The 72,089-nt window shown below is 39.4% G+C and overlaps 2 protein-coding genes and 1 long non-coding RNA gene across 3 annotated transcripts; all 3 read left to right on the forward strand.

Annotated features, from left to right (window-relative positions):
- Positions 1-7,295: 7,295 nt before the first annotated feature.
- LOC140137051 (E3 ubiquitin-protein ligase TRIM56-like) lies at positions 7,296-8,315 on the forward strand. Its single transcript, XM_072158709.1, has one exon. The coding sequence runs from the start codon at positions 7,296-7,298 to the stop codon at positions 8,313-8,315; it is 1,020 nt and encodes a 339-aa protein (XP_072014810.1).
- A 24,912-nt stretch (positions 8,316-33,227) lies between these two features.
- LOC140138312 (uncharacterized) lies at positions 33,228-54,055 on the forward strand. The gene is made up of 4 exons (XR_011856977.1): positions 33,228-33,404; positions 37,406-37,559; positions 37,992-38,145; positions 53,941-54,055. It is a non-coding gene; the product is annotated as an uncharacterized lncRNA (long non-coding RNA).
- An 877-nt stretch (positions 54,056-54,932) lies between these two features.
- Positions 54,933-56,861, forward strand: LOC140137053 (E3 ubiquitin-protein ligase TRIM45-like). The gene has a single exon (XM_072158711.1). The coding sequence runs from the start codon at positions 54,933-54,935 to the stop codon at positions 56,859-56,861; it is 1,929 nt and encodes a 642-aa protein (XP_072014812.1).
- Positions 56,862-72,089: the final 15,228 nt, after the last annotated feature.

Consider the following 72,089-nt stretch of genomic DNA (forward strand, 5'->3'; position numbering starts at 1 on the left):
CCCGAAACACCGCAGAACGCTTTGAAGCACTTTGGAACACCCTGGAACTTCTCAAAACACCCATGAACACCTCCGAATACACCGTAAGACTTTGGAACACTCCGTAAGGCTTTGTAACACCACGTAACACTTTTGGAACACTCCAGAACACCACAGAATGCTTTGAAATACTTCAGAACCCCAACTCCTCGAAACACTCAGGGACATTTCAGAATACCTGGGAATACTTTGCAACACCCCAAAACGCCTTTGAACATCTTAGGACGCTTCGGAATACCCAACCACTGCAAAACACCATGGAAATTCTCCAGAACGCCCCAGAACACGCTGTAACACTTTTGAACTCCCCGGAATGCTTTGAAACACTTTGGAACACTCTGGAACTCCCAAAATCACCCAGAAACAGTTCGGAATACCTCAGAACATTTTGAAACCCCCAGAACATTTTGGAACACCTCCGAATCCTTCTGAATACACCAGCACTACGGAACACCCTGAAACACTTTGAAACAACTCAGAACACTTCAGAACACCCGAATCACCGCAGAACGCTTTGAAGCACTTTGGAACACCTCAAAACACCTCAAAACACCCATGGCCACTTTGGAACATTTTGGAAGACTTCAAAACACCCACAATACTTCGGAACTCATTGTGAAACACCCCAGAACACTCTGAGACACTTCAGAACACCTTAGAACATCCTGGAACGCTTCGGAACACCCCAAAACTACAGAACACCTGGAACACATTTGAACACGTCCGAACAACCCGGAAAAGTTCAGAACAGCCCATAAACACTTAAATACACCAAGGAACACCTCGAAACACCTGGAACACTTTAGAATACTTTGATACACCCTGGTCTATTTCTGCACAACCCGGAACACTTTGGAATGACCTGGAACATTCAGACTACCCTGGGAAAAAAAGCGCAGTGATTTATAGTGCGCTACGCATAGACCCAAGCCTCAGCACACTTACAGGTTGTCGCTGACCACTACAGCCCCACATCATTCCATAAACCATTTAACAACAATCAGGGACTTTGCTGCTACAAGAGCGCACACCCTAGACATTCCACAAATAACCTTCGCAACCATGATCAGCTCCCCGAGTGTCGTACGGGTTACAACGAGACAATTAGCAGTGAGTTCCTTGTCCAGGGGAATTTCAAGCTAACTCAATTTTTCACGAGAGCATACTAGGCACCGCCAGGGTTCGAACCCTTTGGATTACCCCAGAACATCCAAGACGCTTTCCAACACTGTCCCTGGTACTGCCTACACTGTCACTGGCTCGTTAATGATACCAGGTGGTGCCTGGTGATGGTTCATGATTTATGGTCATGTCTGGTATTACCAGGTGATGTGTGGCGATGCCTGGTGATAGTTTGTGATTCATGGTGATGGCTGGTAGTGCATGTGATGTCTGATGATGATTGGTCATGACTGGCGATAATAGGTGATGCTTGATGACCACCTGATAACAAACAGGTGATGCTTGGCGATGGCTGATGATAGATGGTGATGGCTGGTTATGCTTAGTTATACCAGGTGATATCTGGTGATGGATGTTAATTGTTGATGATGCCTGGTGGTAGTTGTTGATGGCTGGTGATCGATGGTGATGGTAAAAAGTGGGTAATACATGCAGACAAAGTTGATTTTTGTTCTTTATTAGAGCAAATTTCATCTTGTTAATGTTATTGTTGATTTCAGCTCCTACTTTGTTACCTGTGCTTATCAAGAGACGCCTTGAAAACGTGACGAAACCGTGTCTAATCGAAGCATCACACAATCCCTTATAGTGTCATTTACCAGCTGGAAAATAGGATTGAAATCGTGGACATGCAAGTAAATTACTTAGCTTTGTAACTTCTATTTCAAGCAGTGGCGTAGATTTGTTTTTGACATGGGGGGTGGAGTTGAAATGTTTTTCTTGAAGTATTGTGAATCCAGCATTTTGGCGACAAAATAATTTTATGGTACAAATGCGCGCGCGCGAAGTGGGAAAATTGGCATATTGAAGTCAAACTGGTGAAATATGGCACAAAAATGGAATAAATGCATACAATTTTTTGAGGGTGGGGGATGATTGTATGGACCATCCCCCCTAGCAAAATATTGCTACGCCTATGATCAAAGTGGATCTTGGTGCAATTAAAACTACTTTGCTTTTGGGAGAAAGTTCATTTAAGCAATCCAGGAAAATGTATTATCAAGCAAAAACTGCACGACAAAATAATTGTGTATCCTTGAGCAAATTGGGTAAAAGGTGTTTTTGGCCTTACGCAACTTCTTGATCTGAGATCGTAACACCACAAAGGACTAGTAGTTCTGCGTACTTGGTGAGAATTTTCAAATTTATTACGCATATCAAACAACACAATGACGTCACTTGCATTGCCTTTAGCCAGTGTCTAAAAGTTGTACACAGAATTGGGGTCAAATGTCATTAAGGGGTTAAAATTTTACAATTGCATTATCTCGACATCTGTAAGGGGTATTGAGCTCAAACTCAGTGACAACAAATCTCATGACCAGGGAAACATTTTACAGGTGTCAGGTCAAAGGTCATGCAGAAGGAAAAACTTTAGAAATGCATTTACCAGGGTAATATTGTAGAACATTTTGTAGGGGTCAGATCAAAAGTTATCTGGGGTCAAATCTTATAATTTCTTTTTATGGACATCTGTAAGGGGTATGGAGCTCAAACTCAGTGACAACAAAAATCATGACCAGGGGAACATTTTGCAGGGGTCAGGTCAAAGGTCGTGCAGAGGTCAAATTTGAGAAATGCATTTTTGGACATACGAGGCTCAAACTCGGTGATAACAAACCTAATGACCAGGGGATTATGTTGGAACGCTTTGCAGAGGTCAGGTCAAAGGTTATCTGGGATCAAATCTTATACCGTAATTTCATTTTCTGTAAGGAATATGGGGGCCCAATTTCAGTGACAACAAACCTAGTGACCGGGGAAATATTAAGGTCAAAGGTCAGGTCGAAAGGACATTAAAGGGTTACATGCCTTGCGATTGTCTACGCTCTGTGAGCGCAAATTATCTCTAGTTTCTTTTTCTTTTCAGAAAGGAGTATTTTCATCAAGTCGCCACTTATAGAGCATTATTTCTCTGACGAAAAGGCTACCATGGTAACACATAATTATTGAAGCGTCAGCCTAGCATTTTCCAAGAATGAAGAATACTGTGAGAGAGTAGCCGTTTATTAACTCTATTAATTCTATAGATTATGGAACTAAACATATAGCATAGTTTGTGTGCTTATTCACAAGTTTTTTCCTATCGAAAAGGTATTTTCAGAGTATGTAGTTGTAGTATTGGTATCATTCTTTCAGTTGAATAACTCCAACATAAGCCTAGTTCTGCAATCGTATGAATTGTGTTGGTGATTACAATTAATTCAGTTTTACAAAAAACAAAAACATAGCCTTGAGCTTAATTCTGCATGACATTTGTTTAGGCACGAAACCTTATATCATAACTCTTCATATAGAGGCGTTTTAACCGTTTAGTATATACTACTGAACGTGGAATTTGTCGGTTTCCTTGTTACCTACTTATATCGTAGGAGGCTATCCTCCTACGATTCTTGAATTTGTATGTGGCCACGAGCTTGCTTCATTTTCAGTGAAATAGTGTGAGTGCTTGGGTACATGGTATTAGGTTTCGATAAATTGTGGTGTAGTAATTAATGGATATTGAATTGTTTTTTCTATTGCGATTTGTGTAGTGGAGCGTGACAGGGTAGAAAAATGTGTTTTGGGAAGAGTTGATGATTTAATGAATGTGGTGTTAATGAATGTTTGGACTGGTTTTTGTGGAGTTTCAAGGGTTAATATTAATTGGAATTTGCAGTGGGAATTGTTAAAGTTTGTTTAGTTGAACTTGGCCAAATTGTTTGTTTTCAGTTGATGGAGATTAATGGAGAGTGTATTAACATATGGATTGATGAGGTTGTGAATGCACAATGATCCCTTGGGAGTAGTAAAAGGTGTTTACTAGAAGTGAAATACCAGTAGTGATTTTAGGAGTTGTAAGTGCAGCAAGTAATGTGATATTGATTGAATGCACTTGAACCGAGTTCAAGGTTGTAGGAGGTTGTAACCAAATAATTTAGTTACTTTGAACTCAGAAAGTTTTGTAGATGACTTGAGTGATGTAGCTGCTGTAAGGTGAGTGGGTGCTGTTTGTGTTATTCTTAATTTTGCGTAATATGGGACGTTTGTTTTAAAGGAGCTGTTATATTAGTGGCAGGATTGGTGTGGCTGTTTTGTAATGAAGGGAGTGGTGTTCACACTAGCTAAGGGGTGTTCAGTTGTAAGTATGCGAAGGTACTTTCACACTAGCTGTATTGCGAGAGGGCGTATTTAACTCGAGTAAACTGGGTATTTATACCTCGAGTAAAGTGCCCAGTTGTGGTAAGCCTGTGGTACTGTAGGCTTACCCCATTGACTCATTACAAAACGTTTGTTTAAGAGCTTTAAAGACAGATATTACTAGTACTTGAGGAATATGTCACTAACCATTTGCTTGCCTCATCAGGGTATAGATAGTACCCGGGAGATAGTAAACCTTAGAGGAGAAGGCCCTGTAAGAATGGGTGACCATTGGGAGAGTCTGTTTAATATTCAGTAGTAACACTAACATCAATCCCCATCGCACCAGTTCTTTTGCCCAATATTTCTGTACAATAATTGAATGACCTTTGAATGTGCTAGGTACAAAAACTCATATTCCAAAAGATGAGGTCAAATTTGAGCAATGATTGATATTATGCTGGTGAACGATAGCCTTTACGGAGATGGTGTCACTGTACATACCCACAGATTATAGGGACTGTGGTATATATGAACTTGACCAGGTCAGTGACTTTCTCTGTCAAAACATATTATGGTATTGTTTCAGTGCGAAAGGGGAGATATCTGAACAAAATGATCATAGTGCAATTATCTTGATTGTATCAAACAGTCAAAAGTCTTTTTGAAACCAGTTTTATGATGTAAGTTGATGTAACAACTTATATATGAACCTTTGTTTGAGATAAAGAGGTATTGCAACAATGTTAATATGTCTTCACATCCGAACTGGATAATATTTTGATGGATTTGGACAGATTTGTTGGGTGATTTGTGTTTGTAATTTTTGCTATTCGTGATGTGTATTTTGAGTTGTGTTGGTGGAAAAGGTAAGCTTCTGAACCAAGTTTGAACTGATGAATGCCAATGGAACATGTAGTATGAATTGAGGGAATCATTCTAAAATTGTCAATTGATCAGAATTTTCAGCAGTAGGCCTATTGATCAGAATGAAATGGGGAAATGATAAGTACAATCAAGATCGCTAGTTCTTATTGACAGAACGAACTCATAAGAGTCATAAGTTCTGAATATTGGGGAAAATATCTCAGGTTTGGGCATATAGCCACAAAAAAATGGTATTTATAAACAAGCAACAAGTTAATAGGTCATCACTGGAGTGATTGGTTTCTGGCCCCCAAGTAAACCATATAATAACAAAGCTATTGTGGCACTCGACTGCCCATCTATATGTTTGTTCAGACGATCGCTTGTAAAGTCGCTTGTAACTACATTCAAATGTAAACTTGCATGTAGTGCCCGTCTAAACGCACTCGCATGTAGCTACATGCAAGTTACAAGTGACGATTTTACATGTAAGATATCTTACATGTAGCGAGCCCGGGGGCACTCCCACTTTGGAGGTCACGCGTATGTAGGGCGGTTAAGACCCCCTTTTTCAGCGTCGCTCTACCCAAAAAACCCATCTTTTTTACGAACACATGTTCTGTCACCCGAAGGCCCCTTATTTTTCCATTTGATCTGTCACCCAAAGACCCTTATTTTTCAATTTGAACAGCAATTTTCATTTATCACTGATTTTGTTACCTATTATTTGACAAAACAAAGAAATTTGAAGCCGTTTTGAACTAAAAATTTGATTTTTGAGGTTTTTTTGACACTGTTTCGGCTCTCACCCAAAGGTTCCAAAGGTCATGTTCTCACCCAATGACCCCATATTTTTTACATTTTGCTCTCACCGAATGCCCCTTACTGCGAAAGTGCCAGCCCTACACCTATATCCATTTCATATTGAAGTGCCCCCCGGGTAGCGAAGTACATTCGAATGTAAGGCCAGTGTGAACAAGACTTGCTTGTAAACTCGCATGTAAGCATGACCTTGATGACCCAATTCTATTCTGATTGTGCATAATCATGGCATAATTTACCAGTGAAGGTCACTCTTACTTTTGAGTTGGCTCATAGACCATGTTGGCTTACAAGTAAGTCCCGTGTGGACACACACTCGCTTGCAGCCTAGTCTCACTTCCCTGGCATAATTTAATTGCCGGCTTGCTTGTAAGTAGGCTACCGTCTAAATACACCTAATTTGCAGTTGGTGGTGCAATAGGAAAGGTTTTGGGAAGGATATCAGCCTTTGGTAGGGCATTAGGCACAACTAACCACCAACATCCTAACAACCAAGCCCCAACCCCACCTCATCCCCGCCCCCATCCAGAGTTACAACAGCCATCACAGAAAAAACCTACGATATATGTGGCTCGAGAGCCACAGCGGCTCTAGTTTAATATTGTTATGCACAAACTAACTTTGCTAAGAACTGTCAATACACACAACCTCTAACTATTTTGGTTTTTAAATGGGGTCAAGCTAGTGTCATTATTTTGTTCTCTTTACTCAAACACCTGCGACCAGTTTGTTCTTTTTATTGTCAAGAGTTGCATTCTTGTCTTAATAGATACCGATATCCTGGCAGTGATACTATCATACCTAACAGCATAAACATACGCTTCAATTTAAGTCATCAGAACATTCTAACTTGAAAAATATTTCTTATGCATAAGGAACAGGACTACCCATAACATCATATATATACCTCAGTCTTCCAATGTTTTTCAGATTGGATTGGATTTCTCATTCTCCTAGTATTTTAATATTGTTTCACTTCACTGCTTGAAGTGTCACAAAATTCTTCTACTTTGTTCATTCCTTCCAAATATATCGCTCCTTGTGAACTTGTAATCTTTATCCTCTTCTTGACTTCTTGGATCGAATTTCTTTTCCCGTGTGACACTAAACTTTGTCATTTGATGATTTTCACATGCTGTATTATCCTAAATAGTCAAACTTGGGTAGATTGCGTCAACACTACTGAGGTGTGATTTTGCAATATACTTCATACATTATTATTTACCAGCTTTGTACTGACCTATTGTTGTCCTCTTTGATCAAAGATGGCACAGTCAAATCTAGTAGAGAATGAGTATGACATCGATAGCCTTATCAATTGTGGTATATGCCGGTCAGAAATGGAACAGCCTAAGGCACTAACCTGTTTGCACACATTTTGTTTCAAGTGCCTCAAAAACGTTCAACACCCACCTGGCCAAATCACCTGTCCTTTATGCCAAGATGATACTCTTCTACCAAAAGGTGGAGTCGATGAACTTCAAAATAACTTCTTCATCAACCAGCTGAAAGAAAGAAAAGCCATTCGTGGAACAGGAGAGTTCAAGATGCTTTGCAAATGCTGTAAAAAACCAGATCAGGTCAATGTTGCCAGATGTGTGGACTGCGATGGATTCATTTGTCAAAACTGTGTTGACTCACACGAGTCTTTACATCCTCTCGTTAATCATAACTATTATGCCATTGACGACTTAAGATCAGGAAAAGTAGACATTAGCCAAGTATGGAAAAAGCAACGTTGTCACTTGAACTATGATCACAAGGATCAAATTCTGAGATATTTCTGCAAGACCTGCGGCATTCCGATATGCCTTGCCTGTGCTTTGTTAGAACACAGTCGTCCTGAACATGATTTAATAGATATGGAACTTGCTGCTAAAGGTCAACGGGAAGAGATGAAAGGACTGTTGGCAAGCTGCAGAGAAGTTGCTAAAAGAGTTGATACTGCAATAAAAGAAAACGACAAAGTGAAAACTGATTTAAACTTGGCAATGGATAAAGCAAGCAAGGATCTATTAACCGTGAACGAAAAAGCCACGGATTTCTTAAAGCTTCCAGATGACGAACACCACTCAAACTCCGAAAAACTGCAGACGATTAATGCAGAAAGAAGCAACCATATTGACAGCAAGAAAACAAGATTGAGCAACCTTCAGGCCAAGTTAAACAACGCTATGGAGATGGCTAATCAGGTGCTGATATCAGGATCCACGCATGATGTGACTTCCAACTACACTACATTGAGCGCTACACTCAAGCAGCTTAAAGAGGCACAAGTGGATTAAATACGCTGTTGGAAGCCCAAAGATATATAGATCTGTATAAATAATTGGGCTTGACAGTTTTGTCTCAGGATGACCACAGCATTAGCTTTCCATGTCATGACAAAAATGATTATATTTGAAGCCATAAAACATGTAAAAAGAAATCCCGCGCATAGAATAGCCACTTTTTAAAAATCCGGATACATAGAATCCCCCTTTTTTTTAGCCGTGACCTTGTTTTAAAAACCTTGTAGCTATTCAACTATATGAGGCGATTCTCAAACACTTCAAGCAAGTTTTTGTGATACACTGGGCTGCTCACTAATTTGAAAGACCCATATAATAAAGATATCTCACTTTTGGGCCAAATATAATTGCAGCAGTGCTTGAACCTTTCTGGAAGGTCAGTTTAATAATAATTTGTCCCAACTGATCTTTGACTTTTAACAGGGAATATTCTCTATAGGCCTTAAAAACATTTGAACTCTTGGCATCTATAATTTGTTTTTAAACTACTTTATCACATGACCTCAAAATTTGCTTATTTACACATTTTTGACATGAATAAACCTAAACAAGTAATTGCATGTGCATTAATCTTGTCATGACAATAGACCTTTTCATACTGAGTAATTCCGATAAAAGCATGAAATAATTTCCCCTGTCGCGCGCGTCTAAAAGTACCTCTTCATCATCATGTACAGTGCGAAGTTCCAATGTGTAACAGGCATCATAACTACGATGAACTTTCGATGGTCAATTTAGGGACGAGAGAGGTACTTTTGCCAAGGATACTCAACGTCCAATTAAGCGTGTGGCGGTAGCGTTGTTTAAGAGACTGACTATGGAAGAGGTGATGAACGTAAACAAACACGTTCTGGAAAAACAAATTTAACTGACGAAAAATTACGGACATATCCATGTCTTTCCATTAGTATCTTATTGTGAAAAACCAAGTAGCTGAGGTGTTAGCTCAATATGCTAGGAAAATATTTCTCACGATGACCACATGTTCACAGTGGCTTTAAGCTGTATTTTCGGGCAAAAGGGTGTCGTAATTCATGACATTTCTTGTCTGCCAGTTTGGGTACAATTTGACCCCCTAGCTTACTAAATAAATATCGCGGTTGTCCGAACTTTTCCGATCTTGATATGAAAAGGTCTATTCATTGTCACTAGTGTTATAGTCCAGTCACATGATGAAGAAAAGCACATTTGAACGAAAGCATGAAATTTGGCAGTAGAGTTTGATGTGCTGAAGGATTATGGATATGTGGCCTTTATAATGTATGTGGCATTTCGATATCATCAGCCTACTACGCTAATTGCCCAGGTCACTTTTTGTAATTTTGAGATCAAAGTACAAAATATGGTTAAGGCTACATGCTCTTTTTGGTTGAAATTTTTGGCGGGAAATAATCCCGCCAAAACATTAAAGTAATCTTTTCCCACAACTAAATATCATAGTCAGGAAATTAATGATGCATCTGGTAGCTTAGATCATAACTTTCATTGCACTTAGTTGCAATTATCCCAGAAAATTCTTGATTTGTTTTTACAGAGTCTTGAATTGTCGATGTTTTTGATCAAAAAACATCACTCGGTGTATTTTGAAACTCGAGGCATTAACTCTTCCCAAATTAGCCCCAAATCATAATTTATTATATGCATGTGTAGCAAACACCAATGGGAATAATTGGACGTTGTTTGCGGTGCCTAAATTTGGTTTGATTTTATTTCACAATAATTCTAAGGTGAGAATTTTGACCTGACATTTACTTTTTGGATTTCAAATTTAAATTTATTGATATACATATTTTGAATAAATAAAGAGTACGCTTACCTTTCTGCAACACTTCCCGGTATCATTAAGCATCTGCTGATAACCAACATTTTAGCTGAAAACAGTCCCTTCCTATCATTTTTGAACAAAATATGGTTCAAAAGTCCGTACGCTGCGTGTATAAACTAGCACAGCGAGATAACGAACAGGGCTATTTACGGTGGGGTATCTATTGTAAGCTATTAGGGTAGGCCTATAGTATATCTTCCCGCAAGTGACAAGATGTGTCAAGCAGGGCGGTATATTCAAACGCTATTGTCTGGATCATTGAGTATCGATTGAGCACGTATACATGCAGCACGGATGTGTGTGGTCCTCCCAGGTTTTGACATAAATTACAAATGACGTCTTGAATGACCCAGCGTTTTCATTTTATTATTACTAAATTAATCGTCGTTTATCACGAGTGCTAAGAGTTGTACCAGTTCAATTCATCAAAATTAATTTGTATTAAATGAAAAACAAACAGACAAGTAGAGTCATATGTCTTTCTATGACCGTATTCCTACCAAAATCAAAATGATTTTCAATACACTAGGAACGTGTTGATATGTATATCTTTGAAAATCGTTGAATGTTAACGACAGTCACCGTGGCACAGCATAGGCATCTTTAGCATTCAGTGGAATTGGCAGTGGTTCGAACCCCGGTGAAAATTTTAGTATTTTTTATTCTTTTTACTAATGCGCTGTGCCGTTTTACAAACACGCCCCTGAATGAAACTCATGGGCATGTACCCTTAAAGCATGCATCAGTTGCGTAATCACCCAAATTATTTCGGATTATTCCCTTTCATTTGTATCATTATCATTTGTTATTGTGCAAAGATTATTGAATAATTATGTTTAAATGCATGTTTGAACCATATTTTGTACTTTGTTCTCAAAATTACAAAAAATGACTTGGACAATTATCATAGTAGGCTGATGATATGTCATTTCAAGATAAAGTACATTGGACTTTTCATGATAAAAAGAGTTGGTGGTACAGGTAAATCTCCCCTGTTTAAACTTGGACCAACAAATTCTTGTTTTTGTTCCTTTCTTCTTATCCGTTAAAGCCATAATGTATTACCTTATAATATGAAATTGGTTAATTTTTTTTCAAACCTGATTTTTTTGCATATTTGTAATGTTTACAAATTCTTGTTTTTGTTCCTTCTTTCTTATCCTTTAAATACAGAAGCACTCCTTACGCATACATGATAATTAGCAAAACAATAATTTATTCACACAAAATAAAACAAAAATTGAACTTATCAAACCTTTTGTCAAAACTTACAATCACACTGGCATAATTCCTGGAAGAAATGTTATACATTAAGAGACCGACTCGTGCAGTGTTATCTTTGGTCAGGCTTTCTAAGCCATCAGACTTAGCCCAATTAGTCCTTTATACCAGTGCTTACATTGTCACATCGTACATCACCTAGAAAGATAAATCAATCAAATGGATCCACATTGGTAGCCACTAAGCCTTAAGGATGTGCATGAATCGGGTTGCAATGTAGCAATATCACAGTAGTGATATGTTACAATGAAAGGTACCTTATCTCGGCTGCCACATGATGCAATGTTCTAACTGCCACACCATGACGCTATCAATATAGAATAGGCAACATTTCTAAGGAATGAGAACCAAACATCCTAATTTTTTTAGCCGGATGTGTACGTCGCGGCAGAGATAAGGTACCTTTTTCATTCTAACGCATCACAATTACTTACTCAAAACTAGAACTACTTGGAATATTAATAGCTTTAAATTTAAGCTTTGGTGTACTCAACATTAAATAACAATACTGAAAATTGTGAGCAACTTTTGAATCATAATTAACTTTCTGTTGTCAAACAATATGACATGTATAATACTTTCTACAAAAATTGCTTGAACATATACTTACTATATAAAATGAGTGAATGTACCCGGGGCATGTAATTGTTCTGGAATGGGTGTAGTATCAGGCTTACACGTGACTCTTTGAATTCCCTTCAAATAGTTGGTAGGGTACCAACTGGTTCTATTAACTGCAAAAAAATTATCTGTAGTTCTGTTATTTTACTTAGAAGGTATTGAGTATCATTTTCTTAAGTTTAATTATATGACCTGTTCCAGCAAAGTGTACCTGAAGTGTGTTTGTGAAGAAAGTTTGACCACTTTAAGAAAAAAGAAAGACTAAAATTGGCTTTTGATAACACATTACTTTTGAAAATTCAAGCTATAATAATTTTTGATGACTATTTTCCATTACTTCTAACAATTTTGAAGCTTAAATTGCCTGTTCAAAACTCTCCAGACAGAATTAGTTATATTTTGCTAGAACGAGTCACATATTGACCCATTTGCCATCTAGATCCCAAAACAAGGTTCTCCCTGCAAACATGTGCGAAAAGTGTTTTTTTTTTCATTTTTGTAGCAATGCATGGATGTGCTAAAACACAGTGTACGTGATAATTAAGCATGCGTATGAAAGGCGTATGCACACACATCACACACTTTGGGGGCTAGAACCTCGTTTTGAGACAACAGTGCAAAGGAACAATAGGCATGCATCTCTCTTTGAACCAAGGTTCAACCTACTCTTTCCAAACCAACCTGTGTACGCACTACTTGAAGCACATGATGAACTACACTCTCAGAAAAAGTTCTATAATCTGTCCTCTATGGAACCCTCAATGGTTCTGCAAAATGGCTCTGCAAAGGATTAGAGAACCCTTCTTACTTAAAGAACCTGAAAGGGTTCTTTCTGTTTTTCTTGAGGGTGCTATATAGAGGACAAAAAGGGTTCTTTAAGGCCTTTTAGAAACTTTATTTCTGAGAGTGTAGAACAAAGTGTCATGTTTTAACGTGAGAATAGAGTTGGGTAGTTTTGGGTTTCTTGAAGGATATAAGTTATAACAGCACTTAAAATATATACAGTTTAAGTTAACCTACTAAGTAGTATTGATACACATATACACGAATCAGATACCAAAACTTACTTTTGACAGTTAAGAATATTTGTTTAATGTATACACAATTCAAAGTGGAAGTACTTTGATCACAAAGGTATCAAAAAAGCCTGAAATCAGTTGTTTGGTGTTGGTTGATAACTATGTATAAACATGATTATTATAAAAAATGCTTTAGTCTAGGTAGAAAAGTGCAGTTGTACATGTATAATTCTCGCTATTCACAATAAGGGCGCCGCCAGCGGTTTGCGATGTAATCGTGATGTATCATGGGAAAAGGTCGACATCCAAGTCCGCGCAATACGAATATTCAGTATCAAAGTTACGTAATGTTACTATGTCAACGGGATCACGCTCTTGAGTAATGAACCACGATCGAAACGATCACCACACAAAGTATATGGCACTCGAAGGCATACCAAAAAAGCGTGATCGGTAACCAAGAGAATTACGTAACCACTTCGATGCTGAATTACCATGCTATTACATAGGAACACGTGACAATATTTCTTTAGTTTGTCAAAATAAAGGTGTTACACGCGAATCGATACTCAATAATACTTAATAATGTGATTTGAAATGTGCACAATTAATTTTTTCTCTATCGATTTGCGTGTAATACCGTTATATTGACAAACTAAAAATATTGTCACGTGTTCCTATGTAATAGCATGGTAATATTCGTATTGCGCTGACTTGGATGTCGACCTTTTCCCATGATACATCACGATTACATCGCAAACCGCTGGCGGCGCCCTTATTGTGAATAGCGAGAATTAGAATGCATAATACTATATTAAATACCCATATTTGCAACGGTGTGATATATTCTTTTGCATCTGAACTCTTAATTGTTTTCTGTTACTAACTGTTTAATTTGTGTAGATAAACATGATTGATAAATATTACAATTAAAATTACTCTAGTCTACATAGAAAAGTGCACTTAAACGATATTAATCCAATCTATGCAACAAAGTTAATGATTAAAATGCTTTGTATCTATGATAAACAGAGATTTTAAAACAGTTCTCTCAACAAATATTGTGACTTACTTGATATTTCATCCCACATCCATGGGATTTCATCAGAAGTGAGGTGGAGCGGTAAACACCTAGTCATGTGACCCACGGGGTAACCCGGGGTCACATGACGTGATGATCGGCTTGTAGACGCTGGGTAGCACGTGTCTCCCTTTGTCCTGGTTAAGATCGGGTTCCAAGGCGGCTATATAGTAGGCTTCCTTGATGCCTCTTTGAAGCCATCGCGAGTCTGAGTCAAAACTTTGACATTCTCCGAACTGAATTCATGCCCTTCTGAGTTCAAATGCGCCCCCACAGGGGAAGACGGCCTTTTGTGTTCTGTGAGTCGCTTACGCAAGGGTCTTTCGGTTTCACCCACATACTGGGAAGAACAGTTGTTACATGAGATGCCGTAGATTACACAAGAACGGTCGCATTTCTTGGGTTTGTCCTTCGAACAGAACACAAAAGGCCGTCTTCCCCTGTGGGGGCGCATTTGAACTCAGAAGGGCATGAATTCAGTTCGGAGAATGTCAAAGTTTTGGACTCAGACTCGCGATGGCTTCAAAGAGGCATCAAGGAAGCCTACTATATAGCCGCCTTGGAACCCGATCTTAACCAGGACAAAGGGAGACACGTGCTACCCAGCGTCTACAAGTTGATTATCACGTCATGTGACCCCGGGTTACCCTGTGGGTCACATGACTAGGTGTTTACTGCTCCACCTCACTTCTGATGAAATCCCATGGATGTGGGATGAAATATCAAGTAAGTCACAATATTTGTTGAGAGAACTGTTTTAAAATCTCTGTTTATCATGGATATACCTCAACAGTTTAACTTCCACAAACGCTTTGTATCTATATTCACACAAACTGTACATGCATTGCATATACTAATCAATTGATTTACTGTACAATTCAACATGGGAAAACTCTTAACTGTATTATAAAAACACCTGAAATCAGTTGAAAGCATGTTTGACATTGACTACTGTGTAATTGTTGTAAGTTACTAATGCTTTTGTTATATGGAAAAGTGTTGTTGTACATATATAGCTAAAATGCCTTACTATTATGCAGTACCTTGTGGCTGTGTGTGTATAATTAGACTACTTTTCAATATAAAAGTCAATGGAAACTACAAGTCCATTCACTATCAGATGGCACATGACCTTTGGAAAAGTACACATGGTCCCCAGGGGAGACAAAGATCAAATGGTATACAAAACGTTGGGAAAATGTGTGGTAGCTTTGAAACATCTTGAACATGTCCTTTTCTGAAACAAAATCATTGACATTAAAGTGAAAAAAGAAATGGGTCATGAGCCATCTTAAAAGGGCATTTCGTGATCCACAGCCTCATCCCCCCACTTTTCTCAAAAAAAAGTTGAGATTTTTATATCACTGGAATACTCTGGCTACATAATGTTTATGTACAAAATATTTCTTGCAGATTAATTCGTTTAGCAAAGATATCGCGAAATTTGAATTTCGTTCTGGTGCACCAGAACGAAATTACAACGTATTGTCTATGGAGCAGTGTAATACACATAATCATGCATAACTCGCAAACGCAAAATCGGAATCAACTGAAATTTTGGGAATATGCTTTTTCGTGGATATGTACTGAAAAATGTCATAAAAGAGGATGCTAGGATCACGAAATACTCCTTTGAACTGAATACCCATACAATTGCCTAATTTGCTTGTTCAGGAAATAACAACCCTATGTTATTAAGACCTGCTACAGTTCTAAGCAAGGGACCTGTTTGTGGTATAAAAAAAAGAACCAGGTTATGCCAGTGCCACAAGTCGTGACGTGGCAATATTTGCAGAAGGTATTGGACTTCTTTCGACAAAGGTCCATCCTCTTCTATTTTTCAAACCAACCAGTGTGAATGTAATAAGCACAAGTTGAACAAAACAATGTGCCATATGTTTTATCAGTACAAAAGTTGAGGACATTGAGCTGGATCACTTCCAACATGATTAATATACCATACATAAATCAGAAGTCATAATTTCTTATACTTTTTGTGTATACATGATTAATAGATATTGCAATTAAATTGCTCTAGTCTACACTGTACAAACTATAGTATGATGAACTCATATAGCTTAAAATCTCTACTTGAATATTTAAAAAGTTAATGGCTAAAGTCTTTAACAAAATATCTGTTATATTCAAAACACTAAAGGAATCAGAAGTTAAAAAATTAAGTGTTAACTGCAAAGATATTATGCTTAATTATTTTTTGTAGAAGAAATGACAGGACAAAAAGCCCTCAAATTTGTAAAAATGTGCTTTTTTGTTGTTGATAAATGTGTAATTTGCGCATATGAATATGATAGATAAAACTAGTCTACGAAAAGTGCACTTGTACAGCTAAAATGCCTTACTATCTACATAATACTGTAAAAGTGGACATTTTTGTGCTTTTCGCAAAATTAAAAATAAGTGAATATGTTCTTTTGTGTATAAGTCTATGCAAGTAAACTATGTTGAAAACTAGAAGTAGATCAAAATTGGCAAAGGACGAAAAATTACACACACAAAAATATCTACTTTTACAGTACTTTTAAAAAAGGGTTAATGACTAAGCGAAACTCTATTGAATGTGAATTGTACAAACCTCAAAAACTTACAATACCATGGTTAAGGAAAAACAACCCTATGGGCTATTCCAGTTGAAATTCACACCCCTACGGAAGACATGACCTTGCCTACCCCACACAGGGGTGTAGATTTCAAATGGAGTCACCCATTCAGGTAAACCCATTTGAAATTCGCACCCATTGTGTGGAAGATTATGGTCACATCTTCCATAGGGGGCGTATGGATACCCCAATGTAAGAGAGCTGCAACAGTTCTTGGGCCCTGTTGTATTCTATGAAGACAACTGGGAAGTGCCTTTACCAACACAACATGTGACATCGTTTGTTTGCTAACTGAGATACCAATATTATTGTGATTCAATTAGCCAATCAGAATCTCAATAAACAATTTCAAACTATTTTTGTCTTCTCTTTCGTGTAACATGCATTCTAATGATTTTGTTTTTATTATTTAAAGTAGTCAGCATGACGGCAATATTTAAAACTAATTCAGTGCAATTATGGTCAGCATCACCTAATTTGAGAAGGGTCCATCTGGTTAAAACATTCGCTGTTCTCAACATGTGAATATGGAAATATTTTAGTATTTCTTAGTAGGTTACCATTTGTATAGACATAATAAAAGTTGTGATTAGAATTACTCTATAGTAACTCTATGTTTACACAGACGTTGAAAGTTGAAACCATTAAACAACATATTTGATTTGATAAAAAACAATAGGAAAAGTAACAGTTGAATAACACCGGGAATAACACTGAGTATCTTGTCTTGGAATTAAAATGGTTATCATAATGGAGACATTATTACCTTTGTAATTGTGTTTAATTTTGTCTTAAAATGGTAATAAATGAACGGCTAACTTAATAAACTCTTAATACTTCTACGAAAAAAAACCCAATTCAATAACATTTGTGAACATCTTTAAACACCTCAAAAATATGCTATTTTTGATGCATGATGTGAACACACTTTGCAGGTTGAGCTTACTGTTAAGAGCTGTTAAGAAAACCTGCAATGTATTTGAGTCAGTCCTAGAACCAGTCACAGCTGCATGGCCTGTGGGCATTCACATTTGCAGTGAAGTCTTTGTGAACCTGATTTATCCCAGGTTACCTTGAAAGACTTGTATTGTTTATTAACCCCTTGAATCGGGGATGTGAGAGTCACATCCCTGCTTGAATCCACTGTATCATTCACATCAGGGATGTGAGAGTAGAGATGTTCACATTGGATTTAAAACAGGATAGTCGTGGGCCCTGAAATATTTGGTTGAACCCACTGAAAGTTCATCTGTTACTTGAAAACAGTTTATAAAGGCTGAACTAATTGTTACATTATGTTGAATTTGAAATACGAAATGAGTTTTGGCTATGAAAACACGTGAGGTGGGGGGGGGTTGGTCCTAAAAGGCAAGACCAATAATTGTATTTGATTTGAAAACTGAAGCTTTGCCAAAAATATTGGAATTTTTAATTTGTTTTTGTTTGCTTTGACATTAAATAAAAAAAGTTTTATCCTTAAACTCTAATAATTATAAGATGAGTTGCAATTTGAAAAATGTACACATTCATGCAAGTAACTTCTGTTGGGCATTTCAGGGTTACTAAAAACAGATTTTCAAGAAAAAAAACAACACTTTTCCGACCATGCTTATACCTTGTTTAGGATAGTTTTTACCATTTTTCTTTTTTTGTAAAGAGTGCGGCAAAAAAGGTATTTTTTTGGCAGAAAAATGCTTTGGGGAATGGGTACCACATATTTTGTGACCTGCTCCCACAAAATGAGCCGAAGTTCCAACTGTTGCTGTTCTTTGTTTGAAGATGTTTGAAAACACCAATATTGTGAATGGGGACACAATTTAACATAATAAATAGTACAGCATATTATGTCCCCATTCATAAAGGACATATCAATGACAATACATGTGTCTTCAAACAAAGAACAGAAACTCAATCATTGGAATGTCTCGAAACTCCCAATTTACAACTTTACGCTCATTTCATAGGAGCAGTTCACATTAATTTTGGTGTCACAATTTGGTTACGAGGTACTTTGGTTGGTACAATGAAACTAAATTAGGGGGTGCCCTGAAAAGTTTGCATGCATGTGTTGTGTACACTTACATACTTAACTTGAGTATCACCCCTCCCCCAATAATGTTGTCTTTCTCCAAGAGTGAAATCTGAGTTTGTTTCTTTCACCTCAAATTTCTACATCACTGCTCTTTGGAATCCCAGCAAATTAGCCAACAGGGTCACGTGACCTATTGTTTTTGAAACCAAAACACAACAACACATACACTGGCTATTTTGGTAAGTTAACATGGAATTCTAAGAGCATCTTAATATGCGAATTATGACATCATGTCAAAATCTGTTGACCTGGCAAACACAACAGATTTTGCTAATTCCATTTTTAAATGGAATTAGCAAATGGAATTTTAAATGGAATTTAAAAATTCCATTTTTAAATGGAATTTTAAATGGAATTTTTTTTACACTTAAAAGTGTAAAAAAAAATCAGGTTTGAAAAGAAAAATTAAAGCCTTAATGTACGATCTTTTTTCAGAATATACCTTTACTTTTTTCAAAACCGATTTTTTGGCATATTTATAATACTTACACATATGTTCCAACTTAAATCTATGAGCAAACTGTCAAATTCGCCCTATTGGTAATAAAACGGGATGATTTTCTGTTGGTCCGACATATTATCATAATTTTTCAGATTATGATAATATGTCAGAACGATCGCAAGTCGTAGTCTCCTACGAAGCCAGTTTGGTTACGCTCCCTCCACATGTGGAAGGAGCGTAACCAAACTGGCTGCGTATAGACTAACTCTGAGGCCGCACTCGCCGTCCTAATCCAAAAAGTGCGAGATATTTCGAGTGATAGAGGTGAAGTTTATGAAGTTGTTTCTGTGCAATTCCCAATGTTTTTCGCGTCCAAATGTCTTGGGAATTTTCATAATGATTGCATAATGATTTTGGAAGAAAAAAAGTAAAATCTAAAAATTTAAAAAGATCGTACATAAAGGCTTTAAATAATTTCATATTATAAGATCATACACTACGGCTTTAAAATGACCACTAACTCTGATTACGATTGTTTGAACACTTATTTTGGCTTAATACAGAAACACAACATGAACAACATATTAAAAATCAACAAACACATTATAGTTTGTACAGAATATGCCCAAAATGTAAGTTGAATAGGAAATTCTTGGCCAGAAGGCCAAGTATAATTAAACTTCTGTCACTTTTTGTACCAATTGTTCACCAAGAGGATCCAAGTGGAGCAGGTTTGTACTGCTGTATATTTTGGAGGAAGTGTTCATCATTAACCCACGTAACGTTTAACTTTTGCTTTTTTCCCCACATCTACTTTTTTTTTTAAAGATAGAGATAATAACTTTTTTACTCCCAACATGCCCAAATGACGGAACTCTGGACAAAGTGACGTAACTTTCTTTGACCAAGAATTATTCGATTTTGATCTGTGTTTCGCTGGTTGAACGCTACAAATGTCCTTCAAGATGTCGTTTTCAATTTGCCAGTAATAACAATGTCTTTATTTCTTTTGAAAGTTATATAAGGATAAAATCTTTTTATTTTACTACAAAAATTTAATGAATGTCTGATTTACACAGCTCGATTTTAGATTGCCATTTCATCACACCCGATTTATTCGCGGTGCCCACCTTACGTACATGACTCCGGGACGTCACTATGTAATGAAGCCGACGAAATGACAAGTGAAATGAGCCAATGAGCGGTGAAATGAGCCAATGAGCAGTGCCAACCAACAGAACGGGGATAGCATGCCACGCGTGTGACCGTTTCCCGGCAAACAGTTTCGTGCGTATTACGCTCGGATCACGTGAGATGCGTGGTCTTGCAGTCACTTCGTGCTGTATTGTTTTGAATGGGACAAAAAGTTAGTTTAACGGGACGGGCAATTTTAAATCGATTTGCGAAAAGTTTTTTTGATACGTTCATTAATTTCTCAAAAAGTAAAAAATCGCAGTTTAACAAATAACGGTTCAAATGAAAGCCATTATTGGGGGCTAATTGTTGTATCACTATGAAAGACCTGACACCAATATAAGCATTTGTTTCGGTGACCCAAGTTCATGGTCATATTTGCTCACGCACTTTTTTACAGATGGCCTGGAATTTCACATTTCGGTTTCAGCGATTGCCCAAAAAAGGTGGTATGTTTTTGAAAAGCGTTTCCGCTTGGAATGTAGATAGTTATTGTTGCTATTACTGTTCGCGATTTTAATTTATGCACTTTTTAGCCGACAATTGCCAATGCATTTTACCTACTAGAAATGTCGCTGGCATAGATACCGATATTTTTAACAGTATCGTTTTTTAAAAACCAAAATACCATCCACATTAGTTCCCAATACTTTGATGAAACCATAGATACCAAATCGGACTGCAGGTGATGAACAGATTATAAACTAGAATTAATCTCAAAATGTACTTTTTAAAAATATCGCGTTGTACTTTTTAAAAATATCGAATAGTCTTGGCTCAATATCCGTTACTGGTTGGTATTATTAAAACTAAACGATTTTCATTATTAACTTACTTTTATCGCAATGTTTTCCCACGTAATGTTCAAATATATTCCAAAAATGGCGCTGCTTTCGGTGTCACATTAATGGCAAGGTTATCCTAAGATGTGTGAGAGTTTCTGACACTATATTCACGGGTTTTCTACTAGCTATTCAAACATATGACAAATTTGGCTGGTTTGCGATAAGCTATGCCATTTTCACCCTGATGTGGCAGTGACATCAGTTACGGGAGCACACCACCATAAGACACCGTAAAATATTCCTCATAAAACGTAGAAATTGAGCTTTTTATTACATTTTTCAGCAAATATGTGTCTGAGATACGTTTGTTTGATGAAACGGTTTTGATGAAATTACGTGCTGAAATAATGATTTTAAATGTGTTCTGGTTGACTAATCGTGCATATCATGTATCGATGTAAAATCCCAAGAATTGAACTTTCAACAGCTTTGAAATCACGGGATGGGGTAAAAATGTCAAATTTGCAAAAAAACTGACATTTGATTTGATTTGATTTGATTTGATTTGGTACTATAAGAATAACATACAAATTACACTACATATACAGTATTATTATAACAAAATAAAATAAATTGCACATCAAAATTGTATAACGAAATTACAAATCAACACAAGTACCAAGGATAGCTCAAAAAGCCTTGGGAAAAGTTTATTTCCATTGGGGTCCTTTACAAGCAAGAGAAAATATAAGAACAAACTGCCATACAAAAACAAGAACAGAGACAGCGTGCACAAAGGACGCAAAAAGCAGATATGTGAGACCAGCTCAAACTCTAAAAATCAAATGGACCCTTGATCAGCTAAAACTGTTTGACAGATTGTTTGTACAATTTAAAATCATTGATGTTCTTGATTTCATTTGGCAGTGAGTTCCAATGATGAATTGCACTATTAAAGAAAGTGAGGCTATTTTGGCCCTTGGAGTGGGGAACCTTAAAGTTGAATGGACTACCCCTGGTACTGTAATTATGAAGAGATGATACTCTAGTAAAATGCATTTTCATATATTCAGGACAACAGTTATGGAAATTTTTTTAAACATGACTAAGTTTTAATTGAACTACTCTGTCTTGACTTGATAGCATACCCACCATATCCAATTCTTTCTGCCCAATATGAGTACGTGGCCCCACATCCAAAATAAAACGAACGATCTTGCTTTGCATAATTTGTAATTTGTTTTTGTAGTTTTTAGATAACCCTGTATACCATGAAGAACATGCATAATCGAAATGACAAAGAATTAAAGCTGAACACAGTGTCTTGCGTGTTTTCATGCATAAAAAATCTGCATGTCTGTACAAGAATTTGAGTCTCCCGCTTGCTTTTTTGATAATATTAGAAGCAATCGATTTACCGGAAAGAGTATTATCGAGGGTGACCCTTAAATATTTCACAGACAGAGAGGTAATAATTAGCTCCCCATTGCAAGCAACAGTAAAACTATCAACTGAATTTAGCTTCCTTTTCGTACCAAATAAGATGGCCTCAGTTTTACGAAGATGAAGGGAGAGCTTATTATCTATCATCCATTGCCTGCAAGAGTCTAATTCGAGACTCAGTTTATCAGCGATCTTTTGGGGATCTTTATCAGAAACAAGCAAGACACTGTCATCAGCGTATAAAAGTGATTTGCAGTCGACACTGTTGACCATGTCATTCACATAGCAGAGAAAGAGGAGTGGACCAAGGATACTGCCTTGCGGAACTCCACAGGAAATATCAAGTGGGGCAGAATCAACCTGGTTAACATTGATGATTTGCCTCCTACCAGTTAAATAAGATTTAAACCACTCAACCGAGGACACTCCCAAGGCCTCTAATTTTTTCAAAAGAATGACATGGTCAACAGTGTCGAAAGCCTTTTGCAGATCAATCAAAACCATACCAGTAAAATTGTTAGAAGCGGTCTGACTATGAATATAGTCAGTAAGGTGAGTCAAACATGTGTCCGTTGAGAAAAGCCCCCTAAATCCAGACTGGAAGCTGTAAAGGATGTTATTCTTTGTTAAGTAGTTCTCAAGCTGGACATAGACGGCCCTCTCAAGGATCTTGGAAGTGACACTAAGAATGCTCACAGGACGATAGTTACCAACTTCTGTTCTTACATTTTTCTTAAAAAGTGGTTTAACACGAGCCATTTTAAAATCGGTTGGAACTGAACTTGAACTGATAGATAAATTGATAATGTGCGTTAAATGATCTTTGATGACTAAGGCTCCATTCCTAAGAAATCTTGCTGGGATACCATCGAGCCCAGTACTTTTAGATGTGTTCAATGAACAGAGTTCTTTAAAAACAAAATCAGAAGTGATAGATGAGAGTCTAAAACTGTTTGGTTTCACATCCTTTTCTTTATAAAATTTTTTAAAAACTTCAGATTCAGTCGAAAAAAGACCTTTCGGTGGTGGGAGATCTTTCACTAGGTTGCCAGCAACAGTAGTGTAAAAATCATTAAAACAATTGGCGACTTTTTTAGAATTAAAACACTTCTCACCATTCACAGTTAAAACAATTTGAGAATGATCTTTACCTTTGGAGCTGTAGCCAAGATATTTAAATTGTTTCCAAAGACCTTTAGGATTGTTTTTGTTTTCTTCAATTTTGTTAGAAAAATATGAAGCTTTTGCCTTCTTAATATCCCGTCGAATTTGATTTCTGATTTTACAGAATTTTGTGTAAACCTCAGGATTGTTATCATGTTTAAAATTGTGCAAAAGCTTATCTCTTGTACGGATGTTATCCAAGATGTCATTATTCATCCATGGTTCGGTTTTATTTTTTATTCGAACCTCTTTGACAGGAGCTATTTTGTCAATAACACTCAACAAGTTCATTTTAAAATACATTCCAAGCAGAATCCACATCACTGCAATAAACATGTGACCAGTCAGTATCAGTCAGTGCAACCAGCAGATCGCATTGGCGATCTATGTGCAAAAGAAAATATAACCATGCCCAGTTTTATTGCTCTATCTATTGCAGGGAAATAATTAGAAGAGATTTCCGAGAGGCTTCTTTGCACGTATTTCAATGGGAAGCGTAATGGTGGTGTGCCCCCTTACTGTGTGAATTTCATTACACTCGCTAGCGTTCGATTAAAGCTGCTTCAACGCGTTGACGTCACTGCCACATCGGGGTGAAAAATGGTATAGGTAATAGATGACTATGAAAACTCAAACTTGTCCCCCGATAAAGGTTGGCAATTAAAGCAGCGTCGATTTAGCAAACTTTGCCTGTTTAATGAGAGTACAACCGCCGCCCGATCTGTGAAGGTTTCCGCATACCGAATTAGCCTATTTAATGGTCTTTAGGCCCTATGATTTATTTTTCGAAAAGAAAGCCTAATCCTGGAGCCTAATCAATTGAGAAGGGAATGGATTTTGTCACAATAATATCAAAATTAATACTTGTCGTTTATAACAAGAAGGAATGCATCACGATTTTTTGATATCCAGCTATAGTATTTTAATTGATTTACACTGAACATGAAGCTATAATATCTCTACTATATAGCTTCATGCACTGAACATTTGCAGACCGGACATCTCCATGTAGCGAGCACCACATTAGATTGTGTTTACAAGAAATAATAAGCGCCACCTCCACGAAATTTACTATATGCCAGCAACTTTGATGATAAAATATTATCTACAACCTCACACATGTTTTTCAAGACCTCTCTTTTATCTATTGACCTCAAAGAAAGGGTTAGAATTATTATAATTGTGTATTATAATAGAATCCCTGACCTGATGCAACGCATTATTAATGAGTCGCTGAGGGACTAGAAATCTTTTATGGTTGAATGAACAGCGTATGACCACTACACAGGTCAATGGCCTTATTGTGATCTGGCGGGTTTTTTTTAAAGCACGGTCCCTGAGCACATCATGATGCTTGGGCATATTTCCAGACAAGGAACAATAGGGACAAATTGCCTGGCAATGACGTCACATATAATCCCAGTCTATAGTGTGATCAGAACATTATAGGCAGGTGATCAATGATCATTATAGTACGATCAGTACGAAAAGTCCAATGCGATTTTTAATATATTTTCAAAAATTAAAAGAACCCCTTTTTAGCGGGAATTTTTGTAAGTTACACAGCTGAAGTTGTGAAATGGTTGAAATACTACAATATTACGGCATAAACAAGAATTTGCTTGTTTGGTCTTCATTCCTATAGCCACATCCCTTAAACATCAATTTTTAAAAAGTTAAAGTGAAAATAAAGAATATAATATGTAATATAAATTGTTTCACAAATTGCAGTGATTTTTGTCAATATGTTTAGACACACTTTGAAAAATGGTCAAATTAGAAATTTAAATGTGACCAAAAGGAAAAAAACATATTAAGAGCAGGGGTTATGATTTGGAAATTGATTTACAAGTTTATAATATTTATACCGGTAATTTCATATTTAGTGTAAACTGAAAAGTAGTTGTGTTACTGATATGCTATGTACCGACAAGTTCCAAACACGTCTTTGGCAAAATGTTAGAGGTCTACTGCCCTCTAACCACAGCTGCAAAGTTTATTGATCTCATATGACATAATAAAACAACTGCATAGTGTGGAGTCAATGAGCCTTTCAATAATTTAAGAAATAGTTCTATTAATAAAATGACACTTGAAATGCAATGTCAAGAGCATTAGTTATCATAATTTGGGAGTGTAAACTGTCTGTAAAACAGTTAGGGTATATCCTACTAAGAAACCGATTTATATAGCACAATCACTGCACAAGTTGCTGCTGAAAAGTGGCCCAAGACACACCATATAAATCAGTAAGCATTATTCAGGAATGCATGCAGATCTATTACAGGCGCGAACACTAATCAGCCTACTGTTACATTTTTGTGATCCTTAGACCACAGATAAACAATTTGCCCTGTTTTTTTAGTGAGTTTGGAGCATGTTTAATATTTGCCCCCTATATGAGCATGTAGGGGTTTGGGGATCCTCTTTAGGGTCACGGAGTTCCAATATAGCTTCGCAGACAAGTTGTTTGAAATCAGCATACCCGAATTAACCAGAATAATTTGGTTGCCAGCTATTACCCGAACTTGCCGCTTGATCCTTTTAAAAATAAGCACATATTTCCAAAATAGAACCAGTCTATATCTCGAAACTGTTAAATCACGGCGGAACAATATCGCCATGCCGTGCTGCTAAACAACTTGATTCGCCCTTCTATTATGGCAATTTCTGACACGAAGATATAGGGATAATGATGCTGTGACATGCTCCTGAACTTGAAGTCTTGTGGGTCGAAAACCTGATGGTTAACACTAAAACCGGAATCTCTATCCAAGATTGATGCCGCCAAAAATCCTACCATTAAGGGTTAGGAGGGGATTTAATGTCCCGGATGTTGAATGGACCGATCCAACCCGTAAACCATCAGGTGCATGCAACTATATTGAATATGTCACTTCTACTTTGTTGGACTTGATCGGTGATTTCAGGCTGTATCAGCTTGCTCGAGATGTCTACGACGCGCATCAGACTTATAAGTTCACTGCGTTATGAACATCCTGCAGATGCTGCTTGTGACTAATCCTGATTCTTTCCCGATAATAAACACTTATTCTCACATGTATAATAACCATCGCAGCATGCAGGATCAGCTCCCCGCGGCCCAAGCTTCGTACGAATAGACAGTGACAATAAGCAGTAAGTTCTTTGTCCAGGTGAATTTTAATGCTAGCTCTATTTTTGTCTACCAAAACAGAAAACTGGACACTTCGGGGCTCGAACCAGTGGGACAGTGGAGTAACGACGGGGGTAGGGGGGGGCAGAGGGGGAAGAGGGGCATGTGCCCTGGGTGCCACCCTTAGGGGGTGCCGAATTGACCAATTCAGCATCGATTCTGCGCCCCCTCCTAGCGATTAAAGTTAAATTTTTCGCGCGCATTTTAGCACAAAATCATTTGAAAGATCAATAATTTAAGACCGATATTCTGCATGCATCCTTGGCCCTGGGCGCCACAACCGCTAACTACGCCACTGCTAACGGAACTACTCAGTGCTTACGGAATACAACTAACTCTATTCCAAATAAAATGGGAAAATGAGGGCAGTATATACCACAACCAATGCCAAAATAAGGAGCAGAATTTACTCAAGTTTATTGATCTCGTATCATTATCACAATACACAACTGCATCTAGTGTGTAGTTAATGAACCCCTCGGAAATTTCACATGATAAATTTGAAACAAGTTTTAACAGACCTTTTTCCCAATGACCTTTATGTGTACCAAATACGATACAACATAATAGAAGCGTTGCGCTAGCCATTACTGGGGTTGCACGACTTGAGCCTTTTTAGTCGACTAGCAGTAGTCAGCACTAGTCGGGACTAGTCGTTTACTGGGGTTGCACGACTTAAACCTTTTTAGTCGACTAGTCAGCACCAAATAGTCGGGACTATTACTGGGGTTGCACGACTTTTTAGTAGTTTTTTTTTTAGTAGTCGACTATCATGACTAGCAGTAGTCAGCACCTAATACTATAGTCGGGACTAGTCGACTATTGACAACTATTTCATTATGCACAAATCAATACGTGTATAAGGCAATGTTTAACATGAATATCGCAGGTAATACATTGTCCAGACACAAGGTATTGTAAATTGTAATCACACTTCCATTTTCAATTTCAGCAAAAGATGTCAAATGATAAGTTTGTGTAAAATATAGTTGTCTTATTTACAGAGTGTATCAAAATAAAGTAAACAGTTTGAAAAATGCCATTAGGTTAAAACGTATTAGGTATTTGGTAAAAATGCTTTTGTTGATAACTGAATCAACATCTTGTCCTCTCACAACTGCATGTAAAATCACTGGCATGTGACCATTTATAAGGACTCAGTGGCTTAGTCTTCCACATGAACACCCGGACATGGACACCATTCCTCTGTATACAGATTTCAGCTCTTCTCAACATGGTATTCACACCACGTCTTACCCGCGATGTCTTATGAGAGGTATGTCCTGCCTGAGGATGTCAACTTGTGCAATGTGTCTCTAGAGTTCATCGAGGTATGCAGCAGGACTTGCGAAAACCTTTGATTTCAGATAACCCCACAAGAAGAAATCCAGGGGTGTAAGATCAGGAGATCTCGGCCATTCCACTTGGTTCTTCAAATACAAGATTGCCAAACAATTCTAGAATAACTTGGGAGTTCTGTCACTTACTGTAATGAAAGTGGTCAAAGATGTGATTTTCATGTTATTTTAAAATCCCATTCAGTTATCCCAGTGCAAGTGTAAAAAAATTAAATTGTGTATAAATAGCTATAAATTGCTTAAAAGTGAATGAAAAATTTGGCATAAAACAAAGAAAACAGCAGTATTGACGAAGTTGGAACCCCCCCTCATTCAAATACATGTAATACATGTAGCTAAATTACACTAAGGCCTATTCATGTAAATGCCTTATTTTGTCTTAAATAGACAGCTTTCGGCTGAACCACTAGCAGTCTATGTTAGCAAATCTATGGCAATGACAAAGGTACCAAAATCTGAATGTTGATCATTTTTACGATCGTCTGGATGTGCAAATCACTGAATGGGCCTTTAATGACTTCGCCATGTTCGCGCAACTGCATTTCATTCGGCTCACAAAAATAGCATCCGAGTCTTTATTGATGGTCGCACGCCAGTGATTTTACAGTTGTGGGAGGACAAGTTGATCAACTAAAATCTATCAACTAATGCATTTTGACCAAATTTTGACCTAGCTCATACTCTTTAAATTTATAGTGGCATTTTCCAAACTGTATACTTTATTTTGATACACCCTGTATATATATCTTGAGGACACAATAGATAGTCGTCATTGGTCGACTATTACCATATCACATGACAACTCGCGACTATCGCTAATCGTGACTACATACATGGCTACAACTATTGGCGACTTTGTCGTGCAACACATAGAGCCATAATACAGGGCCGGATCCAGGATTGTCAATTAGGGAGCGAACAGGCTGGAACTGGCCGAAATTGGGCTGATTGGCATGATTTTACTTGATTAAAGCATAAAATTCACAGGTATTTTAGAGGGGGCGTGCGCCAGATTTTCTCATTATGTGGATACGACCGCAGTGCACGTAACATTGATCTTGTGTGCAGATTTCATTCATGCACTTTGCAGTATTGTCATGCAACAGTGATATGTATACGTGCAGATATGATGGATGACCTGGATACCGGTCCCAGCAAAGTATTCTAGTGGTCCCAGTGCTGATTAACCAATCACTAGGATCCACAACATGTTCATCTATCAGGGCACAGTTCTTTAACCCAATAAATTTGTACATTTATTGAATGACCTTTGAAAATGTAGGTACAAAAACTCATACTCTGCAACTTGAGGTCAAATTTTGCACTATGATTGTTTGATTGAGGTTATTGAACTATGCCATTGAGATAAAGCCATTGTAGTCCACAGCGAATGACGTCTGAGGAAAAAGTAATTTTTATGCTCAAGTAAGACTGCCCGTTTATGGTATCAAATGCTATGTTTGTAGCGAGCAGAAACAAATCTTGAGCTTTTTTTTAAGTTGTCACAAAAAAATTGGGGTAAAAAAAGTGTATTTTTGTGATTTTCTCAAAAACTCGATATTTTTGAACAAATCTGACGTCACCATGGGATTCCTTGACTCATTTCCTTTCCAAAAATGTATAGTTTTATATACTTTGGACATACAATTAAAAAATAATGATGCTCGAAAAGGTCCATGTTCTCTCCCATTTGTAGAATGAACTTTTGCAAAACATCAAGGTGTTATTTTTCAATAATATATTGATTTAGACAATGAAAATGTTGTGGCTGCTTCGACCAACAATACCTCGTCTACCCTTAAGGTCATGTCTCCCATAGGGGGTGTACGGATTTCAACTGGAATAGCCCAATAGAACTTAGCCACATCTCTCTCATTTCACATCTAGGGACCAAATAATACCAGTTTTTCTATTATTGGAATTCAACAACAATGAAAATCCATGTCCTTGTACCTGAAAGGAGCTGAAAGGGATCACGTCATTCATATCTAAGGTTCATAAATTTCTCATGATTAGGCCTAGGGCCTGCAATCTGACATAGGGGTCGTGTATATTGCACGTACGCCACTCTCTCCAAAATGCATTCTACCAGAAATGAACTTCCTAGCTACGATACAAGATTGCATACCTCTAAACCAGATAATACAAATACTACATGGTTACGGGGAAATAGGGCAAACTTAAACTAGTAGTACTAGTGTTGTAGCCAAGGGAGGAAGCTGCGCCTCCACCGTGTCCACCCTATGGACATGCTGGTTGCGCGATATTATATTTTAAAGACATATTGTCAACTATTTCTCCCCTTGAAAAACTGCAAGAACACTAGAATAAGAATAAGCCTGCATAAAATATGTCACATTCATCATTCATAATCGCATCACAAAGCCTACAAACAATACATTCTGTATAGAACAGTATTATTTGAAAATTTTACTGTCCGCCATCATTTAATAACAAACTTCATTACAAAGATATAAAACTTGATAGGTTCCGAACACCTGTCCCCAATCTGAAGTTGTGCTGTTTGCCACACCCATAAACAGTGCAAGCACATGCACACAAAAACAGCCATACAAACACAACACACCCCTACACACAACCCACACAAATTTGCAAGAAATATTAGCGTCATCTTATGAAATCCCAACACAACTTGTACAATAAATTAATAGAACACACATATTTGCCAAATTGCGAAATACAACTTAGTGTTTGCATCATTTTATTTTTTAACAATTATGAAATACTTATATACAAGTTCATTCTGTACATGCAATAAAAAAATCTAAAAATAAGTTTCCAATGAAATGTACTGATGCATTCTTGTTTATGCTGACATTGTTCAAGGTCGTTTCCTGTTCAATCTAGTCAATTTATTTCAATTTCAATTTTTAAGTCTTTTTCTCTTAATTTCAATGCCCCCCCCCCCCCCCAAAAAAAATAAATCAGACAAGACTATTCCTGTTTGGGAACAAATCTCCAGATCAGGACTATCGAATTTTAGGACTTAGTTGCTTTCAAAATTTCAAAAAGTCTCTAAGTGTGTATGCTGAATTCTGAAAAACATGAGCCTTGTGGTCGGGTTTTTTTTTGGGGGGCATTAATATTCGTCTAGGCTGTGTCTTATCTGCAATCATTTTTGTAATTTCTGTAAAAATGTTAGCAATAAATAAAATACTCAATCTAAATATTGAAAGATTCCAATTGTTCGAGGACAAAATACACTCAAATTTATTAGACTTGACACAGAGGTTAAAATTAGTCAGGGTGCAGAATGCAGATGACACCACCAATTTATACACAGGACGTCAGATCTATACTTTTAGAAACTAATCGCGAAATTAATCTTTTTTTGAAAGTTTCTGGCCTTAAATTAAATATGTCAAAAACTGAAGATCATCTTGTTGAAGGATGACCCAATTCAAACAGAAACGGGTGCAAAATAAAGTGGGCATCTGGACCAGTCAAATCCCTAATACAAAAGCTGAATTGAGAATCAAAGCTAGATAAATCAAGAAGGTTGCTCGCTCCCCGGGCTCGCTCTCTGTGTGGATGGAGGAAAAGAGATTTGACATTATGGTACGTCAGTTGTAATAAAATCACTGGCTTTATTGAAACTATATACCACTGTATACTGTTTCAGTCCAAAATTAACCAAACTTTGGCACATTTTGACTCCGCGTACGCTTGTAACCGTAAAATATAAATTTTGGCCGGTATGGCAGTGAGTGGTTGGTGGGCGCCACCTTGAGGGGGGGGGGCAATTCTGCATCGATTCCCGGGCATCGATTTATATGCTCCCCTCCAAGCGATAGCACAAATACTCATTTGAAAGATCAATTTAAGACCGAAATTCACTGAACTTCATTATAAGTAGAAAACCATTACTGACACTGCTTATTAAGGTAGTTAGTATTCTCTGTTAGCAAGATTGTAAAGGTTCTCCCACGTCATATCCATTGACAAGTAAGCACCAGACCGTAGAGGCATGGATTGTACAATATAGTTGTCAAATTATTAACTGAATGCTCGATATCATAATATAGTATAGATCATTAACCTTGTAAAAAGTGTTTTAACCTGCGTAGGTTTGTTGCTTTTGAATGGCAATAGGTGAATTGTGCTACATCTAACATTAACTGCTAGGATTGACTCCATAGAAACTAACCAGTCAAATTTGAGCTACGTATCAACATTGGTTGCCAATCTTTATTGAAAGTGGCACCTATTTAGGCCTATAGAAGTGTAAAGTTAATAAGTGGATAGAGTCTGGAGATATCACATTATAGGTGTCCCTAAATCGTCACAAACGCGTTGTGTGCGGATAAGTTTGATTCATTTTATGAGGAAATCCAGAGACAGGAAAGTCAACGTTGATGCGTTCCTTGCTGGCAATAGGGAGCGAGCACCACACGTTTACGATCTTTGAGTGTGGTGTATTATGTAGCTTCTGGATGTTTGTTTGATGCTATATTAGGGTGTGTTCGTGCATTGTATTTAGGTGACACCGTCTATGAACTGCTAGGGGCGGGTCTGACTGGTTTTTTTTCTTTCTGTTTTTTCCCTTTCAAATGGAAAAGTTTGAGACCTGTAGGTCACATGATTTTGGAACTCTATTCATCTATTGTTGAGCAGTGAAAAACAGCATTCCAGTAAACAAATACATTTATTTTATGAATCTTTTGCCACGGTTGCTATCCATATATGTATCCATATTATATCATGTGATATCACGTCATGTAATCAGTTGCCAAGTTTATTGTTATTTAGATTTCCGACCTCTATGGTCCTATATAATAGATAGAGTGGAGAAGGAACTCAGAGCGCTTTGCAGATTGGGAAACACGCCTAATCAGCTGCAGGAATTGGTACACACCGGAGGAAATCATACAGGATCGATACAGGGACGAGACCTGTAAGTTTTAGAAACTTTGAAGACAATCGCAGTCAGGGTGAATTTGTAGGACAAACTTAGAGAATCAGAGGTATGTTCTTTAGAGAAATCAACTTTCGATTTATATTCAACCTTGATAAAACCAATAAGTGTTCCAGTTTGTGTCTGTAGGCATATCTTGATCAGAATTACTGGTACTCTCTACTAAATTTTATAATTTATGTGTTATCATTGTTGAAACAAAGGGCACTATGAAAGGCTTTTTTGTGTTGTTGACCAGATTATGATTACGAAATCAAAGATTCATTTTTTAAAACTTGCCTGAGAGTACAAAAGGTTTAAAATGCTTTTCCTTTAGGCGACGAAAAAAAACACATCTGTTCTACGGGCCCGAACGACCCAGAATTTGCGTTTTAGAGATTTTGTTTTTGAATTTGGCTAAAATCATGTAAAATCAGCCGTTTTGGAGCCAAAATTTATTAATTTTGGCTGAATATTTTTAGAAAAGATGTTTGCAAAAAATCTTCAGATTTTTGTGAAATTTTAGGGTAATTTTAGCCTCCATAATTCTGAAACATTTTATGTTTTTGGTTTTTAAAGCAATATGACATAGATACTGGGTTTAACGCAATTCAAGTCATTATTTCTATCTTGATTCAAGAACATTGCGGTTGCCCGCTCAGGGACCATCTTGGCGGAATGGTTATAGAGAAAAAAAGGGTCATTGTTCAAAACATGTCTTCGCGAAATTGTAAAATAAAAACATCCCTTTAATTGCTTAGATTATTTAAGTGAACTTCATGATAACAATGAAATCGATCAGGGACTGTTTTAAAATGTTATCTTGTATAGCTTTGTAAATTTCGATAAGTTTTGGGTAACTTTAGCAGCAGAACAAATTGTGTCATCTAAATACCAATAAAAAATTGAAGTGTGGTATAAATCGGGGTAAAAATGTGAGAAGTAGATGTTTACAGACCTTGCTTGGTAAACTCAGAATCCATTGCAAAATTGTTTTCACCATACTGGGTTTCAACTGCCACTTGAGCTAACAAATCCCATTGAATTAGTTAAATGAGAAATGTGCACCGAAAATGGTCGAAAAATGCTAAATTTTGTAAAAATTCAATCATAAAAAGCATGATTTTCACCCAAATTTGTCTCTGTTGAACCGACATCCACTCTCTAGATAAGTTGGTCAAAATTCATCAAAATCAAAGCAATTTCCTAGACATGCATATCTAGTTTTTGAAAAAGACTTTTTTGTTATGTTGCCCAAAACAATTTGGGTCAAAAAATAAATCTTTCCAAGATTTGACGTCACAGACGGATTCGTCAAGTGCTTGCCATTCTAAATATATATATTTCTATATACTTTAAATCAACAATTTAGCAGTTATGAGGCCCAAAAGTTTCCATAATTCCAGGGTTAAGACCATGCCTTATCTAATTTAATTACTCATTACCAAATATTATAAAAATATTATTAGTAACTGCATGTACGTTTTCTGGTAATTTTAAGCCAAACTAATGAGATAAAATGAAAGAAAACTCACTATCTTAGCGGCTTAAAGGAGAATTTCGTGATCCTAGCATCCTCTTTTTATGACATTTTTCAGTAGGTATCCACGAAAAAAGCTTATTCCCAAAATAGCAGTTGATTCCGATTTTCCGTTTGCGAGTTATGCATGATTACGTGTATTACACTATTCCATAGGCCACTGTTGTAATTTCGTTCTGGTATACCAGAACGTAATCCAAACGATATTTTTGCTAAACGAATTAATCTGCAAGAAATTTTTAGTATATAAACATTATGTTATTATATAGCCAGAGGTTTTCAGTGGCATAAAAATAGAAAAATGGGGGGGATGAGGCTGTGGATCGCGAAATGCCCTTTTAAGTGTGGCGATCTATGGTTAATTCCAACTTACACTGTTCAAAAAATCAGGTTTGAAAAAAAAATGACCAAACTCATTTTAAAGGATCGTACACTTTAATATGACTTTAAAATTAAAAGTTCCAAAATGCTGTTTTTAAATATTAGGCCTATGTTATATCGGTCTAGGGTTATATCGTACGAATAAGCAAAGTTTCATTGGCTACGCTGTCGAATTTAAACAAGAGCTAACAAGTTGTCAAGCGTTCGTTACTGGTGTGGCTAACTAAGGCCTACAAAGAATTGTTTGATTGGCGTAACCCGACCGACCTTAAAAATAGGGCCGACCCTATAGACTGTTTTTCTTTAAAAAAAATAAATAAATAAAAATAAAATTTGAAAAATAAAAATAAAATAACAGCTTAATAATAATATTGAGTATACATATAACATGGTTATTTAAATGTCATTTTACTTTGGATTTTGTTCAAATATGTTAAAGGAGTTATTGCTATAAGTTAGTTAGGTATATGCAAAATTCCCATTTCTCCGCTTCAATGCATTTGCGAAAAGAACAATTTTACCAGGTTCAGCTTCTTTTATCAATCATAGCATATTTACCATGTTGACATCACGCAGTGGCGTAGCGTGGGTCATCATCCCAGGTGTCATCATATGGGGTGGGGGCACCGACCATGATTGGGGGGGGGGGTGCACCGGGGCTGATGGGGGGGGGGGGCCACAAGCCATATTCGGCCATTTTCCTTTCTAAATTTTCAGATCGCTCCTATGACGCTACGCCACTGACATCACGTGCTTTATCCCCTGGGTTTATTGTATGCGCGGCAATCAACAGCGCATGTCGAGGGCTTAGAGCCAGGACTAGCTATGTCCATTTGTTTTCGGGAACAGATGTACGGTTAAGGGATCTGGAATGAGCGTTTTGAGCGTTTCGACAGTATTCATTTTTGTGGGACATAAGAGCACATCAGATATATCGAATTGCATTCTGAATACGAAGAATGTCTTTCTGATATCAAATAATTTTCATTTCTTTGAAATTCTCGATATAATACATATTTTATGACAAATTATAAAAATTTGACATTTTTCACATTTTGATAATATAACAGTCCTCGATGTAAATTTTATAAATCTGATGATATATTCTTAAAGTGTATGTAGCTGGGAGGAAAAGCCGACGATCAATTGACAATTTTGACCTTTCATATTGAAGATATGGATTTTTTTCCCAAAAAGACCTAATTTTTTTGGTGTTTTGGGAAAAAAATTCTATATCTTCAATACAAAAGGTCAAATTTTTCAATTGATTATCGGCTTTTCATCCCACCTACATACACTTTAAGTATAAATCATCAGATTATTAAAGTTTACTTCGAGTACCGGTACTGTTAAATATAAAAAATATCAATTTTTAATCATTTGCCATAAAATGTGTATTACATTGTGAATTTCAAAATCAAAATTATTTGATATCAGAAGGACATTCTTCGTATTCAGAATGCAATTCGATATGTCTGATGTGCTCTAATGTCCCACAATATATACTGTCCAAACGTTCATACCCCATCCCTTAATTATGCCCTCCATAATAAATGCAAGTGACTTTGGGGTATATGCATGGTCACTTGAACAGTTAGTTAGACGCAAGTGACCATGCATATACCCCAAAGTCACTTACATTTTCTTATGGAGGGCAGAATTTACCGTCCATTTGTTACCGAAATGAGTAACATGTAATTGAGAAAACAAAATGGAAATAGCTACAATCTTAGAAATAATTGTTCGAACACTTTTAAGGCCTTATTGGAAATGGTCCTATTTGTTACTATTTTCTTAGTGAACATGGAGGCAGTTTATATTATGCTTCACCTATTTCCCTTAAAATTTCATTATAAATGGCAAACGCGGTTGATGTTCTTCAAACCCCTTAAAGAGTTATGTATAAAAAAAACCTTGTCTACGTCATACTTATTTTTTGTTTGTTATATTTGTTACTATTTTCTTAGTGAACATCTAGGCAATTTATATTATGCTTCACCTAATTTCCTTAAAATAATATTATAAATGGCAAACGTGTTTGATGTTCTTCAAACTCAAAAATATCTAGTTAAAAAAATATTCAGACATCTGTTACGCATAAATTTGCTCTTCACCTTATCTTGTTAAAATTGTAGTTGTTGTTTTTTCAGCTCTTTCTTGCACTTTTGTGCTGAATCAAGAGAAGTCTTGTAACGTAAGGAAATCGAAGCTGAAACCTAACAATTCGGAAGCATCACAGAATCACTCACTACCGTTTACCTAGTACCCGAGTGTAACGTGCTGGAGGATTGAAATAGCCGACGTGTAAGTAAATTACATAGCTCTGTAACTCCTCTCACGCTGGCTCTTGGCGCAATTAAAAATACCAATAAGGCTAAAAACAAGTTGATTCATTTATTTCATTTTTATTTAACCTAAGTGAGCCTTGAAATGCACTGATGGTTTTTGGGAGCAATTTTCCCATTTGTTTTTGGAGTTACTATTTAGCAAAACGCATGGAAACGGGTCGAAATGGGCCGAAACGAGCGGAAACGGAAATAGTAACTCCCATTTTCTTTAATTTTCAGACGTTTGTTAAAGAGGAAGGCCGGCTTTTGGTTCAAGTTCAATAAAGAATTAGTCAAGGTTAAAATGTATCCATGTAAATCTGTTCTGTCTGTCATCAAAGTACGTAAATTTGTTCTTTAATTAGCGCAAACATTATCTTGTTAAAATTGTAGTTTGTTGTTTTTTCAGCTCTTTCTTGCACTTTTGTGCTGAATCAAGAGAAGTCTTGTAACGTAAGGAAATCGAAGCTGAAACCTAACAATTCGGAAGCATCACAGAATCACTCACTACCGTTTACCTAGTACCCGAGTGTAACGTGCTGGAGGATTGAAATAGCCGACGTGTAAGTAAATTACATAGCTCTGTAACTCCTCTCACGCTGGCTCTTGGCGCAATTAAAAATACCAATAAGGTTAAAAAACACTGGTTCTGCTAGGTAGCCGCGCGCATTTCGTTTTTATGTTTTGGGAGTATTTTCCCCTTTTTTTTCAGAAATCAATAAAAAACTTAATGTCAACATTTTCCCATTTTGTCTCATTTGTGATGGTTACAACAAATATCTAACCTATTCTGCACAGATTTGACAATAAATAGTTGCGATCTTAGGCAAATGTTACCATTAAAGCCATATTATAACATTTGCTGAGGAGAACGCCCTCAAAAAAATTTTAAATTCAGGTTTTTACACGATTGTAATGTACTTTAGTAAACAAAGATTCTCTGCAAAAATCAAGACTTTAGGTGCTGTAGTTTTGTCAAAATCCGAGATTTTGAATAAACCGCCTGAATCAGCGTTTTATTATTACGATTGAAATAATTAGTCGAACGCGTATGCGATGTCAACACACCCCTACGTACACGGCGTGCGGGAAACACACACACCCACACGCACGCCAGAGGGTCGTACCATATTACAACCGCCGGCGTGACATGCATTGGCGCTAGTTGTAAATTCAGATTTTCTTTGCTTTACCTCACTTGTTCGACTCAAAATTAAAAGGGACATATCTGACAGTAAATGCTAACATTTTATTGAAAATTAATACTAATCTATTTTTAAAGAAATGTTATAATATGGCTTTAAATCATGAAAAAAAAACCTGGAAACTTTTTAAAGCCTAATATCATGATATTATGTGTATCAATGAGACGAATGTAGGCAAATGCCGATTCTGCAGTTTGTCATGTTTGTAGAGCTTTCTTATAGAATAGAAGCATTCTCATTTTCACACGCCCTCAGTTAAAAAAAACCCTGAACGTATGCGTAGGCGCTATTATCAGAGCCAGAGATACAAATACTAGTTTGCGTCTGACGTCATCTGTCATTCAAACTCAGAAACGATTTGCTTACGAGTTGTCGTTATATGATTGAGTTTCTGAACGCGGCAGTAAAACAGCCTTAATTTTGCACCTTCAAACATACAAACCGTCTCTTTAGTTAGTTCTTAATAATAGGAAACTTTCTTTCCTGAAGGCACAATATTGTCAACAATGCATTAGAAAAGTTGCTTTTTGCTTTGTAAAAGTACCAAAACTTTTCGCCATTTTCCCATCTGCGATTCCTTTTCTCCGATGAAGCACCAGATGAATCAACCTTTCTTTTACGTGCTACTAACCAATCAAGGTAGTAGATTGTTTGATTGACAGTGACGTCAGACGCAAACTAGTCTTTTTAATCCAGTCTGGGATTATAGACGTGAAATTAAATCGACCACTCTAACCTCCTGTAGCAGTAATGGACGTCTGCGTCCGTAGCTACAGCCCCACAGATGTAGATGTGGCATTGTGCTTGTATGTGCCGGTAACCATATTTTATGTGCTTGATCACAAACAGAATATATATGGTCGAATCCAACCAAAAGTGTCCACGGGCCAAAAATAAAAGTCTGAAATAAAAATGTCTCCACAATTTTTTCCTTTTGCCCATTGATTGATGACATATTGGCCTTATAGGAACCAAAAGTGCCATTACTAATCTTGAAAAATAAATCCAGGACGTGTGATAGTCAATGTGATATCAAAACCCAATGTTACCTACGAATACCACTAGGATGCTTTCACTATCGCAATACTAATCAGCCTAAAACAAATGGAATATTCCCATTAACGCTTTTTTTCGTGTAATGTAGACCACAGGGTGTCAGGAAAATGCTAGCTCAACCAGAAAATATTTGTTTTTATTTTTATAACGCGATCAATATGATCTTAGTCAATTTATGCTAGTTTATTTTTGAAAATGAAGTTTAGGTCAGTTTCTGTATTTTATTTATCAATTGAGTATGAATCAATTTACACATTATATAAGAACGAGTATGATATATGTTTTCAAGAATATTAGGAATTATACGCATACACCTAACGCTTTATACAATGAAAAGGTGAAGAAACCCGGGTATTCGTAGGTAACATGAGCGATTTAACAATATCTATATTGAGTTTATAGGTTTAAATTTTGCTATTATGGTAATGAATCAATAAAATGGTAGTTTTTAGATCTCTTTCAGATGGTACGTCCAAATGAATAAATGCTATTACCTTATATCAAAAAAATTTTTGATGCTTTTAGCAAGATTTTGACCACTTCATTTTGATATACAAGTAGTTAATCAGCAATTTTACATAATAAATAATTGTTGAATGAATCCGTATATGGGTAATAATAGTGTCCTGGGGTACCGCTTAAAGTTTTTGACAATTAATTTCCATTGGTAGGGACACTTCATTACACATGTCATGTATTATGCTGTATTCGTAAGTAACATTTCAGTAATTTTGTAGGTAAGAATTAGACTTTTGGTGGATATCGCAATCAAAACTTCATTTTATAAAGCACTTTGAATGTATTGTTTTCTTTATGTGCGTTTATTGATACTTTAGACCCTATCATGTATTAATAATGTCGGTTCACGGCGGTTGAAAGAGAATTGAAGTAAGAAACAAAGGCACTAAAGTGACTTTAATTTGCTTAATTGCACACAAATCGCTTAAAACCGTTATTGCAGACTTGTGAAGTCCATCTTGGAGTCAGTTACGTCTTGTGGCAATTAGCTTTATACCAGGGTCCATCAATGTGTTGTCTAGATCATGAGACAATGAGAACAGTCGTTTTTTCCATGGTATTCGTAGGTAACCTTAGCGAAAACGTCAAAAGTTACCTTCGAATAAATCAATTTGGACACAAATTACTCAGAAACCAGAAGGTCGGTAAACATTTAAAATGAAGCACACATGACAGTTGACAAATCGAAATATTTATCCCTTCTAATCTTCTTTGAATCTGATTTTCTTTCAAATGAGCAGACCGTCGTCTATTTCAGTACATATTTTTCACCAATTAAGCCGTATTCAGTTTTGCATGGTGGGCATGTATGTGAATTCGTAACTTTCATTGACATATGATTTGATAGCAAACATACAGGCCTTCGTTATGTACCAATATGGGCATTGGCATGAATGGCGGTGTTTCACAATACTGTCATGATGTCAAAGTGTATTCGTAGGTAACATTCGGTTACCGAAATTTACCTACGAATACTTGCTTTTATTGTTGACATCTCAGAAATATTTAAACGCAGGTTATTGAAACTTGGTAGAAATAAAGAGTGTATTACCCTGCACCTATTGCTTAACTATTGTTTACTATTCTCTCACTTTGTTGAAATGGCACAGCTTTTAACATGTATTCGGAGGTAATGCATATTTTTTACCAAACCTACCTTTGTGCCATTTAGAATTTCTGGCAGCTAAACACAATAATAAAAATGTCCGAATGCAATGCATTTCAGTATTGGACATATCAAAGCTTGTATCAATTGCGCATTTATTAGTGATTTCCATTTTTGAAAGATATATCTAGTGCTATGAAAAATTGTATTCGTAGGTAATGTAAAAAAATACCACTCAAAAAATTATCACAAAAGTTCATAATTATGTACAAATATGTGAAAAATTGAACAGGCAATCTTTGAATACACACCTTTCAGGAAATCAATTTAGATTCAATCCAATGACTTCTTTTCATAACTGATTTAGATGTTTTTAAAAATACTTTAAGAAATATTTTGAAAAAATGGGTAAAAATAGCATGTTTTGGGGTCTCTGTGTCTAAGTTTTTCACAGAAGGGTCTTATTATATATGGCGCGAAGCGTATGATCAAGGCGAATAAACACAATACAAAAACGAATGCCAATTGATTAATACTTTTAAGTTATGGCCCTGAACATGCTGTGTACACTTTTCGTTGGATTCGACCATATGCAGTGCATGCATGTTTTCCTTTTAACTTTTATGGCGTGACTACCTCTAGCTTACGGTGGTTTCTATCAGACAGTAATATTTTGTGAATCGGGCAAGACACAGGGACCTTGCAATCTTTGGTCTTCTAGATCATGTTGAGGTTTCACGGTTTTGTAAATGATAAGCTCCATCTGGAACATCACTCAGTGGTTGAGATCCTAGGACTGTGCCTTGAAGAGCCCTGGAGAGGACTTCAGCAGGATTTGAAGAAACGCCTTGTATAATGACGGATTATTGTCTGCCATCCAGGAATGATGAAATCCGCTTGTGGAGGGTATACCATCAATAGGCCTAGGATGTGTGTTGGTAGCCGGTGGAGTATAGTATCCTAATGGCACCCCAAACGCCCGAGGGCCTGGGTTGGTAGCCGGCGGAATAAGCATGTTTACCACAGACAAAGTCACTGTTGCACACTCCATAGTAGCCAGTGGGAAACAGTCAGGGGTGTTCAGGGGTAGCCGTCCCATGATGGGAGCTGTTAATGATGCTCCGGGCTCTGGGTGTTCACAGGCAGCTGTCTCATAACGGCTGCTAGTGATGCTCCGGGGTTGAAGGGATCCCCGGGAGGGGATCACAGTTTCTTGCCGGACCGTAACTCCCCAATGCACTCGGTAATTACTACCATAACGGCATTAACGGGCCACAGGCATGTAGCGGAGGTTTCTACCGTGGGTGCCCCTGTTCTTTGATACCTGGGCTGACAGAGAGAGAGAGAGAGAGAGAGAGAGAGAGAGAGAGGAGGTGCACCCCGGTGCTAATTTGGGTAGTGTGACTACCTTTAGTGGTCATCGACCCATCCCGGCTATTGGGAGTCAATCGGTTGTGATGGAACAATCTGCTTTCCAATCATGCTATTCAACCACCTATTGATCAGCACCCCAGTGGGGTTCGACCTTGCAGATCAATGCAGCTCATTCAGCTGTTATGGATGGACAGCCTGGGATGACTGGCCAGCTATGATTTACACAACCAGTTGGCAGCCATGGTACACTCCCGGGGTACACTAGCTTCCCTAGGGCACAGAACAGCTGGACCTACCGCGGGGTACCCTGGTACACAGCTAGATCCCTTCACGGGGATACGCAGTACGGGAGAGCGAGTTGGCGCAGCGGTAGTTCCCTCGCCTTGAACCACTGAGATCCCGGGTTCAAGCCCCGGCCGTGCCCAAGGACTGTATGTGCATTTGGTTTATCCCAATTCCATGCTCGCTCTCGCAAGTTTTCTCCTGGATCTCCGGTTTCGGTGATTAGTTGTTTGGTTATCAAAAACTTCCTTCACCCAATGGAATTTGGGGAGGTGCACAAATAATTTGTGGATATTACAATCTAAGTGCGGATAGGTCTGCGCCAGGTTCGGCTGCAACTGGCCTAGTTGATGCGATCTGATTGTGATGATTCACCATTGCAGCGAAATTACATCACTTTGAGTCCTTCAAGATCTGGAAAAATCCGAAATTTATTTATTTATTATTACCTCCCAGGTACAGCAGTGTACAACTAGGTTCTCGCACGGGTATCCAAGCTGTGACTGCGTCGGTGCCTCAGTACCCGCCCTGGTTGACACAACCGTTGTGGCAACATGGGGGAGGTGTTACCGGTGCTGCCGTACCATGGCGTTACCCGGGTGGCCTGCGAGTTACGTACCATGGTACCCACCACAAAGTGTTTCATTCATGGCCTTGGGAAGTGGCAGATGATTCTACATAATGGTTTTGCAACCCCATCTGCTGTTGCTCCTGCCGGCTGGCAAGGGGATAATCCAGTTCCAAGGGGCTCAAAATATGCCTTTAGCTGCTGGTGCAAAGGCGATGGTTACGAGTGTAGGCGGGCCTGATAGTATCGTTGCATGTACTTAAGGGACTCGCGGGAATACTCCCTCTTCACCTGCTTGACATTCTGTTACCCAAGCGGCTAAGCCGGTGGTGGCGCAGTGTGCTCAGGTAAGCGATGCCCGTTCTATGTCTTCTTCGTCATCAGAAAATGACTCGGAGACAGAGGCGAGAGAAAGGAGTCGGAAATCGAGCACAGCAACAATTCTCAGCTATGAGGCTGAGGACGGAGTTCTTGCTCTCCTTTCCCCGCTACCCCGTGAGGAAACGGCCAGGTTTTGGACACCACCGACGTATTGAGTCGTGTAGTTCAGGGTTTGGGCATGACTTATGCCGAGGAGGGATGAGGACCAGGGCATTTTTTCAGTATGATGCCATGCTGCCAGTTCCTCGAAGGGGTCGCCTGCTTTCGCATTCTCAGCCGACATCAGGTTAAGGTACCATAAGACAGCCAGTCTCTCCGGAGCTATGTTGCCTTGTTCTAGCACAGTCCCTTTACGTGTTACAGAGACGGATTACAGTACCCTCGTGAGGGTTCTACTGATGAACCCCAACATCAGCAAATGATTGCCATTTTCAGCTAAGGCGTCTGTGTCATACGCCCCCCCTTATGGAAGGATGAACTCAAGCACATTGACCAGCACGCTCTAGAGGCAGAGGCCAACATCACTTGGTCGAGCTATGGGCAGTGGAAAAAACCTTCCACCATTTCGAGCAGTAAATTGCTGTATACCACATTTTGGTCTAGACGGACAGCACAACTGGTGGCCTACCTCAACAGTCAAGGGGGTACCAGATCACCACAGATGTGCCTGTATACACTGCCTCTGATAAGGTGGTGTTAAGACAGGCAGAATATGTTCAGAGCGATGCACATTGGGGGAGTTACCAACATCCTCACGTACGACCTGACGGGCGGCAAGGTGTACGTACCAACAGAGTGGTCGCTTGCGGGTCATCCAGACAATATTTGCGGTGATGTACCATCTATCCATAGATTTGTTTGCATCGCATCTGATCAATCAACTGGGGAGGGATGACGGTATATGCCTTCCTCCCGATCTCCCTTCTCGCGATCGTAGCGGCCATTATCAGGAAACATGTAGCAGAGGAAAGAAAGCTGATTCTCTCGTCGGCGGGGGTAGACCCGGGGGTAGACGAAAGTCTACCCTTCGTACGTACATCAGTCAGCGTTTGGCTCGACTACGGATGGCACGATGAAAGAAGCGTCTCTCCCACTAGAGCCTCTGTAGATCTAGTGGCGGAGTTTTTGACCGAAAAGTTCGACTCTTGTCTCCAGGCTGCCAGTGTCAAACTACAAATCTACCATTCTCTCCATCCATCGGGGATTCGAGGACGGGAGTACCATTAATGATGATGGCTCGTCATCTTCTCCTCGACGAGATGTTCAACGCTCGTCCGCAGACTAGGAGGTTGTCCCCCATGGGACCTAAATACAGTCTTGGAGTATATTAAGCCCCCCCCCCTTTGAGACCCTTAAGTACGTTACTCTCAAAACGGATATCCTTGTCATGCTGGCTTTGGGTCAACGATGCTCCGAATTGCATGCCGTATTGATGTCAGCCACCATGTTTACTAACACAGGTGCGACATTGTTTCTGCGCCCTGATTTTTTGGCTAAAAAACAAGAGCGCAACATTCCGTCATTCGTCCCTTTTCCTATATCCAGGATTGGGCAAGGCTCGTCCATTGACAATGACAGGTTGTGGTGTCCGGCGGGGGCTCTACAACACTACTTCTGCCGGACACAAACCTTGCGAGGAACTCATGGCCACATTTTTGTCACTCACGCGGAGCCGCACAGCTAACCTTAGCGAGGTGGCTGATCCAGGTGGATTCCGGGGCAGTTGAGAGTGCGTCTCGCCCGGAGCCCATTCCACACGCTCGGTCGCATCGTTGTGGGTGTATATAGGGCGGCTGAAATTTGTCAAGCGGTGTCCTGGAAATCTCGATCGTCGTATCTGCCGTCAACTACAAGAACGTAGCTGGACAGAGACCGGGTGAAAGATTTGCCTGTGCGCACAGTGTGCGGTATTGACAAAAACAAGATAGTGTGGTCAGAGAGGGTACCAAGTGTCAGACATTATACAGAATAATCTCAGTAATCATAGTTTATTATTCTTAACCACCGCAATTTAATACGTACGGGAGGTTTTTGTCTGTCATCGCAATTGTCTATATGTTAGGTTTTCCTCAAGGGGAAAAATGTTCACGACTATGCAAAACCTGGCACGCTCTTACTTTTCCGATCCCTGATCAGATACTTGCCAAACTTGTACCTCCATCCAGTCGGTTACTTGCTGTATCGATCTTTCAGATGTTGATGCAAGAAGTATCTTTAACATCGGAAACAGTTATATCGTCCGGTGTACAGAATCTTACCTTTCCGATGATGATTTCCCGGTCCCGTCCACCCCTACAAGTTTGTATCACGATGTGGCATGAGAGCCCAAAGTCGGATAAGGGATGATGGTCGGTGATGAGGGCGCCAAATAGGCGATCGCACCAATGTTTTTCTTTTTTCGGTTTTTCTGTATGTTATTATTCATTTACATCTGTACATGGGGATATTGACTATTGGTTTTTCCGCATCTCGGGGATCGATGCAAGAAGTATCTTAATCAACATCGAAAAAGTAAGATCGCTCCGGTTAGGAGTCTACAAGACATAATAGGTTTGGACTATTATGGTCAGATGACAATAACTGAGTATACTCATCTACAGCGCGGCCATAGACCAGAGACTTGGAGGCGTCGGTTTTGTCGAAATACATCTATAAGTGCCTACAAAGCATCAACTCAATCAGCCAGAGAATTATCTATGCCATGGCAATCCCCGGCTAACTGTTAGTGTTACAGTTATCTATGCACCAATCGAGTCCACTAGTGCAGCAGAAAAGGATGAAATTTACGGCCCTCACAGACCATCTGGAAAAGGCAAAAACATGACAAACATCTTGTTATTGGTAACGTCAATGCTAGAATTGGCCAGGACAGTCACATATCTCACCCAATGATGACTGGAACCCATTGCTACTATGGTTAAACAAAGGAGAATGGGGAGCGTCTGGTAAATCTTTGCCAAGAACTTATGTTTCGACCAGCGCAAACAAGATTTTTGCAGCCAAAATATTGCCATTGTACCTGGATGCATCCTGAAGGCTCCACGCACCAGTGTTAGATTATATCCTTATCAGCAGTAAGTGGGTGATCTCATTGCGGAATATTGTAGAGCCTACAACTCACTGGAGCTGGATTCTGATCATCGCATACTCAGTGTACTACTTTCCCACAGTCTTCGAACCACCAAAGGGAAACCATGCTAGAGGTCAAAGTACAGTAAGATGCTGACACTAAGACCAACGTTCAGATTGAGCTTTCACACCGTTTCCAAGTACTCATCACCAATCACTGATCTGTTTGAGAAGGCTGTCGAAGATGTGGCAGAGAAGGTGATTGTGAAGGGAAATCCCTGTGGAATGCCCAGCTGGGACATAGAGGACATAGAGGAGGATATAGATGCAGCAAAGAAGAGGTACATGTACCTGCTTGTAACAACCAGGCAGTCGAGACGAACTTGATTCGCTACAAAATCCTACCCTTGAGGAATCGAGATATGCCATCCAGAGCATGATGAACCAACAAAGCGGCTGACCTGGATTGTGCGATTACCTCAGAATCACTCCAATGTGAAGTTATGGCCAACATCATACATAAATTTTGTATTGAAGTATTCACACCATTTATTCCTCCTGAGCCCTGCGCAGTGGATCACCAATGTCATTGTTCCATTACAAAGAAAGGAGACCTCAGCTTCATGACTTCCTATAGAAGGATCACACTGATGTCTATTACTGCAAAAGTATACAACAAGATATTATTGATGAGAATTAGAGACCATATAGATCCAATAATAAGAAATAATCAGACCGGATTCCGCCTAGGGAGAAGTTGCTCACACTAGTAAATCCACATCCTTAGAAGAATCATTGAAGCCTTCCAATGATGGCCAATAGAGTACATTTGGAGAAGTCCATCAATCTACATCGCAACCAAAATCAGGCTTTTCAACATCACCTGTGCAACATAACTTTTATATGGCTGTTAATCCTGGGTAATATCTAGTGACATGGAAACTATGATACATGCAGTCGCCACAGGATTATGCTCAACATCAAGCCCCTTTACTGTGTGATCTATGCTATGACTGACACACAGCCTCTCATCAACCTAAGGCAGCATCAGCTTCGCTTCCTCGGACAAATCCTGAGGATGCCAGTGCAGGAGTACTGTAGAAGATATGCTCTTTATGTTCCATATCACATGAGAAAAGGAATCCAGGCAGGGGGGGGGCAAAGGAATTAAGCTATCTGACTTATATACAAAAGCTGTAGGGGATACCATCCCGGGGATACCATATACAACGATTTACAGCCATATGCTATTGCCTCACTAGTTATGGATCGTGGTGTTTGGAGAAAATGTGTAGTTGCCTGCTCCGCAGTACAATGAATGAAAGATAAAAATCTCTGGTGATGATTGATATACACTGATTGCTGAGTGTTTGGCCCTTCTCTACCGTGGAGATCACAAGACGCCGCGCCTATCATTCCATATAGGGCTGAAATATCTGATGAATCATGCCGTCTGTTCTTAATGAAGGATCATGCCGTCTGTTCTTAATGAAGGATCAGGAACGTGGGGGAGGAGTCGGCGACCTTCACGTGGTCTCCCCTGTTAACTCGCTAAAACGAGAACGAACGTCGACAATGAGTCAAGGAAGAAAGCGACATATCGCTAGTCAACGCAGTGTTACCCAGGAGCATCGCCGTGACCCTAAGCCCAGCTTCGCGTCCTTCTCAGGACGGACAGCTACTGCTGTCGAAGGCTACGGTGTAACGACGTTGCAACTGAACGTAGAAGGCCTCACCCCTGCCAAGATGAATATCATTGAGCAGCTGGCAGTCAACAACAATGCCATTGTGATCCTTCTCCAAGAAACACACCGTGAAACCAATGAAAAGCTAACTCTACCTAACTTCTCACTGGCAGGCTACATCCCAAGCAAGCACCATGGACTAGCAACCTTCATCAGCCAAGACACAGATGACTGGTCTCTTGAGGCCCAGTCCTCACCCGACTCTGATACTGAATGGATCGCTGTGAAAGTGCTTGGCATCAACATCATCAATGTGTACAAACCACCTCCAGTACGCCTGACCAACGCATCTTTACCTCATCCAGCACCATGTGTATACGCAGGAGACTTCAACTGCCAGCACACTGACTGGGGCTACTCTCGCTGCAATAGTGATGGGACGTTGCTCGCGGAATGGGCTTCTACCAACAACCTGACCCTCTTGTTCAATCCTAAGGAACCTGACAGCTTCTTCTCAGGACGGTGGAATACTGGCACCAACCCAGACCTGGCATTTACTGAACCCAGCCAAGGAAACCAACTCCCTGTGCGTAAAATCCTGGACAAGTTCCCAAGATCTCAGCACCGACCATCTCTGATAACCCAACCTGCTCTGGTGTCTCCAACAGCTAGTAAACCATTAAAGAGGTGGAACTTCCGGAAAGCGAAGTGGGACAAGTTCTCTGCCGAGGTCGACCAGCGTGTTACCAAACTACCACAACCAGAGAGTGATGATATTAATACCACATACTCAGCCTACTGTAACTTGCTCATAGATGCAGTCAAGCTGTCGATCCCAAGGGGGTACCAGAAGAGCTACATCCCATGCTGGAACGATGAGTGCCAAGCTCTGTATGAAGACTTTACCTCGGCCCCATCGAAGGAAGAATCTGACTCCTGCGCTTCCACTCTCCTCACAAGACTGGATGAGAAACGCAAAGAACGCTGGATCGAGACTGTGGAATCAATCGACTTCACCTACTCAAGCAGGAGGGCCTGACAGGCAGATCAACACCAAACGCCGGAAAGTGTCCAGTAACTGCGAACGCCATCGCCAGCGTACTTGTGAACAACGGCCGCTTCACCAACCCTGACCGTGATCACTCCAGGTTAAGAAGGAAGTGTCCGATCTTTGGAAGATGCCATCCACCTCCGATCTCTGCAGCGATTAGACCATGCAGGAAGTAGAAGATGCTTTGAAACTACTCAAAGCTGGTAAGGCACCTGGACCAGACAGTATCCACCCAGAATTCCTCCATCATGCTGGCTCTGCTGCAACCAACTGGCTATGCAAGTTCCTGTCATCCTGTATGAAACGATGCAAGATACCAAAGATTTGGCGCAAGGCAACTGTCATCGCACTGCCCAAACCTAATAAGTCAAAGGATGACCCTAAGAGCTATCGTCCAATATCTCTACTATGCATCCCCTACAAGCTACTGGAGCGCCTGATCCATAGCCGTATCAACCCGATTGTAGACCCACAGCTTCCTCACGAGCAGGCCGGTTTTCGTCAGGGCAGATCAACAGTGGAGGAGGTCATCCTCCAAGACATCGAAGACAGCTTTGAAGGGAACCAGAAGGCTGGTGCTGTATTTGTAGATCTGACAGCAGCATACGACACTGTGTGGCATAGAGGCCTGATATGCAAACTCCTCAAGCTCCTACCAGACAGACGGATGGTGTCCTTCATCGTGCAGCTAATCTCGAACCGCAACTTCATTCTTAAGATCAGCGACGGCCAAGCTAGCAGACCACGCAGCCTGAGGAACGGTGTGCCACAGGGCTCCGTCCTAGCACCTCTCTTATTCAACATCTACATCCATGACCATTGCTAAGAAGTATGGATACGCAGATGACCTGGCAATCCTGAAGTCGGGCAACTCTTGGGACACAATTGAGAGAGCGCTCAGCCTAGACATGGACACCCTAGATACTTACCTCTACCAATGGCGGCTCAAGCTAAGTGTTGCTAAGACTGTCTCCTCTGCCTTCCATCTCAACAACAGGGAAGCCAACCGAGAACTCAATGTTACCATCAAGTCCAAGCGACTGAACTTCGAGGCTTGCCCCACGTACCTAGGAGTGAAACTGGACAGAGTCCTCACCTACCGGCAGCACTTGGTTAACCTAAGGGACAAGGTCACAGCAAGATGCGCATTGATTCGTCACCTAGCCGGCACCAGCTGGGGAGCAAGCGCCAAGACCCTCAGAACATCAACCCTGGCCTTGGTATACGCACCAGCAGAATACCGTGCACCAGTATGGAGCAGGAGCTACCATACCCACCAGGTAGACACGGGTCTAAATGAAGCTATGCGCACTGTGTCAGGATGTCTGCGACCAACTCCAACTGAACAGCTTCCGGTTTTAGCAGGAATCCCTCCGCCGGACATCAGAAGGAAAGCAGCCTCCGTAGCTATAGCACTCCGGTCTGCAAACCAGGACACCTCCTTCATGACACCCTGTCAAGAGCTAGGAACATTGAGGGTGAAAGCAGGAGATTGGTATCTAGGAAGCCGTTTGCTCAACAAGCAATAGACTTGATGAAGACAACACAGTCTAACCAGACAGCCAAGGACTGGACAGCTAAGACATGGAAAGACCAATGGCTTCAGACTTCCTCACCACTCCAGCGCTTTGTCACAGACCCAACAGACACCATCCCAGGCTTCAACCTACCCAGGTCTGCTTGGACAAAATTAAACTGCCCGAGAAGTGGAGTTGGACGCTTCAATGCCAACCTGTTCCAATGGGGCTTAAAGGAAAGCCCAGCATGCGAGTGCGGTAGTGAGGAACAAACAGCCGACCACATCATCTCATCCTGTCATCTCCATAGACCACCGAATGGTATCTCCGGCCTGATTGAAGTCGACGAAGCCACCAGGGACTGGTTGATACGTACTGGGCTTGAAATTTAATGTAATTTATTGTTTTGGCTTTTATATCTTGTTTCTTCCTGACATACGCAAGAAGAAGAAGGAACGTTTGGAATCAGTGCAGAGGGAATTAAACACGGTGTGGAGAGAAAATAGTTATAAACAAATTTCTTTTGAACACACTTCCGCAACAAATGGTAATGTCCCCAGTCACGATGGCTACCACTATCTTTGGCTTTATAGAATGATCATACGAATCAATCTTCAAGGGTAAGATGAACCTGAACCTCTTTTAGCAGGAAAGTATACAGTCATTCAGCATGTTCAGTGATGATAGTTGTTTGGATTATGTTCCAGTCATCTTCCAAAGACAGGTTGTCAGCTTCAGAGAATGATTTCATTTTACTCTTCATAACATCGATGTCAGCCTGGGCAAACTTGAAAACATTCTGCTGAGGGCTTTCTAGATAGCTGGTTTCAGGTCATCATCTGCTGACAAAATGTGGTGATCGGTATATCCAAAGATAAATGTTTATTACCGGGAAAGCATCAGGATTAGTCAAAAGCAGCATCTGCAGGATGTTCATAACGCAGTGAACGTATATAAGTCTGATGGGCGTCATTGACCTCCCGAACAAGCTGATACAGGGAGAAATCACCGAGTAAAATGCAGCAGAGAAAAAGTGACATCGTCACTGAAAAAAAAATGCACCTTGTGGTTTACAGGTTGGAACGGTCCAGTCAACTCCAAGACATACATTAAATACCCTCGAACCCTTAATGGTAGGATTTTTGGCGGCATCAATCTTGGAGAGAGATTCCGGCTTAGTGTTAACCATCTGGATTTTGACCCACAAGACGTCAGTATCAAGTTCAGGAGCAATGATGTCATTACGGAGAACGATGAGAACACCACCTCCTTTCGTCAGGCTGTCCTTTCTGAAGACGGTATAAATAGAGGGCAGACAGTCACTGCTTCCATCCTCAGGTGACAACTATGTCTCAGTAGCCAACACAATATGAGGTTTGCGCTGAGATATTTTATTAGCAAAGGCTCGAGTTTTTTAGGACACCTTGTAAATTCAAAACCATGGGATGAAAACAGAGTCTTTGGGAATTTTACATCATTAACCCTAACTAAACCTATGGTTTTTTTGCTATCGGAAGGGAAAGAAAAAACAAAAAGGGAGAGAAGATAAACAAAGAAATCACTTGGTACCCCCGGGATTCGAACCTTGCATACCACGCAGAAGATCACCGACCTGTAGCTACACAGGTTGCGCTGGCCCGGCCATGCGATTCCCTGGATATGACTTTAAGATAGGCTGATTGTGCCATGGCATCACATGGAATGCATGCACGAGTAGTGGTTTAATAGTGAGATTTAGTGAGACCTGGTTCGGTTAGGGTTAAGAAGGCCTAAAATCTAGTAAAAACATGTTTATAATAACCCTAACTGAACCCATTCACCCCCCATCCCAGGATCTACGCCTATGTTTAGTCGGACGCCATATCCATTAGGCTACCAGCTTCAACTGGTAAGGCGTCCGACTAGTATTACAGAATTAGTTCTTGGGTTTGAATCCCATTCAAAAGAGCTTTATTCCTCTACTGTGTTGAGGTATAATACTTGATCACCGATTGATTCTTTATAGCAAAATCCACAATAAATGCAAATAAATGACAAACATTATGTATTTCAAAATTATTATTATATTTAAAATTATAATTATTATTATTATTATGCTATTACATGCTATTATTATTTTTATGTACTATTATTATTACTACTATTATTATTACTATTTGAACTACTATTATTATTACTATATGAACTTTGAACTATGTAGATATTTTATTTTCCAAAGGAAAACTTAATATTGACTGCAGAATTCAGAAGCTCAATGCATCAATTTATTATGGTAAATAAATGACGATTAAAAGACGTAAAAAGGCCACAAATTACCTGGATTCGAGTCCGAGTCATGCAGCTGAGTCCCAACTGTCTGAGTCACAAGTATTGCACAACCGAGACCTTCACAAAAGGACTCGAGTCCTCCAACAATGGGAGGAGGCTTTTGTTTGGTCTTTGCATATCAACTAAATTTAACATTAAAAATGAACCTTGTTTTTTTAATTCTTCATTAATTCCAATCTTATCTCATGTGATTTGACTTTTTTAAAATATCTTTTCAGAAAACAGGATCATAAAGTCATCGCTTGGTCATGCTAGGGGAAAGGATTTCTCTGAAGAAAGAGTTACCACGGTACCACAAAGTCATTGAAGCATCCACGTAGTGGAAGTTTATTGTGAGAGAGTAACCATTTCAAGTCATTAAAGAACTCTGTTTAATTTATGTTACATCATATATAATTATATAAGCCTAAATAAAAGGTGATGGTCTTTAGTTCCAAGAAATGCAGATAAGATATCGCTTTCTCATTTGAGTAACCCAATATACACCGGATCTACCCCAGGAGATCTACGTACCAATACAATCGTGTTAAGTGTGTTGGTGATTAGAATTTCATAAGTTTTGCAAAACACGCAGAACATGAGTTTACTTCCGTGCAATATTTGTTCAAGCATGTTTGAGGTTTTAAATCATGTTTAGTATCACTGTACATTCATTGGTTTCCTGTTCAATCTTTTAATTTTTTAAGTTGCACAAATAACAAATAGTATGTGCAAGAACTGTGAATGCACATATCTAACATATTCGGGTTTTTAATCATTGAAGTTTTTATCCTGTGTTTTATTTCCTCAAATACCTGAGATGGGTTATTCTTTTTATTGACAAGAGTATACCCCCATTCTGATATTGATACACTAAACCATAGCATACAAATTAAGAAAACAGAACATTCTCACTTCATTGCTTGAAGTGGCATTTGAAATTATTCTACTTTGTTCATTCCATCCAATATATTTGTCCTTCTAAAAACCTTGTGCATTTGTAGTATTTTTTATTTGCTCTTCTCAAGTTGCCTTTGGTTCAGACAATTTTCTCTTTCATGCATGAAGGTTAACTTGTCCATTTCACGCTAATAGTCAAACTAGCATGGGCACAGGCAACACTAATGACGTAAGCTTTTGCAATACTATACACATAAAATTCAGTTACAAGCTTTGCACTGACATATTACTGGCAAACTTAATTTAGAAAATTAGGAAGATGATGGCAAAGATGGCACAGTCAAATCCAGTCAAAGACAAAGACACACAATATGATCTAATTAATTGTGGCATATGCATGTCAGATATTAAAGATCCTAAGGCTCTCAACTGCCTACATTCTTTTTGCCTCAAGTGCCTTCAAAAAGTCAAACACCCACTTGGCAAACTCACATGTCCTTTATGCCAAGATGATACGGTTCTACCAAATGGAGTAGTTGATGGACTTCGAGACAACTTCTTCATCAATCAGTTGAAAGAAAGAAGAGCCATTCGTGGAACAGGGGAGTTCAAGACGCAATGCACTTGCTGTGGAGCAACTGATCGGGCCGCTGTTGCTAGATGTGTAGACTGCAATGAATTTCTTTGTCAGCAGTGTGTTGATTTACACAAAACTTTGGGTCCACTCAAAGGTCATGCAGTTTATACCATTGAAGAATTAAAATCAGGAAAAGTAGACATTGGCAAAGTATGTCACGATCACAAAGATGAAATTCTGAAATCTTTCTGCAAGACCTGCAGCATTCCAATATGCGATGTCTGTACCGAGGTAGAACACGCGCATTCTAAACATGATTACGTAACTTTAGAATCATCTATTAAAGGTCAGATGAAAGAGATCAAAGGATTGTTGGCAAGCTGCAGAGTTGTTGCTAAAAGAGTTGACACTGCGATAAAACAAAATGACAAAGTGAAAACAGAATTAAAATTAGCAATGGATAAAGCCAGCAAGGATCTTTTGGCCAGCAAAGAAAAGGCCATGGAGGATTTCTTAAAGCTCCTAGAAGATGACTATCGCTCAAACTCTGAAAAACTGCAAAAGATTGCTGCAAAAAGAAACACCAACATTGACAGAAAGAAGAAAAATGTATACAATCTTCAAGCTAAGTTAAATAATGCAATAGAGATGGCAAATCAGGTGCTGACTTCCGGATTCAAGCATGATGTGGCTTCCAACTACACTACATTGACTTATACACTCAAACAGCTCAAAGAGGCAAAGGCGGTTTCTACTTTAGATTATGTCAGTTTTGTGAAGTTTTCACCTTATCGATCAGGACAAGTGTTGAAACCATTGGGTAAGATCAGGGAGGCAAAACCTTCATTGAGGCAAGTGAGTCCTTCACAAGAAATAGGGAGAGGAGTAGGAAAATCAAGTGTCGGTGTAGCTGTTGCCTCAAACGGAGACATAGCAGTTGCAGATGAAAATGCAGCAGTAGTGAAAGTGTATCGGAGTGGTGGTCGATATAAACTAAGTCTTGACACCAAACAGGGATTACAGCAAGGTAAGACATCATATCCATGGGATGTAGCTGTTAGTCCTAAACAATTCTATGTTACTGACCGGACTGGTATGGTGAAGATTTACAGTCTTGAGGGTCAATACCTGAAGCAATTTCCTGTCAAGTCTCCAGATGGTACATCGTCTGATACTGATGGCTCACAACTATGGGGTCTTGCTATAGATAATGATGGACACCTGTTGGTAGGAAATTACACCAAGAAATGCATCAGCAAATGCACACAAGATGGCACATATATTTCTGCAATCAAGGTTGATAAAGACCCAGATTTCATTGCAGTCACACCAATGGGAAGAATTATTGTCAGTCCAGGTACCTCTAATACAGGTGTGTATGTATTGGATCAGACTGGTAAGCATATACACATCATCAACGCACCAAAGGGTGCCAAGTCATGGCATCCAACTGGTGTCTGTTGTAGTGATGATGGTGTCATCTACATAGCTAGCTATGACTCAGGAGCTACAGGTGGAATCTATAGCTTTACAGAAGATGGGGAATACCTGGGATGTGTTATATCTCGTATGACCGGTGCACGTGGGCTCGCATATACCTATCATGATGGGGATGATAAACTGGTGGTATCGGTAGCCCAGCTCAGTTTTTGGATTCTGGCAAAAGTATTTACTCTCGAATAATTATATGATTATACCCAATGCATTAAGATCTAGCATATTGGATTAAATATGCTAATGTTATTGGAAGCACAAAGATAGGTCGAATTAATTGGGCTCAAAAATAAAAACAGTTTTGTCTCAGGATGACCACAGCAATAGCTTTCCATGTCATGACAAAAATGATTAAATTTGAAAGCATAATACATGTAAAAACAAATCCTGCGTATGGAATAGCCACTTTAAAATTTTTTAAAATCCGGATACATCATGGGATTTTTTCACATTTTTCGGCTGTGACCTTGTTTAAAAAAGCCTTGTAGCTATTCAACTATATTTAACTAGATGAGGTGATTCTCAAACAACGCTTGCAAGTTTTCGCGATACATTCGGCCGCTCAAATTTGATAATATGATCAAGATATGGCCCTTTTGTCCAAATATGATTGCAGCAGCGCTTGAACTATTCCGGAAGGCCAGTTTAATTTGTACCAACTGATTGACCTTTGACTTTGAAGAGGGAGTATTTCTCTAAGCCTTAAATAACTACATGTGCATTAATTCAATCTTGTAATGACAATTCATTGTCACTGGAGGGTGGTAGTCATTATAGTCCAGCCACATCGTGACGAAATGCACATTTGAAGAAAAGCATGGAGTTTGGCAGTAGAGTTTGATGTGCTGAAGGATTATGGATATGTGGCATTTATAATGTATGTATTTCATTTCATTTCAAAATAAAGTATGTTTAAATTGTCATGATAAAAGGAGTTGGTGGTATAGGTAAATTTCTCCTGTTTAAACTTGGACCAATGAATTCTTGTCCCTTCTTTCTTATCCTTTAAATAACGGAAGCCATCCTGACACATACATGTAGGCCTACATGATAATTAGCAAACAAGATGATTTTGTGTAACAATATTTTATTCATACAAACTAAAACAAAAACATTTTAATGTTGTCTCATTCCATCATGATTAGTGTATAAAGTTACACTCCATTAAGTTAACAAGTTAAACTTATCAAACCTTTTGTCAAAACTTACAATCACACTGGCATAATTCCTATAAGAAATGTTATATATTATAGTATTCGGCAACATCCTTCAGCAGTGTCTGACTGCTCTTCCTGATTATTGCATAAACAGAACTAGGTCACATGTTGCTACGCAGCTTGATCGGCCAATGAGGTGATGATGTGATGACGTGATACAATTAACCAATTAGAACCTCACTTCCGTGTTTACGCTATAAACAGCGCGAAATCAGCAGACCGCTGAAGAACCTTGCTGAAAACTAGAAGCGACCGACTCATGCAGTGTCATCTTTACATGCCCTAGATTTTAAGTCTTAAGGGATGTGCATGAATGGTTGCAAAGTAGTGATATGTTAAAATGAAAGGTACTTTATGTCGGCTGCCACATGATGCACTGTTCTAACTGCCACACCCCGGGGCCACACCATTAAGGCGGCCAGGCAACCATCAATATAGAATGGGCAACATCTAACAAATGAGAATCAAGCATTCATCAAAATAGTTTTAGCCGGTCTTGACACAAGATGTGTAATTGTGTATGTGTCGTGGCAGAGACAAGGTACCTTTTCATTATAACACATTATTCCAAGTAGTTCCTAGTTTAGAGTAAGTAAATTATTACTTAATCTTTATCAAAACCACAAACTACTTGGAATATATAGTAGCTATATACGTTAATAGAGACATTGCGATTTCCAAACGTAGACATCGGACGTACGTTGATTTATTCAAAACCACTCTCCTGTATCGAAGCGAGGTCACGTATTTAGCTATTTTTGAAGATATTCCACGTGCGAAATCGGCGTAGATACATCGTTGAAAATGCACAAAATTTGTTCATTTAACAATATGTTAAAGACAGTCAAAGATAATGAACATGTGAAGGAAAGTCTAATTATTATTATGATCCTTTTTGTTTGTAACAAATCATTATAATAAAGGTACAGCGATGTACGCAGAGATTGCCCATTGAAATGTGTGTGATACTTTGCGTTAAAAAAATTACATTGCGATATCCCATTTTGATTCCAACGTAGAATAAAAACGCAGATGCTACGTTGAAATATGCTGATTTTACCTCATGTCTAAGTCCATACAACGCGCCCAATTTTCAGGACGAAAAAGTCTCATTTTGAAAGGAAAGTCATGATGTATGTATGTAGTGATCTTTAATCTACCAAAATATATGTTTTTGGGCAACTATAATATTTGGGGAGCACAAAAAACAATTAGGTTTAATCAGCATGTAGGTCAAAATTGTAATCAAAATCAAAACCGGTCTGTTTGAATCTAGGCAGAGACTCAGCTCACTGTTATTTTTTCAATCACTATGCCCTCTATCGACCTAGGTTAGAAGCTGTTAGATTAGATCAAATATTATAATTTTTTTTCTAGCTGTCTTGTTCTCCTCCTTCGTGACGAATGAGAACAATCCAGTCTGGATCCGAGCAATATTTAACACCTTATTAACGTACGTAAAAACGTACGCGAAAACGTACGTTCTACGTGCTGCGTTTGGAAAATCGCAATGTCTCTATTTGTCCCAACTTACCTTGACTTTGTGGAGTCTGTACAAAATTTGATTGTTTTTTTAAACTTTGTCACATGACCTCAAAAATGACCTTGCTTATTTAATGATTCCATTACTGGAATGTTACTAATTTTTAACCTAAATAGCTTTTCTTGATGTACTATTTGCATAATTTTTGACATGAATAAACCTAAACAAGTAACTCCATGTGCATTAATTCCATCTTGTACTAACAATTCATTGTCACTAAAGGGTGGTAGTCATTATCATTGAAATCGCAACGCCCCGCTACGCTTAAATATCTATTGTCATTATAGTCCACCCATATGGTGAAGAAAAGCACATTTGAAGAAAAGCATGAAATTTTTTTCAGTTTCTTGTGGGTTCCATGCATATAGAGGAGAAAAAGTGTTTCTATAAGACATTTTGGAAACTTTATTTATGAGTTCAAAATGCATGAAATTTGATGTACTGAGGATTATGGATATTTGGCATTTATAATGTATGTGGCATTCCGATATGTAGCATATACAGTATATAAATCAATTGCTTTATTGTGCAGTGGCGTAGCGTGGGTCATCACATAGGGGGGGCACTGACAATGATTGGGGCACCAACAATGATTGAGGGACACCGGGTCCGATATGGAGGGGGGGGGGGGGACACAAGCCACTTCCTATGGGATTTTTTTAAATTTCAGATCGATTATGGGGTACGTGCCACTCCCTCACCATGACGCTACACCACTGTTACTTTTCTATATTGAAGTAAATTATGCAAACTTCAATACCTTGCCGTAGTATTGACCATTATGCAATTTCATGATTTGCATGTTCAGGAAAAACAACCCTATGTATACAGATCTCCTACAATTCGAATCCTGTTTTTGGCATGAAATGAACCAGATTTTGCTTGTAATATGACTGTTTGAAGAAGGTATTGGACTCTCTTTGAATAACGGCGCAACCTCCTCTCCTCTTCTCAAACCAATCAGTTTGTTTAATGCAACGAGCACAAGCATGACAAGTTGAATAGAACAACAGTGCCATATGTTTTATCATTAGGAGAGTTGCAAGTGAGGGAGTTGAGCTGCAACCCTGGTGAAAAATGTTGCCACACCAAAGCATTAATTGGCCAACATCCTTTCCCACTCCCCTATTGCAATATTGATTTAGACAACATCGTCATCATTACAGTCTCCCAACATTGAAAAATGGGGTAGGGTGGGGTGGGGAAGGGGAGAGCGTTAAGCTGAATGTGCATTTGTTCGTTAACATATATGATGCTTAATTCTTTTCGGTGCAATTCAAAGCAGAAGAAGCACTATACATAAATCAGAAGTCATAATTTACTATACTTTTTGTCTATACATGATAGATGTAGCAATTAAATTGCTCTAGTCTACAATGTACATACTTGATATTATGTTGACCTTGTATAGCTTAAAATCTCTACTTGAATACTTTTAGAAAGTTAATGACTAAAGAGACTATAACAAATATCTACTGTATATTATATTCAAAACTACACTAATCAGAAATTAAAATTAACTGTTAACGGGAAATATATTATGCTTAATTGTCTCTGTGTTATTCAAACCAGAAGAAATGACAGGATAAAAAGCCCTCAAATTTGTAGAAATATGCTTTGTTTTTGTTGATAAATGTGTAATTTGTGAAATATGAAGAATAAATCTAATCTACGAAAGTGCACTTGTACAGCTAAAATGCCTTAATATCTATACGATTCTGTATAAAAGTGGACATTTTCATGCTTTTTACTTTCAACGAAGCTGCCGCAAAAATAAAAACGAGCGAATATGTTCTTTTGTGTATAAGTCAATGTAAGAAAATATTGTTAAAAATTAAGTATTTCAAAATCTGCAACCACAACAAAATTATAAACACGAAAATATCCACTTTTACAGGACTTTCAAAAAAGTGTTAATGACTAAACGAAACTCTATTAAATGTGAATTGTACAAACTTCAAAAACTTACAATACCCTTGCAGTGGAACTGACCATTAGGGCCTATGTTATTTCATGATTTGTATGTTACCGTGGTTAAGGAAACAAACAAGCCTGGAAGATCTATTCCAATTGAAATTCACACCCCTGCCAGATTGGATGAAATATATATATATATAAAAGCAACACAGCACTTTAAAGATGAGGTGAATTTTTCACTTGCATGGACGCATTTTTAAAGGTGTCTTCTGGTTCTTTCAAGCATTAAGGGATCCAAAATGAGCGTTTATTGCGTTTCGACAGTATTTTTGTGGGACATGAGAGCACCTCAGACCTATCGAATTGCATTCTGAATACGAAGCATGTCTTTCTGATATCAAATAATTTTCATTTTTTAAAATCACAATATAATACAAATTTTATGACAAATTATAAAAATTTGATATTTTTCAAATTTTGATATATAACAGTCCTCGAAGTAAATTATATAAATCTAATGATATATTCTTAAAGTGTATGTAGTAGGAGGAAAAGCCGACGGTCAATTGAAAATTTTGACCTTTCATATTGAAGATATGGATTTTTCCCAAAAAGACCTAATTTTTTTTGGTGTTTTGGGAAAAAAATCCATATCTTCAATACGAAAGGTCAAAATTTTCAATTGATCGTCGGCTTTTTCAGCCCACCTACATACACTTTTTAAAGTATAAATCATCAGATTTATAAAGTTTACTTCAAGTACTGTTAAATATCAAAAATATCAATTTTAATGATTTGCCATAAAATGTGTATTAAATTGCGAATTTCAAAAATCAAAATTGTTTGATATCAGAATGACATTCTTCGTATTCAGAATGCAATTCGATATGTCTGATGTGCTCTAATGTCCCAAATTAAATACTGTCCAAACGTTCATATCCCAGCCCTTAAGCGTTCAAAGGTTGCATATGACGTCATATTTTGATTCCGTAACAGTATATCGAGGTGCTATAGGCAAAATATCTAATCCTCGATCATGAGAGCCAACTTGGGCACACACAGATATTTGCGTAGAGCGCACTACGCACAGATACACGATTACGGCACAAGCACATCTTTTGAGAATCGACCAATCACATCACTGTCTTTGGTATCGTGATCGTGTTGTTCCACGAAAAGTACGCTGACGCAACAGTATGCAGAAGGTACATCCTCTCATGATCAAGAATTAAATATTTTGCCTACAGTTGACTACTTTAAGTGTCGAAAACATTATCCAAATGCGAACAATATACAAAGAGACACATCTGACATTGCACCTTGATATCCCAGAATACAATGGGGGAACCGATTACGCTTTTCCGTCAAATTCAGGTCGTGACGCATTTAGGCTTTGTAATATGTGGAGATAAAAAAAAAGTTTACAAAAAGGTAAAAAACGTGATCTGATACCCGCAAATGAGTGGTTTTGACCCAATTCTTTGCAAAATTTTGCCAACTCCGAGAGAGGAACCACCTCATGCGCACCCAGAAAAGGCCAAAGTACATCGTTATCCTAATTAATTGTCTCCACCCTCGGTAGTTTCACTTTCTGGATCCGCCTTTAACGTTGATATTACTGTTTATTCAATATGATATTATTATTTGTACTCTCTGATTGATAAGGGAAACCTCATTGGGTTTTTAAGTACATATCTTTTTTAAAATCCCAATGTACATTACGAGGTTTACATGACACATGATGCATCAAATATGGCAGTGTTTCTTTATACTACTGTAATGACAACTAATAATACTTTTGAGGCAAGGGGCGTATGTAATTAAGTTGGGAAACCCGTACAGTTAGTACTACGAAATTGCTTCATTCAATATCCTGAAAGAATTGTCAAGTTCGCAGCTATTTTTAAGGTAAGGACTATTTACTATTTAAGATTTAAAAAAAGGCATGAGGTAACTTAATTATTAGTTATTAATTATTTATTATTTTCTTCATTTTGAAACAAGTGGTCAACATCCCGGTATATTTTGGCAGATTTAATTATATTGCAATTATGGTTGATTTTATACATTTCTAGGTCTTTTGAGGAGTGTGACCCCTGTGGGGAAATTATTTTTATAATATTCTTTACTTTGTTCTCTTTCATTTGACACCACTCGGGGGTACATACCTTCTCGGCATTTTGAGATATGAAAAGTATGAGGCGGGATTTGGGTCAAAACTCGAAGAGCATACGGTCGAAGCTCGTCCTCGGTAAGTTCGGAATCAACAGTATACGGTCGTAGCTCATCCTCAGTAACGTCAGAATTAAGAACATACGGTCGTAGCTCGTCCTCGGTAAGTTTGGAATCAACAACATACGGTCGTAGCTCGCTGGTCGTCCAAGGTAAGTTCGGAATCAAGAGCATACGGTCGTAGCTCGTACGGTCTACGTCCGAGCGTACACTGTATGCTCTGATTGATTCTCTGAATGATTCTCAACTTACCGAGGACGAGCTTCGACCGTATGCTCTTCGAGTTTTGATAATCCCTCCTCATAAAAATTCCTGACGGGTAATTACGGGTAATTCTGTTCGGATAATTGGGGAATTGATATTATCATTCAGTGAATCAATCAGATAATCAATCAGAGACTCATTCGGTGAATCAATCAGAGAATCAATCAGAGCATACTGTGTACGCTCGGACGTAGACCGTACGAGCTACGACCGTATGCTCTTGATTCCGAACTTACCTTGGACGACCCGCGAGCTACGACCGTATGTTGTTGATTCCGAACTTACCGACGGCGAGCTACGACTTAATTCCGAATTTACCGAGGGCGAGCTACGACCGTATGTTCTTAATTCTGAAGTTACTGAGGATGAGCTACGACCGTATGCTGTTGATTCCGAACGTACCGAGGACGAGCTTCGACCGTATGCTCTTCCGAGTTTTGACCCTAACCCCGCCTCATAGAAAAGGACCTATATGAATATAGACCCAGAGCTTATTATGAGTGGGTAGGAAAATATTTTCATTATATTCTTTAATTCTTCCTCTTTTATTTGACACCACATGGGGGTTCATACCTTCGTGGCATTTAAAGATATGTCCATTTCAGACCAAAAGGTTGGTTAGTAAGTAAGTAAGTAGCGTAGACATATAGGCTGATACCATTTCACGGTTCAGCAAAAACAATGATGATGGCTTGTAATGATTGGTGATAATTAGTGGCGCCTGGAGATGATTGAATATTGGTGATGGTTGGTATAAGGTATAATGGCTGGTGAGAGTTAGTGATACCAGGTGATGGCTTGTGATGGTTGGTATTAATGGCTGCACTGCAAAAACTCGGGTGTTAAAAGTAACACCGGTTGGAGTAAATAGAGGATCGCACCCAGGGGTTTTGTTTTTAACACCTTTGATGTTATTATTATACCTTCCAGGTGTCAAAAATGACACAAAAAGTGTTTAAAAAAACACCACCCAAAACTGTTAAAAATAAACACACCTGGGTGCGGGCCTCTATTGACTCCAGCCGGTGTTACTTTAAACACTCGAGTTTTTGCAGTGTGGTGATGTTAGTGATACCAGGTGATGGTTAGTGATACCAGCTGATGACGGGTGATTATTGGTGATGGCTAGTGGTGGATAGTGATACCTGATACGTGATGACTAATAATAAATGGTGATGGCTAGATATACAATGTGATGCCTGGTGATGGATGGTAATATGAGGTGATGTGTGGTGTCGTTTGGTAATACCAGGTGACACATGCATGATAATAGATGGTGATGGCCGGTGATACCAGCCCTAGTATTAGTAACACAAAACGTCATATAACAACAACGTTGTAACAACAACGTTGCTAAAACACTTAAAAACTCTATGGTGTTGGGTTGGGGGTCATGCCTGGTCATTATTGGTGATGTGAGGCGATGGCTGGTGATGGTTAATGATACCAGGCGATGGCTAGTGATACCAGGTAACGATGATGCTTAGTAATGGCTTATGATGGCTGGTAATACCAGGTGATGCCTGGTGTTCTTTGGTGACATCTTATGATGCATGGTGATAGATGGTGATGGCGGTGATACCAGATCATGCCTGATGACGGTTGGTGATGGCTAGTGATACTAGGTGATGCCTGGTGATTGTTGGCGATGACTGGTGATGATTATTGTTGGATGGTGATGGATGGAGATAGCTGGTTATGGTGATGGTTATTAATTTCAAGTGATGACTGGTGATGGTTTGTGATGTATGATGATGGCTGGTAATATCATGTGATGATTGGTGATAGCTAGTGATACCGGTGATGCCTGGTGTTGTTTGATAATACCATATGATGCATGGTAATAGATGGTGATGGTGGTGATACCAGGTCATGCCTGGTGATGGTTTGTGATGATTTGTGATGTATGGTGATGGCTGGTAATATCATGTGATGATTGGTGATAGCTAGTGATACCGGTGATGCCTGATGATGTCTAGTGATATAGCAGGTGATACAGCATGTGATTGTTGGTGATGGTTAGTGAGGGATAGTGATAGCTGATCATGGTGGTGCCTGGTGATAGTTTGTGATGTATCTTGATGGCTGGTAATACTAGGTGATGTGTGGTGATTATTGGTGACGGTTGTAATGGCTGGTGATGTCAACCGAAACACCCACGAATATTTCAGAATACCTCAGAACAATTTGGAACACCCACAACACTTCGAAACACCTCCGAACACATTGGAACATCCTGAAAAGCTTCCGAACACCCAAACACTCTGGAACTCTTCAGTACAACCCAGAACAATTTGGAACGCCCAGAACACTTCATAACACCCTGTAACACTTAACACTCTAGAACTCCATGTAGCACCCAGGAACATTTCGGAATACCTCGCAACACTTTGAACACCCCGGAACACTTCAGTATAACCCAGAACACATCAGAACGCCCAGAACACTTAAGAACATTGGAACACTCTGGATAACCATGGAACACTTTGGAACACCCCGGTACATTTAAGAAAACTTTCGATCACTGAGAACATCTAGCAACACTTTGGAACAACATGGAACAATTCAGAACACCCCAAAACACTTTGGAACAACCTCGAATACTTTGCAATGCCGTGAAGCATTTTGAAACACCTCAGGACAGACCGAAACGCTTTGGAACGCACTGGAACACCCGGTAATGGAACACATCAGAACACCCCAAAACACGTTGGAACAACCTCGAATACTTTGCAATGCCGCGGAGCACTTTGAAAGACCTCAGGACATCTCAAAACGCTTCGGAACACCTCAGAACGCACTGAAACACCTGAAAACAGCACAGAATACTCCGAAACACGCTGCAACATCCTGTAATACTTCTGAACAATCCGGAACACCATAGAACACCCATAATACTTCGGAACGCCTGGAGACATTCCGAAACACCATGGAACACTCCTGAATGCTTTGGAACACTTCAATCCATCCCAGAACGCCCTGAAACACTTCAGAAGATCCCGGAACACTTTGAAACACTCCGGAATACCATGGAAGATTTTAAATTACACTGGAATACTTTGGAGAACCCTGGAACGCTTTGAAACACTTCGGAACACCCAGAAACACTCTGGAACTCTTCAGTACAACTCATAACACTCCGAAATACCCACGAACACTTCAGAACACATCATAACACTTTAGAACACCCCAGACCACTTCCAAACACATCTGAACACTTCGGAAAGTTTCCGAACACCCAATATTATGGAACACTGCAGTACAACCGAAAACAAGTTGGAACTCCCCAGAACACATCAGAACACCCGTGACACATTGGAACACCTCGGATGGTTTTGAAACTCCCTGAAACACCCAGGAATATTTCGGAATACCTCGCAATACTTTGAACACCTGGAACACTTCTGAATAACTCAGAACACATTGGAACGCCCCAGAACACTGAAGAATACAATTGAACACTCTGGAATACCACGGAACACTGTGGAATACCCCGGGACATTTTATAACACTTTGGAACATCCAGAGCATCCCAGAACACCCCAAAACACTTTGGAAAAACCTGGTATACTTTGAAATGCCGTTGAGCACTTTGAAACACCTCGGAACAACCAGTAACACTTCGGAATACACCAGAATACTCCGGAACAGTTTGCAACAACCAGAAACACTTCTGAACAATCCGAAACACAATAGAAGACCCCGGAATACTTTGGAGCATCCAGAACACTCTTGAACGCTTTGGAACACGTCGATACACCCCGAAACACTTCAGAACAATTCAGAACACCATGGACCAATTCGGAACACCAAAACGCCTTGAAACACTTGGGAACACTTCATAACACCCCAGAACGTTTTGAAACATTCCGGAACATATTGAAAAATCGTTTTAGAACACCCTAGACCTACTCCCTGAAACACCCAGGAACAACCAGGAATTCCACGCTTCACTTTAAACACCCGGAACGCTTCAGTATAACTCAGAACACACAGACCCTAGAATACTTAAGAACATTCCTGAACGCCTTGGAACACCCCTGAAACGCTTTGAAACACTTCAATAATCCTGAAACATCCTCGAGCTCACCGAAACTTTTCGGAATACCTCGCGGAATACATCGGAACATTTTTTAATACTCTAGAAGACACCTGAACACCTCAGTACAACCTCAAACACTTTAATACACCCCAAAACGCTTTAAACCTCAGAACACCCTACAGCTCCCCGAAACACCCAGGAACATTTCGAAATACTTCTGAATAATAAATAAATAAGAACGCTGTCTATTTGTTGAACTTTAATGGCGACCAACAATGATCACGGTCTGTAAAACAAAATACATAAAAGAGGTGATCAATATCCTCTATCTCCCCCCAAGTCTTTGGCACCTAATGTTCATTCAAGTGTCCTGAACATTGGTATAGTGTGAAAAATGTTCTGTGGCACATATTATTCATAAGTGTTCTGTGGCACATCCTGTGGCACATAATGTTCATACATTAAAGTTGGCAAAGACTAATAATGAAACAATAACATTTGTTATGAAAGTTTTGTTTTTGAAAACTACGAAGAACAACACTGTCTAAACAACAAAGAACATGGTCAACTGGTCAAAGGATGTTGGTGGAGCAGGATCACATGTCATAGTCAGAGTGCCAGGCAGGTTTGTGGGTACTCCGACCAGAACGCCTGGGGGAAGCAGCTGGGATGACTGCTGGCGAAGGGTCAGCGTCGGGGGACGGGAATGTCCTGCATCTTGCGGATGAGCCATAGGTTCAGGGTTGTCATCAAGGATGGGCAGTTGGTGACGATGACAAGAGGGGTCCTGGGCCATGGTGGATGGTTGACCAGGGGCTGTATCCACTGTTAATGGGGGTGATAGGAGTGGAGGGTGTGATGGTGGATTAACAGTTGTCATGGTTGAACCTGGGGGATTTTTGTTGGTGGCAGCAGTTGGCTTGGATGCGTTGCATAGTTGTGGGGTTACAGGTTGTGGAACTATCGGACGGCTTACTCCAATGTCGGTATCAACTGTCAATCGGGGAGAGGGTATCTGGACAGGGAGGTATTTCCGGAGGAACTTCCTATTCCGTAGGGTAACCCTTCCGGAGCCATCAACACGTACTACATACTGGTCAAACTGGCGGACCTCGACAATCATACCTGTTTTGTCCCATTTCAGGGGGTGTGGACCTGTCTGGTTTTGAATGCGAACACGGTCACCAACAGCAAGGGGCAGGAGTCGTTTGGTGTGCTCGCTCCAGCGCTCAGCCCCTCTCATGTGACGGTTGCGGAGAGCTTCTTCACGAGCTGCTAGTGTTTCCCGCCATGTATCATGGGGTTTGTATTTACCAGGTGGTATGGGTATGAAGTCTCGAATGGGACGGCCAAAAATACACATGGCTGGGGAGAGTTTAGTATCTCTGTCTGGGGTATTGCGATACTGGAGCATGGCACGTTGTAATGCATCAGTATCAAGATCACCATTGTGGCTGGTGTTGTTCATAAGAAGACGTTTCACAGTCTTGACCCCGACCTCAGCACGGCAGTTGCTATGGGGGAAAGCTACTGAGGAAAGGCGATGATGTACGCCCCAGTCTTGAAGAAATCGACGTGTAGCTACCGCTGTGAATTCGGGGCCCCCATCAGATGCCAGCTCATCGGGGATACCAAAAGTGACAAAAGTGCGTCTGAGGCAAGTAATGAGTCCTTCTGCACCATTAGAAGACCTCTCAACAACCGGCCAGTTGGAATAACGGTCTACCACTACTAAGTAGTTGCAACCTTTGTAGTGGAAGAAATCGGCGCAAACACATTGAAATGGGTAATCAGGGGGTACTAGTGGGGTAGGTGGTGCACTTGGGTTCGAGGGAGTGATGCGATTGCAATGATTGCACCTGGCACAAATTGCGGCAATTGCAGGGGTAATGCCTGGCCAAATTATTGATGCCTCCGCTCGTGAAGTCATGGAGGTGACTCCTTGGTGTGCGGCATGCAGATTGGCTAGCACTTCATCTCTGAGGGGTGGTGGGATAACCACCCGATCCTTGTAGAGCACCGTCAACTGTATATAAACCGTCTCGGAATTTGAAGTATTCACGTAGGGGTTCAGGGAGTTCGTGTCGGAATTCCGGTATGCCAGATTCTATGAGGTCAACAAGGGTTTGCATGTTGGCATCACTAGCTGTGGCAGTACGCACTCTGTCCCATGTGACAGATTTGAGGTTGAGGGTGTACAGGGAGTACACAGAAGAAGATAAGATCTTCAATGGCATTGATATGTGTTGCAGGGGTGCGTAGGCCAAGCAAGAGGGTTTGCGAGTCTGCTAAGAAGGTGGGCATGGAATCAATAGTTGCTATGTCATCAGGAAGATTTAGCTTCACAGGGTCTCCAGTTGGGTGACGGGAAAGGCAATCTGTGGCACGATGGCGAATGCCTGGTATGTGGACCATTCGGAAGCGATAACGCATGGTCTTCTCTTTGAGATTCTTTAGGCGAGGGTTGGGTATGTCCTCCAGGGAACGGTCATTGAATATCTTCAGGAGGGGTTTGTGATCAACAGCAAGTATAAGGTCCTCACATCCCAGTACAAAGTATCTGGCTTTGTCTAGGGCATCAACGACTGCAAGGGCCTCACCCTCTATTGGAGCGTAACAGGATTCATGGGGGTGTGTGAATCTGCTGCCAACAAGGGTGATCTTCCACCCTGTCTTACAACAGAATGGTTCAGTGTTAGGGCAACTGCAGTGTTTTTGGAGCAGCCAAAACCAATGCCATTCTTGGACCAGTCTGTGGCCAAGCAGGTGGGCTTGCTGGTATCAAAGATTCGAACACCTTCTTCTATCTCACCAATAATGACAGCTTTGGATTCCTCGAAAGCACTCTGGAGGGGCTCATCCCATTTGAATGTTGCATTGGATTGCATTAGTTGACGAAACGGGAGCATCTTATCAGCCATGCTAAAGGCATATGATACCTGATTGACAAGTCCAAACCACGAGCGTATGTCAGTGATATTTGTGGGTGTTGGGAAGTCAAGTATGGCGTGAAGGAACCTCTTGCAGGGGCGGACATTTGTGGGGGTTATCTCAAAACCAGCGAAGTCCACGGTGTCAGCACCTAGAACAAATTTGTCAGGGTTAAGGGTGATTCCATTCCGCCCACAGGTGTCAAGCCACTCAACAGCTTGGAAGAAGCTGTCAGCTAATGTGTCAGCCCAAAGCAGGACATCATCGACACATTTGGTCTTGTTAGGGATGTCTGACACAATAGCATCATAGCGCCTGGTGTATCCATCACCTGAGGCGATGTAACCTTGGGGGCTGTTTTGTAACGATACCTGCCCCAGGGTGTAATAAAGGTGGTCAGGTGTCGATCCTCTTTGCAGATGGGTACGCTATGATAGCCGTTCCATGCATCAAAGATAGTTTTCTTCTTGTCATTTGGGACTGACCTAGCCTGGTGAAAAGGTGATTGGGTGTGGTGTGTTTCACGTGTGGCATGGGCATTAAGGGCCTGGAAGTCGACTGTGCGTCGAGGTTTACCATTTTTCTTGGCACACACAACCATTCTATGGCACCAGGTGACAGGCTCACCAATAGGGACAGGTTCAAGCACACCCAACTGCACATCATGGTCTATGCCAGCTTTGACAGCATCTCTCCAGTGGAGGGGGACAGGAACTGGTGTGTGGTGTGCGACTGGTTCAGCCTGGGGATCTACCATGAGTTTGATGGGAGGGGTGTCCATAAGGGGCAGTGTCTGGTGCTCACAGATGTTGAATGCACTTGACTTGTAGTAGTCAAGGAGATACTGTTGCAGCTGCATACGGTTATCATCAGTGGCCGGGAATGGCAGACTTGTGGGGGAGGAGTTGGCTTTTGGCGCCGTGGGCAGTCACAGGCTATGGTGGGGTCCTCCTGCAGTGCTGCAGTGGCATCTGGCTGTTGTGCAGTGTGAGTCGCCCCCATCTTGGGAAAGGTTTCGGGGATAATCGCTAGGGCAATGCAGGCTTCCTTGCTAAGGAAGAACTTGTCAGAGGTGTCTGTGACATAAGTCATCTGTCGTGTTTCAAATACTACGCCTTGATCATCCTTGCCTGATATTCGGAGTACAGTGGCCCCAAGGATCTTGATACCTCCATAGTTGGCGGTGTGCATCTGCATGGATACAGGGAGGAGGTCACATGCACGTAACCCAAGGCGGTGAATGACCTTTATTCCAGCAAGGCAGCTCTGGC

The sequence above is a fragment of the Amphiura filiformis genome, chromosome 17, assembly GCF_039555335.1.
Source record: "Amphiura filiformis chromosome 17, Afil_fr2py, whole genome shotgun sequence".
NCBI classification, from domain to species: Eukaryota; Metazoa; Echinodermata; class Ophiuroidea; order Amphilepidida; family Amphiuridae; genus Amphiura; species Amphiura filiformis.

What these genes read in the sequence shown, in the direction of transcription:
- LOC140137051 (XM_072158709.1), top strand. Translation starts at nt 7,296, where the DNA reads ATGGCACAGTCAAATCTAGTAGAGAATGAGTATGACATCGATAGCCTT.
- LOC140137053 (XM_072158711.1), top strand. Translation starts at nt 54,933, where the DNA reads ATGGCACAGTCAAATCCAGTCAAAGACAAAGACACACAATATGATCTA.